This window comes from Zosterops lateralis (genome assembly GCF_965231275.1).
Source record: "Zosterops lateralis genome assembly, chromosome: W".
In the NCBI taxonomy this organism is placed as follows: Eukaryota; Metazoa; Chordata; class Aves; order Passeriformes; family Zosteropidae; genus Zosterops; species Zosterops lateralis.
In genome coordinates, this window is record NC_139801.1 from 9111969 (window position 1) to 9184057 (window position 72089).

Consider the following 72089-nt stretch of genomic DNA (forward strand, 5'->3'; position numbering starts at 1 on the left):
GGGCTGAACTTTTCACCTTTTCTACTTGTGCATGCTCCCTGGTCCCTTGGTCACAGTCCAAACCACTGGTCTGACTTCAGCCAGGTTAGGGTCCGAGGAGCCTGCCTTATCATAGGAGTCCTTGCATTCTTTCATCCTGTTTTGGCAAGCAGTTCTTCCCTAATCATACAGCTTTGCATTCCTCAGCCTGGTTTTGTGAGCACAGCGGCCCGTTTTTACGAGCACATTTAATGTCCATTTCAGCTACCTTTAATCAATCCTTAATTAATTCTTAAATCTTTAATTCATCCTTAAATCCTTAATTAATCCTTAAATTCCCTTATATTAGTACAGAAACCCAACAAGCCTTAGAATAGATGTCCACAGAAACATGTACAAATTTAAGGCGACCAAACTCTGAAACATGAGTAACATCAGACTGCCATAGCTGAAGAGCTTGTAGCCCTCTAGGGTTCGTTCCATCCTGAGTCATAGTGACATGGTGCTGACAATCAGAGCATGAGGCAACAGTATCACATGCTGCTGCAGATGTAGAATGGAATTGATGTTGCACAGCACGAGCCCCTTGATGGAAAAATTGATGTGACTGGATTGCCTGTTGTAAGGTGTCCGGTACCGGGGCAGCCTACAGAGGGCTGTTGGCTTATCCACACGGGCATTTCCTTCCACAATGAACCCAGGCTAGTTAGTATGACTACAAACATGCAGAATAGAAAATGGTACAGTTCATCAGCATAAAGTATACCATAATGTTTTTAACAAATGAAACAATTCCTTGTTATTCACCTCTTTCAGAACAGCACTATCTAATCAACAAACTATATTGCATACATATTGAGAATACAATACAACATTTAAATTCTCAGAAAGCCAAGCTTCGAAAGCCATTATGACTGCCCGTAATTCTGCTAACCGAGGGGATCTTTCTTGGTGGCCTATAAAGTCATGCCACTGATCCCCCTCCATCCAGGTGACAACTGCCTTCCCTGTCTGCGCTGATCAATTGGTAAAAATCATGCGCCCTTGTAAGGGAGTCAATGAATACAGTGACAATTCCACAAGTTGCATTTCTAGATGCAACTGCAAACATTTATGTGCAGGGTGATGGAATAATATCTTTCCTGGGAACTCTACCATGGCCATTTGTAAAAGAGAACTATTGGCCCTACACCAGTGTCCTGGGTTCTAGTGTAGGATGTACACAAAGTATTTATTCTATCACCATCTTCATGAACTGTTAAACCAAGTGAGGCAGTGTTCTTCCCAGGCCCCCTTCCTTTGGACTGACTTCTGCTAATGGCCCATCAATGCCTTGCCCATGACTCACAGGTAACTCCCTCCAGGAGTTATCTCTGTTTAATGGGCCATCAAAGACCCACTTCACGGCTCATCATCCCATTGTGAGATGCTCCGCCCAGGGGGAGGAGCCAAGCATTCTCACTTGGATATAATCTGGGATCTGGGACAGTACAAGCAGCCCTTACCTACTGGCTTCCCAAAGGACCAGAGCTACCAGACCTTTCTACAGGATCATTGCTTCAGGAAGACAACCTTATCTGGACTGCTTCCACCATCCTGCTCAGGTTGTATTCTGACTCTGTCAGTGGTCCTTTGTGTTATTGCATTTATTTTATTTTATTTTATTTTATTTGACCTTTTGACCTTTTGACCTTTCTTCTTATTAAATTGTATTTCTGACTTGGAGCCTCTCACTCGTTTTGCTTTCAAACCACGACAACCAGTCCGAATGTTTAGAGGAGAAGGGCACAGTCATAATGGCTGGGTCTCGCCCTGATAGCTGGACACACTGTGGTCTGGCTTTACAAATTACATGAGTGACCAGTTCTAATTGCATGGTAACTGTCTTTTTGGGCTGATATGATAGAAATACCCACTCTAAGAAATGCAAAAAATCTTTCCAACTGTCATGCCATTGGGCTATGAGGCCCACAGGATAGTCCTGAGATAGTAAAATATATACATTGAGAGTTATGGTGATAATCACTCTCCAAGCTTTTCTCCCTTGTATTGCTAATTCTACTTGCTTCAATGCAGCAAGTGCTTCTGGTGACAAGATCCTGGAAGATAACAAGGAGAGATCACCTTTTAATAAATCAAGAAGTGATGGCAACAGCACATTCAATAATCCAAACAATGCCTGATACAATTAATTGTGCCTAGCAATTTTTGCAAGTCATTCAATGTTTGTACAGAATGCTGAATGGCCACCGTTTGGGGTTCAACAGTTTGGTCCAAGATTCATTCCCAAATACTGCTAGGGAGTTTGTTGCTGTATTTTCTCAGGAGCAACACATAAACCATAACTTGTTAAAGCCTCTTGCATGATAGGCATTACCACATCAAGTTGTTCTACAGTTGGCATAGCGACTAAGATATCATCCATATACTGATAACAATAAACCTGTGGAAATTGTTCCCTGACCTGTGACAATGCTTGTGCCACATACCACTGACAAATGGTAGGACTCTTTTCCATCCCTTTGAGGTAATACAGCCCAATGTGGAAAGGGCTAACAGCAGGTCTGTTAGCTAAATGAGCGAGAAGCTGAGAAGCAAGAAAAAGCTGATAAGGAGCTTTCTTCAAGGCTGTTACCAAGGACACCGAGAGAAGAAAAGAACAGAAGAAAGATAAGGAGAGAAGTTTGCAGCTGGATGAAGTATTTTTAGAAATCACTGTTACTTTTCACCTATGGTGTTGTTGATTTATTGTAACCAATAGCTGGGGTAGAAGAAGCATAAACAATTAGAAAGTGTATAAAAGGTCAGCCATTTTCGATAATAAACAGTTGCCATTTGAGACTGCTTCTGCTCTCTGCTTTATGTTGTGACTGCCTTGACAGCAACAATCCAATGGTATGTTTTTCCAGGCTCACTATTATTTACAGAGGGGACAGTAAAAGGAAACTTGGGAGCATCGTCTGGGTGCAAGAGTATAGTAAAAAAACTGTCCTTCAGATCAACAATACAAACATCACAAGTAGCTGGAATCATGGTGGGAGAAGGCATACCTTGCTGCAATGCCCTCATTGGTTCCATCACCTCATTAACCTGGCGGAGATCATGTAAGACTCTCCACTTACCAGGCTTCTTTTTGATCACAAATACTAGAGTGTTCCAAGAACTCTGTGATGGTTTAATATGATTTTGTGCCAGCTGCTCTTTAACTAAATCTTTGAGAGCGGTCAATTTTTCATAAGTCAAAGGCCACTGGTTGATCCATACAGGCTGTTTGGTCAGCCACTGTAATGGGATGGTAGGTCTGTGCTGACCGTTCTCCACAGTGGCCCCTAGGAAAAATTCTGCTTTTCTGTAGTCAAGGTGACTCTCCATTGAGTCAGATAATCACATTCCCACAAATTTAAAGGTACCAAAATTGCATAAGGGCAGATAGTACCTACCTTCCCATCAGGATTAATAATGCTCACTGGCAGCCGACTTTGGTAAGTCAGTTGTTCCCCCAACTCCTGCCACTACTGTAGAAATTATTGTGGGCCAAGTAGAAGACCACTCTTTCTTTGAAATAATAGTGACATCAGCTCCAGTGTTGATCATGCCAGTAATAGCCACCTGCAGGGATGAACCTTGTACAAGTTTTAAAGAACATGTCATTAGGTCTAGAGTCAGTAATCATTTGGGTCCAAAAAACCTTGGGGGTGCCTGTGGACCCAAACCCTCCAGTCCTTCTCTCGACAGATTCTGCACTAGGTACTTGTGCCACAAAAGGTATCAATTGAGCAATGCAACTTTGCTTAGCTATGGTGACTGGGGGTGATGGTGTCCACACTATGGCACAAATCTGCCCAAGATAGTCCGCATCAATAACTCCAGGTAACACAAACAACCCTTGCAAGGTAACATGTGAACACCCCACCAGTAATGCACTCAACCCATATCCCAAAGGCATCTAATGGTATCTTACATACCTTGTTGTCACCTATGGTGACTGAGGCAGCTGTAACGACATTCACTCCTGCACTCCCTGTGGTTCTGGCACTGAGTTTGCTGCATAAGCCTGGAAGAGGTTGGCTGGATGCACTTGTGTCTGAGTGCGCGTCCTCATCACACTTTGCTTCCTGTTTCCTGGCAGCCCTCTGGGTGGCAGCACTTGTCCCTGGCTGTCCAATTTAGAATGGTACTGCTTGGTATAATGTCCCAGTCAGCTGCAGCATGCACATGGTCTGACAGGGTGCCGCCCGCCATTCCCCAGCACTGAAAAGTTGCCAGTCTGGTTAGGGCAAGTACTCTTGAAATGCCCCTTCTTGCCCACATTGATAACAGCTTCTAGAGATTTACACAGCTGCAGTGACTTGCATTGCAAGCTGCTCCATCTGATATTGTGTTGTCCGATCTTGCTGCAAGCCTCCATCATATCTACTAACGCAGGATTCTGCAGCGGCAATAAGGCAATAAGCAGAGTTTCCTGGGCTGCTATGTTATCAATTTGTTTCTCAATCACCTCCCTAACACGATCTATATATGTGATATATGGCTCACTAGGCTTCTGTTAAATCGTCTTCCATGACTGACAAGGAGCCCCTATATCTGTTACATGCTGCATCGCGAGAAATGCAATCTCTTTTCCTTGATGTAGCACTAAGGGGTGCAGTTGGGCTTGGAGCTGCAGGGTGTTAGTCGGAGGGTCCCCCATGAGCTGGGGCAGACCCACTCCAAAGCGAGGGTCATCCTGAGAGCATTCTAATTTACTTAAGGCAACCTTATTCATTGACCACCTCCACTGTCACTCAAAAATAAACATCTGAGTCAGGGAGAAGCAGATCTGTGCTATCTGCTAACAATCAAAGGGGGTTAACTCATTACTTGTGGTGGTTTGGTGGGGAAGTGATTTTTTCAGGAAGTTGTAGCGAAAGCCAATTGATGACTGGCTTTGAGGTGGACAGCTTGATTGACCAATTAGAAAGGTGATATGTCTCTGTGAACACACACAGGGTTAAATATCAGAGGATCCCAGGAAACTTCACTTTTTCCTCTCTGTCTTGGAAGAGCTAAGCTGGCCCCAGCTCCCGGCTCCTGAGGGGCCAGGCCCGGCCAGCCCCTGCCCAGGTCGTGCTTTTCCTGGGAAGCCTGCCAGGACCGGTGACTCCCAGGCAGGGGGAGGGGAGGAGAATATGCCCCTGGCCCGGCCTGGATAGGGTTACCAATGGCTGTAAAACATTCTGCCACTAAGCTGTGGGGGCTGAGGCCTCCTCTCCCTCCAGTGACTCCCAGGAAGAGGAAAAGGAGGGGGAGGAAAGCCCAGCAACTCAAGACATCATGCAGCTGAGACCAAAGGCAGCTCTGCAGCTGGGCAAGTGGCCCTGCAGCAGCCAGAACCCAAAGACTCTGGCCCAGCCCAGTGAGGCCTGATCTACCACCTTTGGTCATCGCTGGGAAGAACCATCATGCCCTCTGTAGACTTGGGAGAGATGTTAACTCTTTCCTTACAAAGATGAAATTTGCGGAGCACTGATCCTTCTCTGAGTGAGAGGAAAGGGACAGAGTGAAGCATGGAGAGACACTGCATGAGACGGAAGTCACTGAAGAGAGAGAGTTAAATCCTAAGTTGGAGAAAAGATTGAGGAGTTGCCTCATTTAGGCTGGGCTTCTCTCATGAGGCTATGGAGAATGGACTAAAATTTTCCCGTAACATATGAATGCTGTTTAGGGGGATGCAGAGTTCTAGTCATAGTTGCGGACTGATATAACTGAGATTGAATGGAGAATTTTGAACAGAGGAAAATAAAGAGAAAGTGATATTAAGCCCTTTGCTCCCAGGGAAAAAGAGACCTTTGTTCCTTGAGATGAAGATGATTTTGGAGATAGGGGAAGAGAACCTTTGTTTTATACTAGAAGAGACATCCTTAAAGTGTACCCTAAAAAAGCTGATAAGCCCATGAATGCAGCAAGGGGAAAAGCTGTTAAATGGGAGGGATTTCACAGTTTGCAGAGTTTTTTCCAGGCGGCTGCAGATTCGTGACATGGGAGCCACCAGAGAATTGTTTCTTGTGGTGATGTATCCATGGAAGTTCCAAGAGACTCCTCTCCCAGAGAACTCATGAAAGATTATTTTTAAGTGGTTAAACTGACTGAAAATCACAGGTTTTGTTCCTTTATGTTTTTAGTGGGAAAGTGAACAGTTTGTGGGGAGGGAGAGGTGTTTTTGAAAGTTTCATTTTGATTCTCATTTTCTTCTTTTAGTGTGTGTTAATAAATCTATCTTAGTAACCTTTAAGTTTGGGCCTGCTTTGCTTTTCTCCTGATCCTATCTCACAGCAGAAAAGACACTCAAACCACTGCACTAAATTTGTCAGACATGAGAACCTGAAACCATTACAAGGCCCAAAGCATTTGTCTTGACACCGAACAAAATGTTTGTCATTTTGAAATAAATCCCAATTAAACACCTGAAACTGTACTTGTATATGTTGGAAATGGATATGTTTGTATGAGAACCCTTTGTGATTCTATATTCATAGATAATACCACTGTAAATATATACAGTCACTCTGTATTTTTAACTTTACTGAAATTATGGGATATGCCTGTAACTATTCAGCTCATGTCTCATCCCACCAATTATTATGATCTAACTATACATTGTGTCAAGATCTATTACTTACCCCCCATTGGAATGAATCTCACATTGGTAAAAGTGGTGTTGCAACATGATGACCTGTGTCAATTGCTAAAATGAGTTTGAGGCAACAGATGTCCTGATTACCATCCCTCATGATGCAGAGAAGATACACCGTATCCCATAAAGAGTGAAGAAAGATAGAGACTATCACTAGTGGGAAACTCTCCTTGGATGGCCACCAACAGGAACTGGAGCTTTGAATTTGATGTTATATCCCATTGTAGCTTTTTTAGTTCTGACTTGAGTCCTGATGCACTCAACTCCTTGACCAAACTAGTGGTAGTTCAGTTCAGGCTCTAAAGGAAGTAAAGGCCTAGATTGTAACCAGGCCAAGAACTTCATTGGTTCCAATTTGTTCTCTAAAAACCCAAACAGGAAAAGGGTGACATGGTGAACATTGTTCATGGAAATATTGATCATGCGATTAGCACATGAATAGTGGATGGCTCTTCCAAGACTCATTTATCAAGGAACAAAGTTGTGGGTACAAAGAGTCTCATGTGTCGCTCTAATTAGGAACAGCAGTAGAAATGACACACAGACTCTCAGGCTTGTTAGCAAGTGAGAGCAATCTTTACTCTTCAAAATCCTCTTTTATAGACAGTTCCAAAGGAATAAAGCTTCATTGGTCAGCAAACCAACACATCACCATCACTGGACAGTTAGGAACAACACCCCTCAATCATTTCTTGCAAGTGAACAACAGGGAGACAACACCTACAAGGATTGTTTTACTTTCTCCAAGGACTGTTTGAATTCCTCCTCACAATTTCTCAGGCCACAATTTCTCAGGCCAGTGTGAGAGATTTGTGTGACTTAGTTTCACACAGACACTGTGCTGCTGCCTGATTTCTCACATTCAGCATCTACACTCATGCATACCTTTTCCATCTCATTTAATTTGACTATATGCCGACCACTTTATTCCATAAATATGACAGCCTAAGTAAGCCTTCTTTGAACTCTCCCTAGTAAGCAATTGGCTGCATGGGAATGATCTCCCCTTGAGCTGGGACACCTCTTAAGGTTGCTCCATGAGGCTGAGACACCTCTTACCAACTGCAGATCTTTGGTAAGTAATTGATATTGCACATAACATTGTATTATAGTGCATTAAGCCTTTGTATTGGTGTGTTGGTTCTGCATGGCCTGGTTTTTGGTAGCGAGGGGCCCACAGAGGTGGCTTCTGTGAGAAGCTACTAGAAGCTTCCACTATGTCTGGCAGATCCAATCCCTGATGGTTCTGAATATGTGTCACAGTACACTAGCCTGTAGCTGGACAGATAAATTTGGCCATATCAGACCCCTAAACTCAACCAACCTAGAAGTAAAACAGGTCCTCAGATGAGGCAGGGATAGGTTGGATTCAAACCCAAGCAGGGACCTCAGCCAATCATGTTCAATCCAGAAAGCAGACATATCACTGGTCAAGGAGCTGGGTGGTGTTAAAACCCAGACCAATCAGTTGTCTAGATCCAGGAGTTTTGAACTCCCTATATAAGAAGGTTTCAAACAATAAAACGTGCTGTTTGTCTTATGATCAAGAGGACTCAAGTCATGATTTCTGTCTCTGACCACATGTAATAAAGATGGATGTGCTGCTGGCCAAGTCTGGGCCAATTAGAGATGACGGTAATGCCTCTGTAATAACATATTTAAGAAGAAAATCAAAACAAAGTGGGCACAGTTTTCCTGCTCTGACTGTTAGTAATAAATTCACTTTGCACCTCTAAGCTGAGCCTGTTTTGCCCTTGGAGTGTTTCCTCCTGGTCCTTATCTCAACTCATGAAGCCTTCATTAAATTTTTCTTTCCTGTTGATGCCTTTTCCTCTGGTCCTAAAAATATGAGCCAGACACAGTTCGGGTGATAAAAAGGGATACCTTTATATAAGAATCCTCAGGTGCACAGCTTGTTAGGTGGAAAACACTGAAGATGCACCCACCGTGTGACACATGTACAATTTTTTTATAGATTCTGCAAATTAGCATATCTGACAAGAGTCCTTCAATTAGCTTACATGTCTGGTGAAGTAATCCCCCCAATTCTAGCACCTTTTAAATTCTCTCCTCCCTCAGATGAGATCCATGGCCTCTTTACAAATATATGTCTCAAAAAGCTGTTTTCAACCTTGGTTTCTAAGGAGAAGCAAGATAGTGTAGGGGTCCTGGAATTTGTTTTGTCTTCCTGCCTAGGAAAATGCTAAAGCTAAGCTACAATAAGAAGCTACAAAGCTACAAATATATGTTAAGAATACAGAGAATATATGAAAGGAAAAAGGTAAAAACCAAAACGGCATCTCTCTGCCCAGCTGTAGCAGGGGAGGGTGAGTGAGCAGCTTTTGTGGGTGCCTGGCAATTGGTCAGTGTCAAACCGTGACAATTGGTTACTTTGATTTTGCATTGGTAACTTTGAATCATAATATACTCTGCAGTAAGTATTAGAGTGAATCTTGCCATCAAAGTTTTTTAAGCCTCACTTTTACAACATCCCATTTCCACAAAACCACTTTTGCTAATGCCTTTGGCGGTGGTTCTTTAGGCGGACTAAATCGCTCTCTCATGATATATCCTCAACTTATTGAAGAGTTGCTAACTTTAAGCCATCAGGCAATAGGGCTCTAGTTCATACAGGAACACTATAGACCTGTGGGAGGGATAAAATAAACAAATTTCAGCCTCACCTTCCTATTAAGGATTTTGTGCATTTTCCCCGTCCCCTGTATACTTCATATCTATATCTCCTTCCTTTTAATTCATGGAATCATAGAATCATTGAATGGATTGGGTTGGGAAGGACCTTAAAGATCATCTAGTTCCAACCCCCATGCCATGGGCAAGGATGCCATTAACTAGATCTGATGCTATAAATAACCTAGAAATGAAACAACATACTTTCGAGATAATATTAGGAGGTAATATAAAGGCTGGTCTTTATTGGAGGCCTCCAGGGACAGATGTGGAAAATGTCCATAAAAGCCCACCCCTCCATGTGGTGAATACAGTTTTATGAGTTCAGCAAATTAGCAGAACTGATGAAAGACTGTGTTAAGATGGTGAAACTGACTGATAATCACAGGTTTTATCTCTTTATGTTGTCAGTGGGAAAGTGAACTGTTTGTGAGGAGGGAAAATTGTTTTGAAAGTTTCATTTTGATTCTCATTCTTTTCTTTTAATGTGTGTTAATAAATCTGTCTTTATACCTTTTAAGTTTGAGCCTGCTTTGCTTTTTCTCCTAATCCTATTTTACAGTAAGGAAAGAGTGGGCGATTCTGGTAGACACTTAAACCACTACAAATGGTGCATTAGCCAGGATACAAAATTGGTGAACGTGAAAGCACTACATTAGTAAAGATACCTCGCAGCATAGACTGAGCAAAATGAGAAGCAAGTCCATGCTGCACCACCGTGTTTCTCAAGTCCTTAATCACGCTCCAATGGATGGGGTCTCATTCATCTGGGCTATTGCCATTATTTCGTATCACAGGACATACTAGAATCTGATTCACCAAGTCTAACTCTCCCACCTCCCAAACTTGCTCACGCAAGTTTGAATCCTCCTTTTATATCTTTTATTGTATGTAAATCTAGCACTATAGAGATACTTGGTTTTAAAGCAAGAAAGTATAATGTTTATAGGGCTGGACTAGGGTTCAGAAATGCACATTTGAATCATAGAGTCATAGAATGCTAAGAGGCTGGAATGGATCTTAAAGATCATCTAGTCCTGCAAGGGCGGGGACACCTCCCACTAGACGAGGTTGCTCAAGATCTTATCCAGCCTGGCCTTGAACACTTCCAGGGATGGGGCAGCCACAACCTCCCTGGGTGTAGTAGTTTAGCACAAACGTGAGTTTTTGGTTTTTTTAAAAGAAGTTATAGCAAATATTGACAGTTTAGTTGACTAATTAAAGAGTTAGTTATGCTTTTGGAAAACTCTGGCTTAAAAAAAGAAGATCTCAAGTAACTATTTTTTTTTCTTTTTGGCTAGCAACAAGTAATAACTGGCTTTAGCAGCTGCTTTGAAAAGTGGCCAGGCCAGCTAAGCTCTTGTTGCTTCTCTCTTCTGGCGGGAGGGGGAGTCGGCTCAAGGCTTAGTCATGTTTTTGAGTCTAGACCAGCCAGGCCTCCTCTGCTTCCCCTGATAAGTAGGGGAGCAGCACGAGGCCTGGCTGGGCTTTATCAGTTTTTGACAAAAAAAAGGGGAGGCTGTAGCTTAACATCAGCTGATTTTAAAACTGGCCCATCTGAAAGGGAGCCACCGGCCGGGCTCCTGATAAAAGCTATAAGCCTGATTATCACTGAGGGGTAGACAGGGTTCTCTTTTTTTCTGGTGATTTCCAGGTAAAGAAGAAAGAAAAAATAAGAAAGTTAGGCTCTGAGATCTTACACCAGTGAAGCTGCTGCCTGGCAAAGATTACATGATTACTACAGGCTTAGGCAGATTTAAGTCTTTCCTGGCAAAATAAAGTTTCTAAAACTTAAGTTTTCCTTCTTCTATGGAAGACAGAGTGATTTAAAACATTAAAAAAAAAAACCAACATGAAACAAAGTTAGCAAAAAAACTAATAAAGACTATTTTAAAAAGAAATGGAGGAAGGGGACATTTTTAACTGAATTTCTCTATATGTAAACCATAAAGAAATATCTTGTAATATCATAATGCTGTTTAAAAAAATACGAGTTCTAGCCAAAAGTTGTATACTGATTTGATTAAGGTCTAATTGAGAATTTTAAAAAAAGTAAGCCCTCGGCTCCCTAAGTAAAAATAGTCTCATCTTTTGAGACAAAAATGATTCTAGAAAAAAAGTGATTTGAAACCCCGGCTTCTGAGATAAAAGACAGTCTCTATTTCCTTTGAGATAGAGACGATTTTAAAAATAAAAGAAGAAAATCCTTGTTTTATACTAGAAAAAGCATTCTTAAATGGTACCCCAAATATGCTGAAGCCCATAAGTAGCCTGGGGAAAAGCTGCTAATAAGTAAAACTGCACAATCTGCAAAAATTTTGAGCAGTTTCAGATTTGTGGCATTAAAACCCACCAAAATGTTTTTTCTTGTAGCAAATGTCTCCATAAAACTCTAAAAAAACTCCTCTCCCAAAGTAGTGCAAAATTATGTTTAAATAGTTGCAACTAACTAAAATTCATAATTTTCTCTCTGTCATATAAAAAAATAAAGTTTGTAGTAAGAAAAGGAGTTAGTTTAAAAGTTTCATTTGTTTTTTTTTTTCTTTTTCTTAGTGTGAGTTAATAAAACTGCTTACCTTAAGTTAAATCTGTTTTGCTTTTTTCTCCCAAATCCTATCTCCCAGGAAAAAAAAAGAATAAGCACTCAAAACACTAAATTAAATTTGGCAAAACAAAAATTCAGCAAATGTAAAACCACTACACTGGGCAACCTGTGCCAGTGTCTCACAACTCTCACAGGGAAGAATTTCTTCCTAATATCTAACCTAAATTTCCCTTGTGTAGTGGGTTGACCTTGAATGAGCACCAGGTGCCCACCAAGCCCCTCTATCACTCCCTTTCCCAGCAGGACAGGACAGAGAAAATAGGATGGAAAACAACTCATATGTTAAGGCAGTTTACTAAAGTAAAAAAGGAAAAGTGAAAGTTTGTGTGTGCACAAGAAAAGGGGAAAAATTAATCTCTACTTTCCATCAGCAAGTGATGTTCAGACAATTCCCAGAAAGCAGAGCTTCAGCACGCATAGTGGTTTCTCCAGAAGGCAAACACTGTAAAATAAGAAATGTCCCCATTCCTTCTCCCTCCCTGTCATGATTTGACACTGGCTCAACGCCAGGCACCCATGAGAGCCACATGCTCACCCTCCCCTGCCACATCTAGGCAGAGAAGGGAAAAGGGGAAAAAAAGTTAACAAAGGATTCCTGAGTTAGGGACTGGGAGAAAACACTTCAAGGACAAAATAGGTTTATCTTAAGGTTGCAAAGTGAAATTTATTACTAATGGAATCAGAGGAGTGTTGAGGTGTCTTTCTCTGCCTCGGCTAGCCCTGACACCTCAACAGTAAAGGGGGCACGGCTCGGTAGCAGGGTGAACCTCACCGACCCCTGTGAGTTCTTGCCTTGCTTGAAGGAGTGAAACAACGACGGCAGGAAAAAGAGGAGGCTGTTCAGCATTAACTGCTGGCTTTATTCATCAGGGTATCTGCCCCAGCAGACACTCCTCAGCAGAAGCAGCGAGGGAAAAACGAGGGAAAAAAATCTTTTTGAACCCCTGAATGCAACACCTTTTATTGGGGGGAGGAACTCAGGGATGGGTCTAACTGGGGACAAATCAAGGGCTCTCTGGATAAATGACATACATCGTAACAAATTAATAACTCAGGTGGGGAGACAGCTGAAGTCTTGTCCAATCACTTGGGTTTTTTCCTGGAACTTTCCAGACTTTTGGGAGAGACCCCAAAGTGACAGACAAGGCCCAGGGGCAGGATAACTTCTGACTGACATATAACTGGGGTTGGGATGAAACCAATGAGGGTGGAACATGGGTGCATGGGGCAAACCATTATAACTTATAAAAACGAACTTAATACAAGGAACAAATACATACATAAACTGATAAAACCAAACCCACACCACTACATCTCCCCCTTTCTTTTTATTTAAAAGGACGTGGACTGCATTCGAGAGGAGGGGTACTCCGACTCGAAGGACAGATCTTCATCCCATTGTTGGTCAGAGTGCCATTCCTCTGAAGGAATGGACCACTCTCTTAAATTGCGATCCTCCTCAGATGGAATGACTCCTTCTGAATCTGATCTATTTGCGGGAGCCGTTACTACAAAAACTTGGGGTACTTGAGAGGGTGTAGTGGTGTTGGAAACTAAACAGACAATTACACATCTAATCAAAATAAAGGTAAATAAAATACTGACAAGGACAATCCAAATTAAAAGTCCAGTTTTGATCCTTGACCCTGCCCATTTAGAAAGTCCCCAGCTCTCAAAAAGTTCATCCAGCCAGTCTTCAAGCTTTTTGTTGCCACCGCCGACCATGTTTGATGGTGCTGTGGATGCAGACGACAGGCTGACCCAGGCGTCTGTCGTTGATTGTGGGACAAACCCTCCACTGGTCGATATCTTGAGGCTGGCGAGCAGGAAGAGCTGCAGAAGGCTAACAGCCAGAGGGACCTCCATTTGGGACAGGGCAAGATCTGGCACAACTAATAGAACTTGAAACAACAACACGGTTAGAGAGCCAATTGGGAAAGGGTAAGGGGAGGGAGAACTCTTCTTGGGAGTTTGAACCCCTCTTTTTTTTCCTCCGCCAGGACGCTACTGTGACTTGTGACACTTTTTGTCCGGAGACTTTGGGAATGTAGGGCCTCACCCACTTAGAACGAATCCACTGAAGTCCGGTGGGAGTGGAGACACAGGCGTACCCGCGCCCCCACGTCACTAAACTGTGAGGACCTTCCGTTCTCAAAGTTTCTGGGTCTTTGACAAGGACCTTTGGCCTTGCCTTTAGAGCCAGTTGTTGATTTCCTGCAAAATGGCGCACGATTGGCGGGTTCAGCGCTTCAAAAGAACAATTCAAGAAATTAATGGTGAACAGGGCCTTGACTAACCAAATTGAAGGGGGTTCAACTTTCAAAACTTGTTGCTGTTGACACAGGACCCTTTTGAGATCTTTGTGGGTCCTTTCTACGATTGCTTGGCCTGTCGGGGAGTGGGGGATGCCTTTCTTATGTTCCACTCCCCATTGCTGCAGGAAGCTGCGGAACTCCTTGGATTTGTACGCAGGCCCGTTATCGGTCTTGAGAGACTTTGGGATGCCCAGGAAGGAGAAAGCCTGGATCAGGTGTCTGATTGCATCTCCAGACTCCTCTCCTGTGTGGGCAGAGGCATAGACAGCACCGGAAAAAGTGTCCACAGAGACATGCACGTACTTTTGTCTCCCGAACTGGGAGAAGTGCGTGACGTCTGTCTGCCACACCTCGCAGCTTTTTAGTCCTCAGGGGTTCACTCCCGCACTCAGAGTGGGGAGTGCATGTTGTTGACAATGGGGGCAGGTGGCCACAATCGTCTTGGCCTGGTCTCGGATAAGGTGGAAACGCCGAACCAGGCCTGGTGCATTTTGGTGAAAGAGTTGGTGGCTGATTTTGGCCTACTCAAAGATGTTTGGCAGCGGGGCCATTTCTGCAGGGGCAGCTAAGGCGTCAGCCCTTCTGTTTCCCTCAGTAATGAACCCCGGCAAATCTGTGTGCGATCTCGTGTGCATCACATAGAATGGTTGCTCTCGGTAGGAAATCAGCTTGACCAGTTTCGAGAGCAACTCAAAGAGTGCGGTGTTGAACACTTCTTGCAATACAGACTGTTCTGCTCTGGACACTACTCCTGCTACATAAGCCGAATCGGTTACCAAATTGAATGGAACAGAGAACCTCTCAAAGGCCCTGACGACAGTGGCCAACTCAGAGACTTGAGGCAATCCTTCAACCTCAGTAACATCTGATTCCCACCGCTGAGTTTGAGGGTCTTTCCAAGTCATCACTGACTTGTGGGACCTTCCGGAGGCGTCTGTAAAAACAGTCAAGGCATCTAGAGGTTTTTTGCTCTGAACACTTTTGAGAGCCAATGTAAATTGAGCATCCTGACTGAAAATTTTGTGGGCAGGCCGATGGATAGAAATTTGACCTGAGTAGCTGTCCAAGGCAAATTGCAAGGCTTCGTTTTCTTGAAGCAAGTGCTCCAACATCACCTTTGTAATTTGGCCCGAATTAAGCCTAATTGGGATGTGTATGCATTCAAAATCGCAACTGGCCAATTCCCTAAGGCGGGTCCTGGCCTTCCTGATGAGATTTGCCACGAGCTCTTGTGGCCGTGTCATCCTTTTGGACCTTTGGTGGCTAAGAAAGACCCATTCTATGATGAGAAGAGGATCTTTTTTGCCTTGGTCCTTCTTGGAGGAGGTGGTATTTCCCTTGTCCCATTGAAAAATCACCCCATGGAGGTGTGGTAATTTTCCAAGAATGATACAACAGAATGGCAAGTCAGGGTCACAATGACTTGCCTGCCTGGTGGACATTGTTGTCTGAACTCTTTCCAATGCTTTTTGCACCTCTGGGGTGAGAGACCTGAGGGCACTCAGCCCCTCTCCCCCTTTCAGTAAATTGAAAAGGGGGGCTAGGTCTTCCATGGACAGACCCAGCCTAGGCCTCACCAAATTCAACGTTCCACACAGTTGGTGGACATCCGCAAGGGTCTCAATTTTGTTTTTTATTGTCAATTGTTGCGGAACAATGGTCCGCTTACCGATTTCCAGGCCTAGGTACTTCCATGGTGGCATCCGTTGAATCTTTGACTCCTGCAGCTCAAACCCTGCAGTAACCAGTGCAGTCACTGTCAGGTCAAGCACGTGGGTCAACAGGTCATCATTTGGGGCACACACAAGGACATAATCCATGTAATGATGGATAATGGCCTTGCCCGCAGCTGCACGCACTGGAGACAACAGGGAAGAGACGTACCATTGGCAGATCACAGGGCTGTTTTTCATTCCCTGAGGTAAAACTTTCCAATGGTACCTTTTCCTTGGGGCTTCTCAGTTGATGGTCGGTACCGAGAACACAAAGCGCGGGGCGTCGTCCAGGTGTAGGGGAATATGAAAAAAACAGTCTTTAATATCAATTATAGCTAGATTCCAATTTTTTGGGAGCATGGTTAGGGACGGCATCCCTGGCTGGAAAGAGCCCATATCTTCAATGGCATTATTAATTTGGCGGAGATCGTGGAGGAGCTGCCATCGGGTTTTATCCGACTTCTGAATGACAAACACTGGGGAGTTCCACGGTGAGGTGGTCTCCTCAATGTTGCCCTTTTTGAGCTGCTCCTCAACGAGCTCATTGAGCGCCTTCAATTTTTGTTTAGAAAGCGGCCACTGTTCCACCCAAACTAGTCCATCAGTCTTCCAATTCAGCTTCTGGGTGGGGCGCTTTGCAGTGACTGTGTCCTGGTTTAGGATGAATTAGGGGAGAACCTCCAAAGGAATCCCCTAATAACAAAACCTCTACCACCCCTCCCCCAGCCCTGGGTTTGGGAAGGAATTTCTCAAACAAAGTGGAAAAAACCAGTTTATTAACAAATAAATAAACACCCCCCAACACAAGGGAAAAGAAAAAAAAGACTCAGGTTACTGAGGGGGAGGGTGCAGAGCTTCTTTCGCGGGCTCCGGAGATCCTCGAACTTCTCAGGTCAGGTCAGGTCCAGTGCCAGTCCAAAATCTTAAAGGGGGGGGGGGGGGGGGGGGGGGGAGAAAGGGAAAAGAGGGAAAGAAAAAAAAGCAAACAGAGGCGGCGGAAAGAGAAAGAAGAAAAAAAAGGCAAGAGAGCACGCAGCAAAAGCAAATAGCGGAGCCAGTCGCCTGAAAGCCAGCGAGCAGAGAGCGGAGGGGTGGGCAGAGAGTGCCCGCCCAGCCAACAGGAAAACAGGGACAGCTGTTAGACATAACTAGGTAGTCCACGATATGGGATAGGAGGCACTGTCAACCCAGGACAGACCGCCACTTGAAAATGTTGTGGGGAGTCAGGTATGCTAATGGTGACTCCCCACTGGGCCATGAGGTCTCTCCTCAGTAAGGGCTCTGGATAATCTAAAACAAAAGGACGGAGACTCGCCAATTGTCCTTTTGGCCCCTCAATTTGCACCATACTCTCTGACTGTCTCGCTAATTGAAGACCGCCTATGCCCTGGACATGTCTAGGCACACTCTGCAAAGCCCAATGTGACGGCCACATTCTTTCAGGAATGATTGTCACATCTGCTCCACTGTCTAGGAGACCTTTAATGGTTTTGGTCTCCTCACCCATTATCAGCCTACATGTCTCTTTAGGCTTGTCCTCCCCAATCGCCCTTACAGCGTTCACTTCAGGGACACCATTCTCCACAGATTTACTCGGGACTGGAATTACCTGGGCGATTATCTGTCCCTTAGGGAGGAAGACTGGTGGGTTTACACAATGCAGCCAGAGGATGAAACGCTCAGGATTCGATGTAATGAGACGCGGAGCAATTTCGACCTCATGCGGGGTGAATTTGCAGTCCCCAATGACTACAAACTTCCCTTCAATTTGGGACCAAGTACCTGGTTCTTCTGAATTGACTGAAACAAAACGCCAATCGCAGTCAGTCAGGTGCAATGACTCTGTCAGGCGAAGCCTGAAAGGCTCGTAGATAGAGGTTGTTGTCAGCAACGGTGTGGCTAGGTCCTTGTCGGAAGGTGTCACGTCTGGTGAATTTGTCACAGTCGGTGTTGGCTCCCGAATTGGAGCCGGTGTCACTTCCTGGCTAGGAAAACAAGAGAGAGTATTATTTTCCTCCCTCCATTCTCCTTTTCTCCCTCTTCCCCTTCTCCCCCCTTTGGCTTGGGCCACTCAATTTTTGTCTGCACGCTGGGTGGACCCACGCTCGCCCTTTAGTTTTTTTTATTTTTAAAGGTTTTCCCCCCACCTCCCTCATTTCCTCCCCTGTTCTTGAACTTGTCAAAGTCTTTTTTGATGGGACACTGTTGACACCAGTGTCCCATTTCCCCACACAGCGCACACGGCCTGCTTGCATTCTTCTTAAAAGATCGCTTGTTTTGGGCCGGTGCGTGTGGGGCAGATGAAGCATTTGATGAATCAGCTTCCATGGCAGCAGCAGTCTGGATGGCAGCTTTCCCTCTTGCATGACTCACTGGCTGCCCCAGCCACGGCACCTTGCGCTCACACACTCGCAGCATGTCCTGGAGCGTCGGTGGGGGCTCCTATGACAAACTCAGTATAGCTGTGCGACACTTTTCGTTTGCGTGGGAGAATGCCATCTCTTCTAATGTTTCTTCTTTTGCATGCTCCTTGCAGACCTGCAACTCAATGGCTTGTGAGAGCCTTTCAACAAATTGAGTGTAAGGTTCTGCTGGGCCTTGGAAAATTGTGGAGTATGCAGGAGGAGGATCTGGGGGCTGCATCCCTAAAAATGCCTTTTCTGCTGCGTGTTTGACCTTGTCCAGAACTGGCATGGGGATGTCTGAGGCCTGGGTTGGAGACAATGCCCATTGGCCATCACCATTCAGGTGATCGAGGGTGAGTGTGACCCCTTTCTCATCAACAGCAGTTGTGGGATCTGCTAGCAAGCTCTGGAGGGCCCTCTTCAGCAGGTCTTTTCACAATGTCTCCCAGAGTTTGTACTCTGTGGAGTTTGTGAGGCATTGGAAAAGATGCTTGAGATCAGCTGGGACTGCTGTCATCCCAGTGAGCTGGGCATTCAGCAATCCTCTGAAGTAGGGACTGTAACGTCCATACTCTTTGAGGGCTTTGCAGAGATCCTTCACTGCATGCTGAGGAATGGGTTGCCAGGATGTACTGATGACATTTCCACCCTTTGACCTGCGATAAGTGACTGGTGCAAGGGATGGAATCTGGCTTGGGCCTGAATTTCCAGGTTCCAGCTCATCTTCCTCTGAATTCCAGTCATGGGAATCAGAGGGGAGGGCATGGGAACCAGATTCTGGGCGGGGCTTCAGACCATGGGAACTGGAAACTGGGCGGGGCCTCTGGACGCCAGGGGGCGTGGTCTGGCACTCGGATGATGTCACCCGGTGGGCAGACCTCGGGGCGGAGCGAGAGGGAGGAGTTTGGGGAGAAGGCAGGAAGGAAACATTATTTGAAAAAGGCAGGAACTGGGTTTGGGAGAGGCAGGGGTCTGAGGGGTAGTACAGGGAATTGTGGGAAGAAGAAAGGGAACAAAGGGATGGCAAGCGCCTCATGCGGTCGCCGCCGCCATTGTTGGGGGAAGGGGTCGCCCGTGCCATGCAGCACGGCGGGAAGGGCACCCGTGGCCGCGGGGAGCGGTCACCACGGGGGAGGAGAGGGGCCGTGCTGTGCCAGCTCGCTGTGGGAGCGCCCAGCGCCGCAGCTGGGGCAGGGCGGGGGAGGGGAGCGCTGCGCACTGCAGTCAAAACAAGGCGCTTGCCGCTCCGCCGCGCTGGCGTTGCCAGGCAACGTGAACTGAACTCTGGGGTGACTACGGGGTAAAGGCGGGCAGGATGAATCTCTCTATGCAGCATGGCCAGAGCTGCAACAGAGTTTTCGAGCCGTTTTGTTTTGGCTCGGGCGGGATGGGGTTGGCATTTTCAAAAAGCCAGGGCAGGCGGGTTTTTTCGCCGCTTTCCGAAGAATACCGGCCCCGGGGAAACGGGGTTTGGAACAGGGGGAAGGAGGGCTCGAACACGAACAGGGGAAAACGCGGCTTTGCTCTTCTTTCAAGTCCCCGCGGCATGACAGCGCCTCGCGAATCTGCTGCGGCCAAAGCAAACACATTTTTGCTTTGTCGCCGGTGCGGACCGTCTCTGCGAACCTGGCGTGCACGGCGGTCCAAAAGCAGACACTGTGCACCAGGTCAGAAGTCGTGTCAGGGAAGTGAAGGAAGAGCAGCTTAACAAATTTTTTTACCTCGTTTTTCAGAAACTTTACGTTCCCGTCTGCTAGAACGCCTAAAAGCTTATAATAAAAACCTCTTTCGGCGGTAGAAAGCTTCGCGCCCATGTTAAATCTACTGCTTCACAGCACAGCCGAGAAACTGAAAATTCTGAACACAAAACCAAGCGCCCCAGACACACTTAAAACCGGAGTGAGTTCCCAAGAACCCCCACCCCCGGGGTGCCGCGCACAAACAAAGGGGAGTCGGACACAAAAACCAAACTGACCACTTGTCAGAAAGGGTCCCAACTCGCAAAAACTAAAAGCATAATAAAAAACGAAAGTAAATAAAAGCCGCAACCGGGAAAATTGCTGGGGGGGGAGGGGCAAAAGGCACTTCTTCCCCGGGACCGTGAGGTCTGAGACCGGCTCTAAAATGGAGCTGGCTTCTCCCCAAGTGAGACTTGAAGTCTCATGAGTGTGTCTTCCACTAGGAACCGCCCAACACTCACCAATCCGGTGCGGGGTCTAGGAAAGTCGGACTGAGCTGGAAATTCCTGCTGGAAGAGGGTTCTTCAGGGCACTTGAAGAATTGTCTTCTCCTTCCTGCTAGCAGTTCACCCTCAAGCCGAGGGCTGTGCCACTAGCAGGTGCGTGATGTGCCGAGGGTCCTCCGCAGCCACAAGTGGAACAGTTCCAAAAGGACCAGAAGTCCACGTCACGGGGTCTGGGGTTCTTCTCAGGCCAGCCGTGTCGGCCCCCAAGCTGTTGCTTAACTCTGACAGGTGTTTGACACCCTCAGCAATGGCGTGCTGGTCTTCTTCAAAGACAAGCCCCACGAATGGGCGCCAGTCTGTTGAGGTGTCTTTCTCTGCCTCGGCTAGCCCTGACACCTCAACAGTAAAGGGGGCACGGCTCGGTAGCAGGGTGAACCTCACCGACCCCTGTGAGTTCTTGCCTTGCTTGAAGGAGTGAAACAACGACGGCAGGAAAAAGAGGAGGCTGTTCAGCATTAACTGCTGGCTTTATTCATCAGGGTATCTGCCCCAGCAGACACTCCTCAGCAGAAGCAGCGAGGGAAAAACGAGGGAAAAAAATCTTTTTGAACCCCTGAATGCAACACCTTTTATTGGGGGGAGGAACTCAGGGATGGGTCTAACTGGGGACAAATCAGGGGCCAAAGGGGCATGGCTCTCTGGATAAATGACATACATCGTAACAAATTAATAACTCAGGTGGGGAGACAGCTGAAGTCTTGTCCAATCACTTGGGTTTTTTCCTGGAACTTTCCAGACTTTTGGGAGAGACCCCAAAGTGACAGACAAGGCCTAGGGGCTGGATAACTTCTGACTGACATATAACTGGGGTTGGGATGAAACCAATGAGGGTGGAACATGGGTGCATGGGGCAAACCATTATAACTTATAAAAATGAACTTAATACAAGGAACAAATACATACATAAAACTTATAAAACCAAATCCACACCACTACAGAGGAGGATAATGAGAAGTAAAATAATCCCTTAAAACATTTTCTCCCCCCCAGCCCCTCCCTGCTTCCCACCAACAGTGCAGGGAGGCTGGGCATGGGGGTTTTGGTCTGTTCATCACTGAGATTTTTCTTCTGCTGCTCTGGGAGAGGAGTCCTTCCCTTGTGAGGCTGTGGGGTCCCTCCCATAGGAGACAGTTCTCTGTGAACTCTAGTGTGGATTCACTCTCACGAGCAGCAGACATAACACATCTGCTGCAATGTGAGCCCCCCCCACTGGCAGACAGTCCTCCCAAAACTGTGGCAACATGGGTCTTTCCATGGGGTGCAGTCCTCCAAGGACAGACTGCTTCAGCCTGGAAGCAAGGGCCCCCTCTCTTCACTGGGTCTTTCACTGGACCATGGCCTCCTCCAGGAATCCACCTGCTCCAGCATGGGCACCTACCCCCACAGGCTGCAGAGGGATTTCTGCATCCCCCGTGGACCTATGGGCTGCAGGGAGACAGCCTGCTTCACCATGGTCTTCACCACGGCTTGCAGAGGAATCTTGGCTCCAGCACCTGGAGCACCTTCTCCCCCTCCTTCTCCAGTAACCTTGGTGTCACCATGTTGTTTTCTCTCATGTGTTCTCACCTCCTCCTCTTCTCTGACTAGGAGCAAAAACTTTGTGACTTTGTTTTGATTTTCTTCTTAAATATGCAATGACAGGCATTACCAACTGTTGGGAAAGATGGAACAGGAAGGACTTATGAATATGATTGTATGGTAAGAAATACTGCAGATATAAAACCTGTGAGTGAAATAGAAATGAAAGCTAGTTTTGAGATGTAGGCATGCTAGGCAGGAAAACGGTGATTAGCTGAAGGTGGGTTGAAAGACAGGAAAACAAAAGACTCAGGAATGTTGCCTTTCCACCCTGCCAAAGGCATCAGGGAGAAAACAGATAAGAAAAGTAGTTTTTAGAATTTAGAATATAAAATGACATGGTAATGTAGTAGTTCTTATAGGCTGCATGCAAAGTTTGTAGGTTTTGTAACTTGCATGGATTGGTCACTGTAAATTAGAATATTCAACACAAAAAAGAGATATAATGTATTATAACAAGGTGATCACTCTCTTCTCTTTACTCTCTTGTTCTGCCCCTCTGCCCTTTTGCCCTCTCTTGCTTCGCCCCTCTCTTCCCCTCTCTCTCTCTTACTCCTGCTTTCTCCCCACGCTTTTCCCCTGCTCTTACCCCGTTTCTACCCCTTAGCTCTCTTCTATCTCTCTCTCTCCCCATTCTCTCTTTAGGGCTTTGCTTCAGCCAAGGCTGGTGGCTGGAAGCAGGCCCTCTTTACTCATGACCCTTGTAATAAAGCCACGTGTTTCTAGAATATCTCAGGTCTGCAAAGTTCCTTGTCCCTGCCGTCCACGAAAAATACTACAACCAGCCTCTCTCATTGGCCCAGTTTTGGCCAGTAGCATGTCCATCTTCAGAGCCATCAGCCATTGGCTCTGCTGGACATGGTGAGAAGTTTCCAGCAGCTTCCCACAGGAGCCATCTTAGTGCCCCCCCCCACTACCAGAAGCCAGGCTGTGCCAAACCAATACACTCCCTTAGCTTTTATATCTGTACTGATGTCATACAGTTAAGGAATATCCCTTTCGTTAATTTGAGTCAGCTAGCCTAGCTGTGTCCCCTCCCAGGTTCTTGCCTGCTCCCAGCCCCTTGTTGGGGGGCAGAATGTTGAGAGATAGCACTGGTGCTGTGCCAGCAGTGCTCAGCAGTAGCCAAAACACTGGTGTGTTATCAGTACCTTTCTAGCTATCAATGCAAAGCACGGAACTGAGGGCTGCTATGGGTAAATGAACTCTATCTCAGACCCAATACACCCTCTTTCAATTTGTACCCATTACTCTTTTTCCTATCACTAAAGTTCCCAACGAAGAGGCACTCTCTGGTTTCCTGTAGGCCCTTCAGATACTGTAACGTTGCTCTGAGGTCTCCACACAACCATCTCTTCTCCAGACTGAACAGCCCCAACTTTCTCAGCCTGTCTTTGTAGAGGAGGTGCTTCAGTCCTCTTAATCAACTTTGTGACCTTCCCTGGACTTGCTCCAACAGTTCCATATCCTTTTACTTTGAAGTATTTGTATTTTATCCATCAAAAATACAAATAATGGCACTTCTCTGCTGTATTACTTTTTATTATTTGTGGAAGATGCATTATATTTTTCTGACAATTTCATTACTATGGTCACCATCCTAAGCATAGGAAATAAAGAAGTAGGTCAAGTAGTCTGAAGTAGAGGTGGCAAATCAGCAGTTCACAGAATGCAGAGTGCAAACAGTGCACTATATTCATTGACTTTTGTCCAGATTTTAATTTTCTCTTGCTGTATCAACTACTAGAATCCACAGGCATAAAGTGGATGATTAGAACCATAATGGAGTCAGAGAGAAGTTGCAAATTGAACTATTACTAATTGAATGAGTTCTGTGCAGTAGGAAAGTGTAGTAGGTTGGAGCTTGCTGGATGCCAGGCACCCACCAAAGCCTCTCTATCACTCCCCTCCACAGCTAGACAGAGGAGAGAAAATATAACAAAGGGTTCAGGATTTGACATTAGGACAATCACTCACCAAATACCATCATGGGTGAAACAGACTAGAATTAGAGATATTAATTGAATTTATTACTAACAAAATCAGAGCAGGATAATGAGAAGTAAAATAAACCCTTAAAAACACCTTCCCCCCACCCCTCCCTTCTTCTCAGCTCTTCCTCCTCCCCTAGTGGTGCAGGAAGACAGGTGTGATGGTTTAAGTTCACAACCGGGCAGAAACACCAATTCATGTAGTGGTTTCACGTTCGACAATTTCTGTTTCCCAAAATTAGTGTAGTGATCTGAGTGCCCATTAGAATTATTTACTCTTTTTCTGCTGTGAGTTAGGATTAGGAGAAAAACAAAGCAGGCTCAAACTTAAAATGTATAAAGATAGGTTCATCAACAAAACTATAAGAGAGAAAAAATTAATAAGAATGAGAAAAAAACCTTTAAAACACTTCCCTTTCCCCCAACAGCTTCTTTTCTTTCTCACAAACAATGTATAAAGGCAAGACTCAGAGCTCTAGGTCAGTAACACTTATAAAATAGTCTTTCATCAGTTTATTTAAAGAGAGAAGTCTCCTTTGGTCAGTTATGGTAACTTTCCACAAGAAAGAACAGTCTGCTTGTGGCTCCAATGTCATGAATCTGCAGCTGCCCAGAAAAATCTGCAGTTGTGAAAACCCTCCCATATCATGCAGCCTTCCCCGCAGCTGCATATGGGCCATGGACTCATGCATACTCATGGGGTATAATTTTAAAGATAAATTGTTCCAAAAGCAAAGGATTTTTTTTAATCTCAAGGAACAGAGATCTTTTCTCCTTCTAGGGGCAGATCCTCATCTTCATATCTCTCTCTCTCTCTGTTCAAGCTTCTCATGAGATCACAGCTACTTCAATATTAACTTAGTCCATTGTGGGAACTGACAGTGATCAGAACATATATTTTTCGAATTCAGGCAGCAGCAGCAGAGTCTATGGGAACTTAATGCTTTCTCACACTGGCCTGGGAAATCGTAAGGAGGAACCCAAAACAATCCTTATAGATATCCTCGTCCCGACACCTGGTGTTTTTCTAACTTGTTTACTTGTAAGAAGCAGTCAAGAGGTGTTGCTCTAAGTGGCCAGTCATATTTGTTGGAGTCCAGGGCATCCCTCTGGGCGCCCTGGGAAGTCACAGACCTCGGTAGAGAGGCCTGGGACCCGAAAAAGAGGGTCTAGGGTCTGTGCAGGGGGGTTTGCCTGGCACAGAGCCCAGGAAGACACAATCTTTGATTTTGGTCCATGTGAAAATCATCTAACACAGAGAAGAATTGCAAGTCACAAAGGTGTTACTGAGAGTAGTGTAGTTATCACTGTGCAGAAGATTTTGTAGTTTTGGGTTTTTAGAATGTAGATGCAAAGGGACAAGATGGTGGTTTTAGGGCGGTGCCCTGAGTTCTTCTTCTTCTCCCTTGGCATCCATCTTCTGCAGTGACGTGGGCACAAAGTAGTTTCAGTGGATTGGATCAGAGTAGACATGACCCTGTTAGTATAGGTGATAGACATTGGCATAGAATTGTAAACAATGGGTAAGAGGTAGCGACCTCCCATCACAGGAGGAGAGTTGCCTCGTGTCCAGGCTGCTGTGAACATCTTGCCTGGACACAGGGGAGTCACCTCGTGTCCAGGCTGCTGTGAACATCTTGGCCAGACACAGAGATAAGAACTAATAAACAACGCGAGAAACCAGAAAACCAAGACCTTGAGACTCCCTTCATTCTCGTGCCGAACACGGAGCACTGAGCTCAGCACAGAACACAGAGACACAGAGTCAGACAGCAGACCCTAAATCCTTCAGAGGTCAAGAGGGAAAATCACTCCCTTCGTGCCCACACAAACCACCAGCCAGCTTTGGAATCTCGGGTGAGAAACAACCGACTAAAACCCCGAGAATATTGATTGTGCCGAAACACTGTATAAGAGTCTGTCTTTCAATAAACATTTGCTATAACGCCCTACGAAGAACCAGAATTCTATGTATCATTATTTGAGCCATCCCAAATCGTAATGATACATGGTGACCATGATGTTCGTTGCAGCCAAGAGCTGAAGAACTGGAGTCTCCCTCCACCTCCCTTGAGAGGTAAGGAGTTTTCCCCCGTGCTTCCTGGAGAAGGCTGGTCTTTTTGAACATGGGGTAGAGGATCTCAGCAAAGTAGAACAGGTCTGGGATGGCAGCCCAACAAAGCTAGTGTCTGGATTCCTGTGACAGACCACTGTGTACCTGCTTAAATGCATAACGCAGACCGTTGGGACAGAGAGTCTCCCGAACAGAGGAACCGACCCTCTAGAGAGGACTGATTGTGCCTTCTATGAAGGCTTTCCTTCACTGACCGACTGGCAGCTGGAATCCTCCACTGCAGGCAGCTTGGGTTGCCTCAGCTCCACCCCTCTTCCTTTCTCCACTTTGCAAATGGCCGCGCAACGATTTCTGCTTCATCAGGCACCACGGATGGCATGTACCTTGAGCCTGCCCAGAGCCAGCCCACCTCAGATCCAGCTCTATGGTCTTATCGACTCGGGGGCTGAATTCAGTCATATCCTTCTCTGCGTGGCCCCCTGTGTGGCCTTTGGCTATGGCAGGATTGGCCATCACAGGGTCAAGAGGCAGTGAAACATTAATGTTGAATTAAGGACTTTAGTTAAACTAGATATTGCTAAGGTAAGATAGATAAGCTTCCCTTTGTTAACAGAAGCCAGATTTAAGGAACTGATAAATTGTAATTCTCTAGGGGAATGGTTTCTCCCTTCTGACCCCCTGGAGTTCCTTACCATATAGAGTGATCCTTCCTTCCTTCTCTGTCCCCATTGGCTGTGGTCCAGCTATCTTTTCCCTGAGCAGGGGGCTATATAATGCCTCGCCCTTCCTTGTTCTTTCTCTTTCCCCCCTGGAATTTCGAAGAATAAATGCCTGGGACAAAGGTCCTGGGGAAAGGGCCTCCTCTGGTATCTTTTATCTCATCCTTTGTATAATTCCCTCCAAATCCTCCTAATAACTAAGCTAGCTAAAGCCCCCAGAGGCAGGCAGAGGGCATTTATACAATAAATAATGAAGTCTGACAAACTATGTTTGTGCATTCTGACTAATCAATAGACTCCAAGAATACAATACAATCATAAATCAAACAGTCCTGGAAAACCAGGATTCAGTTGTCACGCAACACTAAAAGTTTAAAAAGTCAAAGCGAAGAAGACCCATCTTACTTCATCATTTTGAGACCTCACCCCATAAAAAAGACCACTGACCCATTTCAAAGAACAAACTACACATGCTTAATAGCTTTTTGGCTAATTACTATACGAAGCGGGCAATGGGATGTACCAGAGTTATGAATATGCATTTGTGTTTTGGGTATTCAATACTCCTGTACATAAAAAAAGACCCTGTGATCATCTGTAAATTGCGCGTGTGTATTTGGGAGCAATCCCGCACGCTGCCCAGCGTTGTAATAAACATACACTTTCTAACTTTAAACTGTTAGAGAGTCTTTGTCCGTCATAGCTGGATATCAGTATTAGATCAATATCCATATTTTTTAATAATTCATCAGAATAGAGATCTTTGTATGCCCACAGTCTGTGTTGGTCAGAAATGCAGAGGGACGGACAGCAGCGCTCCGGCCCTGGGTCGCAGCAGTTCCATTCACCCTCTGGAGGCAGGATGTCCTGACAGCCTGGGTAGGACCGGAGGTGCCGCTGGCCCAAGAGGGCTGCGGAGACCAGGGGTCCAAGTTATGAGCTCCTTATGCTTTTTAACTTTCCCTATATTTGTTTTAATGTTGGTTTCATAGGGCTCGTTTGCTGTGTTTTCTTTTGTTTTTCCCTCTGCGGGAGTTTGGAGGTGGGGAGAGACGGAAATGAAGCCCCGAGAGAGGCTGTGGCGGGGCCGAGCCAAGCAAGGGGGTTGAGAGAGGCAGCTCGGGTCCCCCGCCTCCCCCCCACGCGCCATATTCACAACCAGCGCAGCGGCGGGCAGGGCATGCAAACCCCAGGGGAGGAAGGAGATGGTGATGCCGCGGCCCCGAGGGGGCTGTGGCAGACAGAGCCGACAGAGGCTGCGCCGGGTCTGTGTGGCTTCCACTGCTGTTGCCCGATCCCGAGAGAAAACACAAACCAACAGAGTGTCAGTTTATGCGGTGCTTTATTCGAGGGCCCTGGGGACCTGAGGACTAGCATCCCAAGTCAGTGTCCCAAGTTGATTACAAAGATGCTCATCTTTTATACCTTTGTTACAAGTCTTACTTCATCAGCCTACATGCAGTTTCCTACATACTTCACTTCAAACATTCGCATTCATCTTCTAGATAACCTTTCTAACGGTTATAAATTTTGCACGCTTGCTTTAGCTAAAATTAAGGTTAATTTTCTAAGCTTAACTCCCACCATAGAAAACATTTTATTGGTAACAATGTAACCATATTTCACGAGTAATCTGTATATCTGTATGTACTACATGCTCTACTAAGTCCTTTAAAAATTGTTCCTTGCATCAGCAGATTCTCAGGCCTCATTTCTCAGGCTTGGTTCCCATGGGCCTGCACCAGGAACCAACTCCTTAGCCTAACTACTGCTAAAGGAGGCCTTATGGCAACAACTCCCTCCTTTTGAGCATTCTTCAACCAGTTGCAAGGATGCTCAATTTTCTTCTTCATGCAACAGTCTCTATATAAGATGGTGGTGGAGTAATTCTTGTCATGACTTCATTTCGGGTCATGGCCTTTATGACTCTTCTCGTATGCATTCTTTCCCTAAAGATCATTCCTAAGAAACAACGATATGCTACAAAAATAATCACAACCAAGATTATAATCATTATTACATATTGAATAACAGAGGATATCCAACCAGAAACCTGGATCCCTAAGGAGCTAAATATTGCTCCGATCCAATTGTGTTCAGCATCTTCTTTGGTTTCCTGTATTTTAGACTCTATATCTTCCAATTGACTTATGTATTTTTCTACTTCCTTTGTAACGTTTGGGATATGGATACAGCAATGATCTGTTCTATCATGTAGGTACCCGCAGACACCATGTTCCTTTAATAACAACATATCCAATGCCATTCGATTCTGTATAGCCATCCTACTAGTTGCTTGTAGCTGCAAATTCAAATCCTTAAACTCCTTTTTAGTGGCTGATGCTAATCTCTCAATTGTCTTTCCCATTGCTGATGTATATTCTGTTTCCACCATTTGACTTGGATATCTTGATAACATTTCCAATTTGAAGGTACAATTTATTCTCAAAGGAGGTCCATCCCACATATCCACCTGAGTTGAGACTGGAGTTACATTTACAGCTACAGTTTCTCCACTTATTTTCCCAGTATCCCATGGTAAAACCTTCAATTTGAAATTCCCATAATCAAAGCTTTCTCTTATCCAGACTACGCAATGATACCCGTCACTGTCAGTTATCGTGACATTGGATAGTTGCAGGGTGGTATTTCCCTTTTGCTTATCCTTATCCCAAACCATAGTTGTACCTGTATGAATTTGTTCTGCCCCCTGTCTCTTTCACCTTACATTGACTTCCTCGGATCCAGCTTTCTGGTCGTCCCTAAACAGACAGGTCATAGACACATTCATTCCTTCCATTATCACTATTTTGGGTTCGAGTTCTGTAATAACTAAAAATTCATTAGTTAAAGGTAATAAGCAGATCAGCAAGAGCTCAACTGTCAGAATCCGACCTTGGGCCAGAACACCATTCGAGTGGGGGTTAACAGTTGAACTTCCCAATGGGCCGGCCCCTTCTTGACTCAGGTGTAATGTATCCAATTGTCGATCCCCTCGACTTTTACTGCAGTGAAGGTGGTCATGATCACTTGTCGCGGGCCTTCCCATGTTTCTTTCAGGGGGTCTGTGTTCCAATTCTTCACATAGACCTGGCCTCCCGGCTGGATGTCATGGACAGGATTTTCCAGCGGCAGGGGTCTGTTCCATTGCAGGGCTCATTTTAGGGCAGTGAGTACCTTGTTCAGAGACAACACATAATTAAAGAGCACATCATTCCCTACTACATGAGGGTCTCCCTTTAATACTGTAGCATGATATGGTCTGCCATACAGTATCTCGTATGGACTTACTCCTATCCTCTCCCGGGGTTTAATTCTAATTCTTAACAAGGCTAATGGTAGGGCCTGAGGCCACTGGATTTTGGCCTCCTGACAGATTTTCTTAATCTGTCCTTTCAGGGTTTGATTCATCCTCTCTACTTGCCCGCTGGATTGAGGCCGCCATGGCGTATGCAAATTCCAGGTAACATCTAACAGTCGGGCGACTGTCTGTACCACTCCTGCCACAAAATGAGGTCCCCTGTCAAAAGAGATTCCCAATGGAACCCCAAATCTCGGAATGATTTCTCTCATTAATGTTTTCACTACTTCTTTGGCCTGATTAGTTCTGCAAGGGAATGCCTCTGGCCATCCCGAGAATGTGCAGACATACACCAGCAGATACTTGTATCCTTGTGATCGGGGCAATTCGGAAAAATCTATCTGCCAATAATCTCCTGGCTCTGCTCCTACCTGTAATTTCCCTAGTTGTATCTGCTTCCTCACTATTGGATTATTTTTAAGGCACACTGGGCACATGGCATTCACTCGTTTAGCCATTGTTAACATCTGGTTAGAGATAATTTCCCTCTTCAGAAATTTTACCAATACCTCTGCTCCCCAGTGGCATTTATTATGCTCAGTTTCTAAAATCACCTTCATCAATTTGGTAGGGACCACTACTTGGCCAGTCCCAGTCACATACCATCTCATTGCATTCTTCTGGGCTTGGACCAGCTGTGCCAATTTCTCATCCTCAGCGGAATAACTGGGGTTTTGTCCCATATAAGGTTGTACCGGTCCTACCTTCGTTGGAATCAGTGCCATTTCAGTCCAGACCTCTCTAGCAGCTTTTCGTGCAATTAAATCAGCCAGCCGATTCCCTCGAAAAATCTTTCCCTCATCTCTCTGGTGTCCTTTCACATGCATCACAGCCACTTCCACTGGCTTATACACAGCTTCCAGTAGCAGCAGGATCTCATTCCGATGTCGAATGGATGCCCCCTGTGTACTTAACAGTCCTCTTTCTTTCCATAAAGCCCCATGTACGTGCAAAACTCCAAATGCATATTTTGAATCTGTCCATATATTTACCTTTTTCCCGCTGCTCAGGACCAGGGCTCTGGTTAATGCTATAATTTCAGCCTTCTGTGCAGATGTTCCTGGAGTGAGGGCCGTAGCTTCCACCACCTGCGTGAGGGTCACCACCGCATACCCGGCATACCTGGTTCCATTCTCTACAAAGCTGGATCCATCGGTATACAGTTCCCAGTCTGACACCTCCAGGGGCACATCTCTCAGGTCCGGTCGGCTAGCGTATATCTGTTCGATGGTTTCCATACAGTCATGTGTTAATTCGCCCTCATTCTGCTCACTGCGGAGGAACTCTGCTGGATTGATGCAATTAGTCACTTTGAGCTCAACATCATCCTGTTCTCTGAGCAATGCATGGTATTGTATCAATCTGCTAGAGGACATCCAATGCTCCCTTTTTGTTCCAAAACTGCCAGTACCATATAGGGCACAAACACCTCCATCTTTCTCCCCAGAGTCAATTTTCGGGCCTCCTGGATCAGTATTACTGTGGCTGACACTGCCCGCAAGCATGCCGGCCATCCTGCGCTCACAGTGTCCAGTTGTTTAGAGAAATACCCAACAGGTCTCTTCCACGATCCGAGGGTTTGGGTTAGTACGCCCAGGGCTAGTCGCTGCCTCTCATTGACGTATAGCTGAAAGTCTTTATTTAAATCTGGTAGGCCGAGTGCAGGTGCCTCTTTCAAGGCCCGTTTCAGATCTAGGAAGGCCTTCTCCTGTGGTTTGCTCCACTGCAGTTGAGACTCCTTTAAAGCCTCATAAAGGGGTTTGGCCATTAGTCCAAAGTTTGGTATCCAGAGTCTACACCAACCCACCATTCCTAAAAAGGATCTTAATTCTTGGTCGTTTCGGGGTGTGGGTATTGCACAGATAGCTTCAACTCTATTGATTCCCAATTTCCTTACCCCCTTTGAGATTTCACAGCCTAGGTATATCACACTCTCCTGGACTAATTGGGCCTTTTCCTTCGAAACCCGATATCCTCCTTGTCCCAACATATTCAACAGTTCTATGGTTAGGGTTAAACAGACCTCCCGTTGTTTTGTAGCCAAAAAGATGTCGTCCACATACTGGAGGAGAACGTAAGAGAAGGGTGATTCTCTTACCTGAGTCGTCTTCCATTCCTCTAGCTCTTTGGCTAATTGATTTCCAAAAATTGTAGGAGAATTCTTAAATCCTTGGGGAAGCCGTGTCCAAGTGAGCTGCCTTTTTTTGTCCGGTATCCGGGTTTTCCCATTCAAAAGCAAAATATTTCCTACTTTCTAATGCCAGTGGGATGCAGAAGAAGGCGTCTTTTAAATCAATAACTGTAAACCATTGGAATTTCTCTGACACAGATGTCAACACAGTGTACGGATTGGCCACCACCGGGTGAATGTCTTTGACAATGTTATTTATTGCCCTTAAATCCTGCACTAGTCTATACTTACCATTTGGCTTCCTTACAGGAAAAATGGGGGTATTGAATTCAGATTCATATTCCTGTAGTATCCCTAGCGTAGTGAACTGAGTGTTTAAAGGGGCTACCCCTCTCCGGGCTTCCAACTTTATGGGGTACTGTTTCACCCTAACAGGTTGTGCTTCCTCCTTTAATTCAATTACCACTGGCTGGGCTGCTTTGGATTTTCCGGGGACTCCTGTTTCCCAAACCCAAGGTACTACTGCCTGTTCTATTTCCTCTGGGATGGGGGTAGGTTCAACTTCTTTAATTACAAATAATTTGGACAATTGTTCATCTGGTATTTCCAGTTTAACTCTTCCTTTTTCAAATATTATTTTTGCATTTAATTGTGACAATAGATCCCTTCCAAGAAGAGACTCTGGACAGTTAGGTAAATATAAAAACTGATGATCAAACACCTTCCCTCCAAATTTAATATCTAGGGGCTGTAGAAAAGCCCTTTCTTCAATTTTTCCCATAGCCCCCACAACTTGAATTTTAGTATCACTTAATGGTCCTAATTTTGTGTTTAATGCTGAATGTGTTGCTCCAGTGTCCACTCTTAATTCATGTTCTTGTCCCCCAATTTCTAGGGTTACCTTGAGATCCTGGTCTAGTCAGCTCTGATTCTGATAGTTTCCTAAAACAAATGCTTGAGCGACATCTGCTGTCCCTGAAGCGAAAGTTCCCATATTTCCCATAGTAGTTGCTCCCGAGTTTCCCATTCCCAATCTCACTGGACATTCGTTTTTCCAATGCCCCATCTGCTTACAAAAGGCACATTGATTAATATCCAACCTTCCCTGGACCCCAAACACATTCCCAGCTCCTCCTCTTCCCTGACTTTGTAGAATTCTCCCACGACCAATACCTCCTCTCCCTCTTCCCCGCCCTCTTCCTCTAGCTTCACCCCCCACAGCCTGCTGCAGCACTGCTAACATGCTAGCCTGATGCCTTTTTACTGTTTCCTTCTCCCTATTATTATACACTTTCCAAGCAACCTCCAACATCTTCTCTAGATTTTTTGTATCTTCTCCTTCTAATTTTTGTAACTTTTTTCTAATGTCTTCCTGCGATTGCCCCATAAAAATCAAAGCCAATTGTAATTTTCCTGATTCTCCTTCCACTTCCAAATTAGTGTATCTCCTGGCTGTCTCTTTCAGCTGTTCTAAAAATGCAGAAGGAGATTCATTTTTATCCTGCATTACAGAATATAATTTAGACCAATTTAAGGTTTTAGGTATTCCAGTCCTAACTCCTTCAATCAGCAGCTCTTGGTAGTCTTTAAGCCTTTTCCAACCCCTGTTTGCGTTCGGGTCCCACCCAGGATCCTCTCTTGGCACCAGATCATTCAAAGTTCCCTCAGCCAGCTGCAACAGCACCATTTCCCTAGCTCTCTCCGTCATGACCCGTAATACCATCTCCTTTTCAGTGGAGTCCATTAATGTATCTAGTAAAACTTGTAAATCATTCCAATCCGGGTTCTGAGTTTTTATCACCATTTTAACCACGCGAGCCACTCTTTCCAGGTCCTCCCGATATGACCCTGCTGACTGCTTCCAGATCATCAAATCGCCTGGGGAAAATGGGACTTTAATCACTACTTTCTCTCCTTGCGCCCCCATCGCTTCCCTCAATGGGGCCATCAATTGAGGCTCCTCTCGACCCTTTCTCCCTTTTCTAGTTCTTTCAGCTAAGGGAGTTCTCGGCTTCTCCTTCACCTTTCTCGCAGGTGACTCTTGAGTATCACTTTTCCCCTAGTCCCAGGAAACCACTTTCTCCTCCTCCCCACATTCTGCTCCATCCTCTTCTTCAGAGGATTCTAAGGGGGGGGGCACTAGGGGATATGAGCAACGAAATGTCTTCCTCCGTACTCGCTAACTTACTTATGCACTCATCACATTTACTTCTATTTTTACATCCTAAGCAACCATCTCCATTCTCTGTCTTTTGCAAGATCATAATTCCACACTCCTTTTGCCACTCTGGTTTGTTTTTGAGAGCATAAAACAAATCAAGATAAGGTATCTCATCCCATTTCTCATTATTCTGTAAGAAGCACATCAAGGGGGTTATAACATCAGGGTTAACAGATCCATTCAAAGGCCATTCTGGGCCACCAGTTTTATATTGTGGCCACCAATGATTACAGTAATCAATCATTTTACCTTTATGTAACTCTTGGTGGAATCCTTCCCTTTTCCACCTTCCCAGTAAACATCCCAAGGGGGAATTCCCTGGGACCTTATCATTAGATTGTACCAAAGCCTTAAAGGTTTTAAACGGCATCATCTTTCACACCTTAAGTTCCTCACACACACACACTAAATATAGATAGACCCAAACACTAATACTAATATTAATACCAGTGCCAATACCAATACCAATACCAATCTTGCCACTTCTCGTCGCCGCGAGGGGCAAGTGCCGATCCTGCGAGACTTTCGCCTCGTCTGACGGTCGGCGCCTAGGCTTCCCAGACCATAGACGTCTTTTGCCCAACCTTGCGGGGATCGCCGCCCCGTCTTATTAGGCAGGCACCCAAACCTAAAGAATAAAGCACCTTTGGGCTTACCTTCCCACAGTTGTCCGTCAGGCGCAGGGTCGGGCGCGGGTCGATGACTCCCCAGAAATCACCTGGTGCCGGCGTGGAGTTAATCAGCTCGCGAACCGCCCCAGCCACCTCTGGAGTCCTGCCACAGTCGCCAGAAAACTGTTGCCCGTTCCCGAGAGAAAACACAAACCAACAGAGTGTCAGTTTATGCGGTGCTTTATTCGAGGGCCCTGGGGACCTGAGGACTAGCGTCCTAAGTCAGTGTCCCAAGTTGATTACAAAGATGCTCATCTTTTATACCTTTGTTACAAGTCTTACTTCATCAGCCTACATGCAGTTTCCTACATACTTCACTTCAAACATTCACATTCATCTTCTAGATAACCTTTCTAACGGTTATAAATTTTGCATGCTTGCTTTAGCTAAAATTAAGGTTAATTTTCTAAGCTTAACTCCCACCATAGAAAACATTTTATTGGTAACAATGTAATCATATTTCACGAGTAATCTGTATATCTGTATGTACTACATGCTCTACTAAGTCCTTTAAACATTGTTGCTTGCATCAGCAGATTCTCAGGCCTCATTTCTCAGGCTTGGTTCCCATGGGCCTGCACAGGGACCAACTCCTTAGCCTAACTACTGCTAACGGAGGCCTTATGGCAACACTGCTACTACTGGCTGTGACTGTTGTGTGACAGACTTTGTACTTTTCCCTGTGGCGGCTGCGGCGGCAGCAGCAGACGGCCTGGGTTTCTGTCTCTCTGTCTGTCTCTCTCTGTGCTTGGTTTCCCCCCCTTCCCCGCAGTGCCGCCGAGCGCTGCGGGCGGAAACGCCGCCTCTGCCATAGCAGCGAAGGGCAGGGTGGCTGATCAGAGACCAGAGTTCCGGGGACAGTCCCTGCCGCTTCTGGGCTCTGTATCGAACTGCGGATGGTGGCTGCCAGAGCCTTCTCTCCGTGCCCCCCCTGGCGCTGCAATTGCTGCGACAGCGTCTGGAACGTCTCTCCTTCCCTTTCTCCATGCTCAGCCCCCTCCATTCTCCCCCAGCGGCTGCGGGATGGCGGCGGCCAGACACATTCCTTGCTCCCCCTGCCACCTCCTCCCCTCAACTCCCCTGCACGAAGCAGTGGGAGCCGCAGGCACTGAGGGTGGAGGCCGCCCCCTTTCCGGTGTTTGGCCAAGCCGAGTAAGGAGGGCTGAGGCCAAGCCCCACCGCTCCTGGCTCTTTGTATTGACCTACCCAGGACAGGTGGGCCGAGGGCAGCTTTGGTTTGGCATGGTCCCTCCCCCACTCCTCCCCACCCGGCGCTGTGGGCACCGCCGCTGCAGTGTTAACGAACAGTGCTGCGACGGGCCGGGCATGTAGACCCTGGCACCTCCCATTGTCCCCCCGTCGCCTCATGGGAGCGGCAAAGAGTGGCCGCCAGCTCTCCGCTTGAGAAAGGTGGCGGCAGACGAGCAGCTGCAGGAGGGGCTGAGGGAATGACACCTTTGCCCCTCCCCCTACCCCCATGATGCCAACGGACAGCGGGGAGGACAGGCATGCAAGCCTAGCACGGCCCCCGCCACCCCCTCCCCTGGGAGCAACGGGGGGCAGTTGCCGGCCGGCTCCACTTCAGACACGGGCTGCGGGTGGGCAGATTCAAAGGGTCCGAGGGAACCGCTCAAGTTCCGCCTGGTTCTTCCCCTCACCCCTCCTCTCCTTTTCTTCTTAGGGCATCTCTAGGCAACAGAGTTGAAGTTTTAAATGTCTGATTGTAAATGCAAGGATGCGAAGCTTGCACCTTTCGCAGATAACAGAAGAATTAGTAATGATTCTATATTATTGTTGTTATTGGTTGTGTTTTTTCACTGCTTTCCTGAGTTTCATTTTAAGGTCATAAGCATGTCTGTCCAGACAAGTGTTATCCCAGCTTTCTAAGATACTTACTACTGATATATTGATTGCATAATGTGAATTTACTGTTATGATATTGTTGATTAGTTACTGTTTTATAGCCAGCTTCTTCTCATATACTTTGCTATCTCTTTATGTGTAATCATCTATAAGACACGTGTCACTCCAGGAATTTTTCCTTGTTTTCTAGTTGTTTATGGAAGTTTTTGCACTGGCTCGCAGGTTTGATCTAGTGTGTTGCATGATTTTTAAGTATTTTTCAGACTTCCAAGAAATGTAATCTGAAATTTGAAGATTTCCTCTGCTCTGCAGGATTGGGATGCAGTTCCAGTTCTGGTCACAGAATCATTTCAACACTTTGCTGAATCTAAAGCATCTTTATTCTGACAGAATTTCAGAGGGAACCAGTTATTAGATGGTTTAATTAAATTTACCCCAAGATTCTTAGGAACCTTTTCTTCTCATAGGTAGAGCCTCAGGCATTGGCCATGCCTTAAGCTCTTCCTGGACAGGAAAATTTGCCAACAGGCCCAGATGTTTCTGCAGCAAAATTACATACGAGTTATTTGACTTGGCAATTTGACCTATAAGTGTGGCAGCTGAATCTGGTTTTCTAGAATTGGCTTGGAGATCATTGTCCAGAGATGATTTCCCAAATTCCTCATTCATTTAAACTTATGTTGGTTTAGCGCAGATGGTTAAGAGCAATTGGGGATTTCTTTTGAACTGACAACCAAAATAGCAAATTGCATGCAAGGATACACCTCTGGGTCACACAGCCTTAAAAGCTAGAAGGAAGCCTGGGATCTCTCTCTTCTTTTCACCTTCACAGGAGGTAAGGCAGTCCTGGCCCCCTCGCTCCCAGCCACGCTGTTTGGGTGTTTTGCACTGTTGGTGCTGATTGCACAACTGGCGTATCTAATGGGATCTGTGCGGTTACTGGCTGCACCATTACTGTAACTTGCGAAGTTTGCATAAATGCTGATTCTTACGCGCACACAGGTCCGTTGAGTCCTGGACTGGTCCCCCGTGATTCAGGGGGTCTTTAGGGAGCACCTCCGTGGGGTTAGGGTGTCCTTTATTAACCCGGATTGTCCTCACCTCTGGCTATGTTGCTGTCAGCGATCTTTTAAGAGCTGCTGACTCTACCGACGCTGCCAGGACTGAAGGAGAGGGGGATACCCTTCCTTCCTCCGCTTTTTCCACTTTTGACTGCACAGACTGAATCTTGCTGGGATGGTTTTGTGCATTGCTTCTGTTGGCCATAACTTTATAAACCACCCTGCATACAGGGAGAAGTTTTGCTTTTTGAGAGTAGCTGAGTTATAGTCTTAGACTGAAAAAATCCCATAAAAAGGGGTTAAAAAGAGCCTCTACATCTGCATTCAGGAACTTCTCGTGTACTCAGCATAAGAGCTCTTTTAGTTGGTCCCTTGGGACAGTCATAGGGTGTTCTTTGACCATAGATTCTAGCAAGTCTACTGCATCCCTCTGCAATCTGGACATAACATTTCCCATTATTAGACCAGATTAGTCCTGAAGAATGCAACACATACCTGACTCCAGCTGTCAGTTTCTCTCCATCGGTCCCTTGTTGCGTGAGTGACCAGCAGCCACAACTTCTGGTTCGATCTTTCACCAGCCTCTAGGGAGATCCAAGCTCTGTTTTCTTGTTTTTTTCTTTTCCCTGGGGATTTTTTTTTGCTTCCAGCTTCCAGCTGCTTTGGTTATCTCTTTTTTTTTCTTCAGGGAGGTCCAAGCTCTAACACGTTAACAGGTGTCCTCCTCACACGGAGGTACCATTAAAATGTGAGGTTTTTATCTTCTTCTGTTAGAGCTGGGATTAAATGCTCGGGAGACGCAGTTTTTGTGTTCAGACTCAGTTGTTCATTAATTCTTATCTATAGTAAAGTCTCACAAGTTGTGAGTTCTAGCTAACAAGGTGAAAAATGGCTCCCTCTCTAACTCTTTCCAAGGTCTTTTAAGCACTAATTGTCCAATTATGAGATGACATGTATATTATTTTTACTTTTGCCCAATAACCAAACACCCTTGGTCCACAATCTGGATTTTTTTCACCCAATTACAATTCACCACCCAAACCCATGAAGAAGAAGGTGAAAGAAGAAGAATTTAGCCTACACCCTAAATCCTCCATCTTGCTTTATATAAATTACGATATACTAAAACCTTAAAATCTAAGTTTTTCCACCCTGTGATATTACACACTTCTATTCAACTACACACCCATAATCCCAGTGCTATCACTCAACTTTGGAAGCCTGTTCCATGGCCTCAGGTCAAATGTAGTGCTTTCTTGAGGGTCAGTGCTTGTTAGCACAGAAAGCCTAAAATTCTCAGCTTCCAGGGTTCCAAAACCACTACACATTTTAGAATGGGTCTTTTCCCCCCACCAACCTAAAAAGACAGCACCTACTGTTTTTGAACTAATTGCACAATTAGTTATCAAATGCTATCTAAAGTGTTTGCAGTTAAATGCTAGAGACCCCTCAAAAATTGTTATACCAGTACAACAGGAATATTTTGAATGATGCTTTCCAAATAGCACACCACTACAAAGTGCTTTGCAAAACTATACAGGGCAAATTACCTATCACTTAGCCCACTATAAATTGTTGTGATTAAGCAAGACCGCTGTGTTATCCCTGAAATCACTAAACCAGTGCACACCCCTGGAAGGTCTCACAGTTTTCACTGATGGGTCTGGAAAAACAGGAAAAGCCATCGTGACCTGGAAAGATAACGGTTGGCAGACACCAGAAGGTCACGATAGTGGATCACCTCAGCTACTTGAATTATGTGCTGTAGCCATGGCTTTTCAACATTTTCCACATGTTCCTTTAAATATTGTGACCGATTCTGCCTATGTTGTAGACATCACACAAAGATTGGAACAAGCACTGCTAAAAGAAATTGATAATGCTGCATTATTTGAATTGCTAAAAACTTTATGGCACACAATCCAAGTCAGAACATGTCCTTAATACATTTTGCATATTCAGAGTCATACAAACTTGCCAGGCTTTATTGGAGGCAGTAATGTTCAGGCTGATTAGCTAGGCAGCCCTGCCTGGACAGCGCCACACCCAGATATGCTAGCACAAGCAAGAGCATCACATGCCTTTTTCCACCAAGGTGTTTGTGCTGGTTTTGCATTTATTCATTTGGCGAGGAAAGGAAGACACCTACAGAAATGATTTTTCTAAGAAAAGCTGTGATTAAACCAATCAGTGACTAGGTTTGAATATCGACATCCGGTTAAACCAGTAGAAAGTTGACACGCCTCTAGGAATACACATGTTAAAAATAGGGAAAAATTCTGGGAAGTTCTCTTTTCTTACGGCCTGGGAAGAGGTAATTGAGTGTCGGCAGGGTTGACCCCACTCTGCCGCATGGCCCCTGGGCCCAGCGCACCCTGGCCAGGCCCTGTTGCCGTCTGGCCCTGGCAGGGCCAGGCCCAGCGACTGCTGGGCAGGGGGAGGGGAGAAGGCCTCATTCCAGCCAGATCGGGCCCAAGCAGCTGTTAACATCCTGCTGCTAAACCGAATGGCCTGCGGGGCTGGCCCGGGCCCCCAGCGGCTGCCTGGCAGAGGAAGGAGGGGAAGCCCCAGCTCTACTATAAACAGCTCCATCCACCTCCACCAAGACCCCTTGCAGACATAAGCAAAGACATTTGTGTTGAGTTGAGTAAATGTTGAAATATATGTGATCCTGTTATGAATAAAAGTGGGCGGAGAAAATATTAATCTCCATAAACGCCTTTATTGATCAGCTCTTTCAATATTTGCCCGAGGAGTTTTTGGCTGCCCGTGGTCGCCGTGGAGGAGGAGGGTCTTATCAGCTCTGCTGCAGGCAATTCAACAGAGCTGGAGGACTAACCCTCGCTGGGAGCAAACCCAGAGTCCTGACAGTTCTTTGTTTTCTCCTGTGGTCTCATCTCCGGTTTGGTCTTTTTAACTTACGGCTAGTAAGCAAAACCGGAGAAATTAGCTCTTCTGATTCCCCAGGGTCCACACGGCTGAGCATTAGTTCTTATCCGTTTTAATTTTACTTGGTTTTTATTTGATAAGGGTTTTTTTGATGTTAAATTTCATCCCGAGACCCTCTCGGAGTCCTTAATTTGCATGCGGGATCAGCCACGGCAGGCGCTTGGAGCTTTTGCGGCCGCGTGGTAGTCTTGCCGCAGCAATGGCGTTTCGGTCTCACGCTGCTTCACAGCGGCGGCAACGTTGTGGGGGTTTGGGCCGGGGCTTGTGCGGTGGGAGGTGGAACGTGGCGTGCGTGGGTTTTTTTCTCTTGAAACGGGGCAGCGGTCCGGCCGGCTCGGGGACGCGCTATCTGGCCGCGGCGGCTGACCGCATGGCGGCTGCGGGCGGGCTGCATGGCGGCTGGACGGCCGGGGCGGGCGGTTTCGCAGACTTTGGGTTTTCCCCCACCGGCTCCCGGCCGCGGACGGGGCTGGGGAGGGGCTTTTCTGCGGCGAACCGGGGGGGGGGACAGGGCGGCCGGCTCTTTCTTTTTCTCTCTGTCGGTGGCAGAGCCGGCGGCTCCGCGGCTGGAACTCTTTGTGCTGAGCCTCGTTGAGGCGGGCGGCTCCCTCGCCCCGTCTCCGACCTGGGGGGGGGGGCACGGTGCCCGGCGTCTTTGAAGGGAACGGGTTCCTTTTGTTTTTAAGGTGGTCTGGGAGGAAAGGTGCCACTGAGGTGGCTTTTTACTGTTACATTATAGGATAAACATTTTAAATTTTATTTTTATCAATTCCCTCCTCTTTTTTTTTTGATCAGGTTTTTTAACCTGCATCAACGTATTTATGGTAATACTTTTTGATTGTTTTTGGGGTTTAACTTTACTTGTTCAAGTTTGGACTTTGCTCATATCAATCATAGCTTGGTTTTGTTTTGTCATTTTTTTTTTGTTTAATTTTGGGGGCTTTCTTTGAGGTGCTTTTGGTATTAAAAGGAATCTGAATTTGGGCTATATTTTTGACTACTAGGGACTGTTTGTAGCTTATTTTTTTTTTTATCAAACTAATAACCAAATTCTTACTGAGAGGTTTGCCTAGCTAAAACCATTCTCTTATAGAGCACTCTCCAGTTAAGCTTTGCTCAAAGGTGGCAGTATTTTTATGACCAATTGTTTTTTCTCATCCTGACAGGTTGAGAGTTGCGGATCAGCAAAGCAAGTGTGGTTTGGGTTGATATAAACTCTTATTGAGGACTTTGAGTTCTTCTCATCATTGATGAGGGAATGCCTCTCTGAACCAGCTCCTCTCATGGGGCTACTCATCACCCAGACTATTATGAGTCTTTCCAAGAGTCCAGTGTGAACCTGTTTCATTTTTTCGATCTCACCTGGGCTTGCCTCTTGGTTCTAGGAGCTTTCCGGGTTCAGTTTCTAGAGTTTTTCTCTTGCACTTTCACACTTGGCTGTTACCTTTTGAATAGCCTTTTTGGGTTGTGCTCTATGAGAGATTTCTAAATTTTTGTAGTAATTTTCCCAATAATTTATACTAATTCAAAACAACAAACAATCCCACAGCTTTTGTGATTGATATGCGCTCTCAGTCACAACATTACAACAATAACAACAACGAACTTTTAACAACAATATCACAACTAATACAAACAGTAAAAAACCTTTTTGTATGCAATATGTAGTCTGGGTGTTTTTTTTTTTTTTTGAAGAGTTTGAATATGAAACAACAGTCTATGGGGGGATGATGTTTTGAAAGGTTTGTGCTGGACAGGATGTTTGGAGGTGGTGTTGCTGGTCTTTTCACTCTGGTCTTTAGCAGCACCTGGAAAGGACTTATATTTTGGGGTTAATGGAGTGATATTTGAATTAAGGGGAGGAGTTTGGGGATTTTTGGATTTTGGTTTTTTCTTTCTTGGTAACCTCCTGGGTTAGAGGGTTAACAAGAATGGGAGTCTAAACATTTCTTATGGGGAAGCTCTTATGTTAAATTGGGGCCAGGTTTTAATTTACAGAAGAGCTAGAGGCAAACAAACAGCTTAGCCAATTTAGCTGTGTTTCCTCTATTAATTTGGTTTTTATAATTTTGCAGGTCATACATTTTATGACTTTTTAAGTTTTATCATCTTTTTCATTTAATATACTTTCTAATATATCTTTTTTTCTCTTGAACTTACAAATCCTTATGTTTTCTCTATTTTTGCTTTGTTTTTCCCAACAAGCAGCATACTGCACTTGTTCTGCTTCTTTATCACCTTGGGCTCTCAGATGTTGATTTAACTGAGCACACATCCAAGGGTCTGTTGTTCCGTGCCATGGCCATTCTCCAGGTAAACCCAGAGTAGGCCATACTTCTATACAATAATGGATCATTTTGATCCTATCTAAATCTCTAGTACTTTCCTCCCTGTCCCACTGTTCTAACATCTTTCCTAGTGGGCTCTCTGGAGGGATATGTGGTATTTTTTCTTTTTGTACTTCAGCCTCTCTAGGCCCACTTATCCAAGTACTCATTTTTACTTGGTAAAATTTATTCAAAAAATTTTTAAAGCTTTTTCACTCACACTCACTCACTCACACTCACTCGTGAGCTCTGGAAGCAGTTCGTATGACCCGCCCTTAGGGCCTCGACCACTGCCACAGCCAGCCCCCGGTACCCGTCAATGGCCTCAGCACTCCTGGTGCTTTCGTCACCACCCCAGCCAGTACCCTCTTTCACTCCTGCACGTCCAGCATATCCCCGTAAGCAGCCGGTCAACCTGGGCCCAGAGTTCCAGTCACTACTTCTGCCAGGATACACACACACAGTATGCGACTCACTCACTCGCCCTATCGTTAAGTTCCTCGCACGTTGGAACTCCCCTAACTTTCACTCACTGCACCCGGTAGCACCGGCCTTAGATACCCCCGACCAGCTTTACCACTCCGTGTCCGGTAGCATGGCGCTCCTGGCCACCCCCGCCCAACACGACACACTCAAGCCCGGTAGCGTATCTAATCCGACCCCTGCCCAATGCACTCTTCACACCCGGTAGCGTGCTCCCTTTTAGCACCCCCGCCCAGTGTGACCGTCCTGTACCCCGTCAGTTACCTCAGCCTGGCCACCCCTCCCTTGGGAGCAGCCCCTGGTAACCTCGGCCAGTACCTCTTGCTCTCCCCACACCCCTGCAGGTCCCTGGGAGCAGCCCCTAGCCACCCTTTCTCCTGCGTCGGTGTGGTGCGTGCCTCACACACTTGTCCCTGGCCTCCCCGCACACTTGAGGTGACCTGGGTGGTTTGCCCCTACAGGTTTAGGGGAAACCCACAGTACTACTCACTCTATGACGTGCCACTCACACTCTATCTAGCCTCCGCACGTCCGGAGGGGGGTCCCCTACACCCCTGGAGACGCCTCGCTCACTCTGTTTCCTCTCGCTTCCTCCTTGTCCTGACCACTCCTCTCGCGAAGAGGTGGAAATGCAGTACTGAGGAGTCCTCAACCGCTTCGGGGGTCCGTGCTAACGGCCCCCGTCTCACACACACGCACACTCATCCGCCTCCTGCTCCCGCCACCGAGTTTTATACTTACCCGCTGCTCCTCAACGGCGCCCCCTTGTGGCTGCTGTGTGTCCCTCGAGGCTGGCGTGCATTGTCCTCTTTGGTCCAGGAGGCCAGCTGTCCAGGAGGTCCAAGGTGGGCGGCGCCTTCCTGTCTCGGTCTTCTTCTGGGCGTGGCCACTCCCGGACGAGTCCCCAGTTGTTATGAATAAAAGTGGGCGGAGAAAATATTAATCTCCATAAACGCCTTTATTGATCAGCTCTTTCAATATTTGCCCGAGGGGTTTTTGGCTGCCCGTGGTCGCCGTGGAGGAGGAGGGTCTTATCAGCTCTGCTGCAGGCAATTCAACAGAGCTGGAGGACTAACCCTCGCTGAGAGCAAACCCAGAGTCCTGACAGTTCTTTGTTTTCTCCTGTGGTCTCATCTCCGGTTTGGTCTTTTTAACTTACGGCTAGTAAGCAAAACCGGAGAAATTAGCTCTTCTGATTCCCCAGGGTCCACACGGCTGAGCATTAGTTCTTATCCGTTTTAATTTTACTTGGTTTTTATTTGATAAGGGTTTTTTTGATGTTAAATTTCATCCCGAGACCCTCTCGGAGTCCTTAATTTGCATGCGGGATCAGCCGGGGCGGGCGCTTGGAGCTTTTGCGGCCGCGTGGTAGTCTTGCCGCAGCAATGGCGTTTCGGTCTCACGCTGCTTCACAGCGGCGGCAACGTTGTGGGGGTTTGGGCCGGGGCTTGTGCGGTGGGAGGTGGAACGTGGCGTGCGTGGGTTTTTTTCTCTTGAAACGGGGCAGCGGTCCGGCCGGCTCGGGGATGCGCTATCTGGCCGCGGCGGCTGACCGCATGGCGGCTGCGGGCGGGCTGCATGGCGGCTGGACGGCCGGGGCGGGCGGTTTCGCAGACTTTGGGTTTTCCCCCGCCGGCTCCCGGCCGCGGACGGGGCTGGGGAGGGGCTTTTCTGCGGCGAACCGGGGGGGCGGACGGGGCGGCTGGCTCTTTCTTTTTCTCTCTGTCGGTGGCAGAGCCGGCGGCTCCGCGGCTGGAACTCTTTGTGCTGAGCCTCGTTGAGGCAGGCGGCTCCCTCGCCCCGTCTCCGACCTGGGGGGGGGGGCGCGGTGCCCGGCGTCTTTGAAGGGAACGGGTTCCTTTTGTTTTTAAGGTGGTCTGGGAGGAAAGGTGCCACTGAGGTGGCTTTTTACTGTTACATTATAGGATAAACATTTTAAATTTTATTTTTATCAATTCCATGGAAAGCTTGAACAGAGAGGGAGAGATGAGATGAAGACCTGCCCCAGGGAAAGAAGATCTCTGTTCTTAGAGATGAAGATGATCTAAAAAAAATTATAAGAACCTTTGCTTTTGAATAGCTCATCCTTAAAATAGTACCCCATCAGTTTATATAGCCCTTAATGCAGCTGTGGGAAGGCTGCATGATATGGGAGGGACTTCACAAATGGAGATTCCTGGGCAGCTGCCATTTGTGAGAATCGAAGCCATAAGAGAACTAGCTTCTTGTGAAGAAGCTTCCATGGCATGGAAAAAGAGACTTATTTCTTTAAACGAACTGATGAAAGACTATTTTAGAGGTGATAAACTGACCTAAGTTCTAAGTTTTGTCTCTACACATCGTCAGGGAGAAAAAAGAAGCTTGTGGAGGAGAAGTGTTTTGAAGGTTTTATTCTGATTTTTATTATTTTTCTTTCTCTTTTGTAGGTTTATTAATAAAGCTTTCTTTATACCCTTTAACTTTTGAGCCTGCTTTGCTTTTTCTCCTAATCCTATCTCACAACAGAAAAAGAGTAAATAATTCTAGTGGGCACTCAAACCATCACAGAAATTGGTGCATTTGCTGGGAAATCGAAAATAGGCAAACTAAAACCACTACAGTGTTCAAACTCTACAATGACAATTCTTGTTGACAAATACAGACACACACAATATTGTTAACATTTGTGCTGATTGTCAAAGCCACACTGCACCACTGCAGATGGGAGTTAACCCCCGTGGTCTGCAAGACATACAAGTTTGGCAAACAGATGTCACACACATTTCAGAATTCGGTCGCTTAAAATATGTTCACATTTCAATACAAACTTTTTAACCTTCAATATGGGCCTCAGTTCACACTGGGGAAAGAAGTCGTGATGCCATCACACATTGGTGACTAGCTTTTGCTGCCTTAGGCATCCCTCACTATAAAAACTGATAATGGTCCTGCATACATATTGCAGAACACTCAACTGTTTTTACAGCTCTGGTGTGTATCACACCATACAGGTATTCCTCAATCTTCTACAGGACAAGCAATTGTTGAACATGCACATGGCACTTTAAAGTGTGTCCTTGAAAAACGGGAAAAGGGGATGTGTGGTGAGACCCTGCAGAGTAGGGTGGCCAAAGCCCTGTACACATTAAACAATCTAACAATACTGCAAAACTCTCAAAACCCTGTCATCTTAAACCATTTCTTGTCATTACGGTCCTCTAGTGACATCCAGTTACCTAAACCGAAGGTATTGGTATGGGACCTCATTACTAGCAAATGGGAAGGCCCTTGGGACCCAGTCACATGAGGGCGCAGGTATGCATGCATTTCCACAGATGCCGGTATTTGATGGGTACCTGCTCAGTGTGTGACCTTGTCTTGGTTTGGAAAGACAGGTGTCTCCTAAGGAAGGCAGGAGCCTCTCCTGAAGATGCAAACCCCCTCCTTCTGAATTATTATAATTTTGAAATTAAGGGGCTCTCAGGCAAAGATATGGAAATAGGAATAACAGTTCTTTAACAGGAAAATTAAAATAAAAATGTAGTAGTACAAAAAACCTCAAACAAAGAAAACAGTCAGAGTCAGAATACAACTTGACATTCTGTTGGTCAGGGTGTTGGTAGCAGTCTAATCAAATCATGACTGCACTTTCCCTGGAGTGACAGATGTGGTTCTGTTGAAGCAATGATCTTGTAGAAGGGTGTAGTTTTCCTCTGAAGGTCTAGTGGTGGTGAGATGGGTCTGGTCTTCTGGGAATGCAAAGGAAACAGGCTGCCCTGGTGTTCTGACTCTCAGATTTTTATCCAGGTAGGAATGCTGTGCTCCTCCCCTTGGGTGGAGCATCTCACAATGGGATAATGTAATTTAATCAGTCATGCAGTGAGACTCAATGGCCCATTAATAGAATATATGCCCCTAGAGGGGGGATGGATCATGGAAGAGATAAAAACACTGCCCTACTTGGTTTTAACAGTTGGCCTATTAACAGAAGATTCCCTCCCCTGGAGTTATGAGAGATAGGTCATGGAAGAGATAAAGAAACACTGCCCCACCTGGTTTTAACAGATGGTAATAGAATACATACTTTTGGTTACATCTTGCATTGCAACCTAAGACAGACCTACTCTAGGCTCATCTTGTCTCTGGACCGCAACCAACAATGCTTCCCTGACAGCCCTTTTTCGTGAGGTCATTGGTCGGAGACAGAGGCTACACGAACACACCAAGCATCCTTAGCAAACAGCCCTGAGTTTATTATGGTTGCCCTTTTTAAGGGGGTTAGAATTTCCCTGGTCTAGACAGCTGATTGGTTCAGCTCTCTCTTCGCCCAGATCTCTGGCCAGTGGTGTTTATGCATCTAGGGTTGAACAGGGTTGGCTGAGGGTCCCTGTTTGAGTTCAAATCTGACCTATCATTGTTCACCCAGGTACTAGTTTTACCTCTTTTCTAGAATGAGCCAGGTCAGCCAAATTGGATTTGTTATGGCCAGATTTATCTTGTTCAGCTACAGACTACCTGTACTGTGACATGGCCCCACAGCAGACACCATAGGACAGTGACCAGAACAACCCTCTGCACCAGCCAGATGGAAATCTGAGACCTTTGGAATGACAACTCACCTGTGACTTCACCTGGACCTCAAGAGTTGGACACTTTAACGACATTAACTAGCAAAACGAAATGCTACCTCTGATAGTTTTAAGTGTTACTTCTGATAGTTTTTAAGTTGGTTTGTTTGTAATGTTGAAGTTGTAAGTTGTAACTTGTAAGTAATTAGCCTGTGGCTAATTAGGTTTGTCGAGTTTAGTGAAGAATTTCATTCTCCTTGTGACGTGTTTGTTGTCCTTTCTGCAACGGGCCCCACAGAGAAATGATAAACACGGGTTTTATATTTTGAAAACAGAAAAGGGGAATGTTGGAGTCCAGGGCATCCCTCTGGGCGCCCTGGAAAGTCACAGACCTCGGTAGAGAGGCCTGGGACCCGATAAAGAGGGTCTGGGATCTGTGCAGGGGGGTTTGCCTGGCACAGAGCCCAGAAAGACACAGTCTTTGATTTTGGTCCATGTGAAAAACATCCAACAGAGAGAAGAATTGCAAGTCACAAATGTGTGACAGAGAGTAGTGTAGTTATCACCATGCAGAAGATTTTGTAGTTTGGGTTTTTAGAATGTAGGTGCAAGGGAACAAGATGGTGGAATTAGGGTGGAACCCTGAGTTCTTCTTCTCCTCCCTTGGCATCCATATTCTGCAGTGACATGGGCACAAAGTAGTTTCAGTGGATTGGATCAAAGTAGAAATGACCCTGTTAGTATAGGTGATAGACATTGGCATCGAATTATAAACAATGGGTACGTAGTTATCTGTATAAGAGGTAGCGACCTCCCATCATGGCGGGGAGTCACCTCATGTCCAGGCTGCTGTGAACATCTTGCCCAGACACAGGGGAATCACATTGTGTCAAGGCTGCTGTGAACACCTTGGCCGGACACAGAGAATTGTAAGATAAGAACTAATAAACAACGCGGGAAACCAAGAAAACCAAGACCTTGAGACTCCTCATCCTTCTCACGCCACACCGAGTACCGAGCTCAGCACAGAACACAGAGACTCAGATTTAAACCCTTCAGAGGTCAAGAGGGAAAATCACTCCCTCAAGCCCACACGAACCAACAGCCTTGGAATCTCGGGTGAGAAAGAACCAGATTAAACCCAAGAGGGAACTATGAGAGGAAGGATTTGGCTGCAGAGAGCAGATGCCAGCCTATCCCTGATGAAAATGTAAGCAGGAAGCTATTGGCCAGTGACCTGGGTAGTAACCAAATCATAGCAAATCAAGCTTGAACACGGAGTCTTTTGAATAACCTATATAAGAGCAGTGCATGTAATTAAAAGCTCTCTCTGCCACATCGATTTCGATGTTGTGTTGTCTCTCTGTCTCCCCCGCCTGTGGCACTACTACAATGTGGGCTCCTCTCTCCACAGGTCTGCAGGTTCCTGCCAGGACCCTGCTCCAGCACAGGCATCCCACGGATTCACAACCTCCTCTCAGACATTCATCTGCTACAGCGTGGGTATCCTCAAAAGGCTGCTGGTGGATCTCTGCTCCTCTGTGCCCTCCATGGGCTGCAGAGGCACAGCTGTTTCACCATGGTCTTCACCATGGGCTGCAAAGGAATCTCAGCTTCAGGGCCTGGAGCACCTTCTACCCCTTCTTCTCCAGTGACCTGGTTGTCTGCATAGTTGTTCCTCTCACATGTTCTCATCTCACTCTTCTCTGGCGGCAATTACAACTGTGCAATAACCTTATTTTTCTTCTTAAATATGTAATCACAGAGGTGATACCACCATTTCTAATTAGCCCAGAGTTTTTCTTGGGACTGTTTAAACCTGATCTGGACTGAAAAACCCAGAGGAGCACTGGGAGCACACACCTGCAGCCCACCGGGGCCCAGGATTATCGCCACCCGCCTCTGTCTCTGACTAGCTCTTCTGAGGGCAGTGACCTTCCCTAGCGAGTTGCCTTGAGTAAGGCAGCCTCAGCCCAGGTGGTGCAGGGCACCTCGGCAGATTTCAGCTCTTTTGTGAAGTCCAAGACTATCAGCCCGGACAAGGCTCTAGCTGTTGGAGGCTGCTCTTCCCAAAGGGGTGATCCCAAGCGGTGCAGAAGGAAACACAGGAGCCAGGGATGGTCTTCGGGAGGCTTCTTTACTTCATCTCCGCCGACGAACCAAAGACCCTGAAGGGCTCGGCTGTCAGGGTTTTATGCACCTACCAAAGGGGGTGGGGTTTTACCAACAGCCAATGGGGTTAGAAACTGAGGAAATGGACCAATCAGGGAGAACATTAATAAACAAATTAGGGGATCGAAACTTGGACCAATCAGGGGAAGGATACAGAACTGACCAACCAGGGAACAGAACTGGGGTAGCCAATCCATAGCTGGGGGGTGCTCATGCACTGTCTGCTCTCCAAGGGAGTGCAGGGTGCATGACCCTTTCAATGTCCTCTTCAGAGGCAGGGGCCTCCACACAGGACGTCATTTTCCAGCACCAGAGGGACTGGTAAGAGACTGGGCAAGCTGAGCTACACCCGAAAGAACTTTCTGAGTTTGCCATCTCACCTCAGAACTACGAGAGGTTTTATTGTTTCATATTATTCATTGTGCTTGTGGGCACTTTCTTTGTTAAATAAATATGTTTTTCCACTTTTCTCTAAGGAGATTTTTTTTCCGGGCTCACTGGGGGAGGGGCTGTTTGGGTTTGCTTCCCAGAGGGACTCCCATTCGGAGGTTTCCTCCCAAATTTTTCCTAAACCAGGACAAATATTCTTCATATATATTTGTAGTTATACAGACTATTATTGTATAGTTATATGTTGACACTCTAGAGGCTGAAAATTTCAGGCTTTCTGGGCTGAGGGGTGTTGACCCTTGGGCAGGCACCGCATTTGATTTGAGGCCTTGGAACAGGCTTCTGAGATTGTGTGATAGCACAGGAGTTGTGAGTGTGTAGAGTGGTGTTGTGTGATCTCACAGAGTAGAAACTTAGGTTTGGGGTTTTGGTATATAGCAATACATGTAGGCCAAGACAGAGAATTCAGCGTTGTCTGAGTTCTTCTTCTCCACCTTCTTCTTCCGTCTTCTCCATGAATCTGGGTGGCTTTCTCTAATTGGGTGAAAGATGTCTGCATTGCGAACCTCGAATGGTCATTATTAAGTCAAAAACATAATATAGGTGTCACTTTAGCATTGGGTAATTATCTCTTAAATAGCCTTAGTAAAAGTTAGAAGGTCTCCATTTTGCTTCATTTCTTTAACTAGCAAATTAGAGCTCACGCTGTAAATACTGTAAATAAATAAGATATAATAAACAATCAAAACCAAACTCAATTCTACGTTTCCCATATCTTTCATCCTAATCTCAGCCAAGATAAAGCAAGCAGAACTGTAACAGTTATATAGTTTCTAGCTAACTCCAGTATTTTTCCTATTAGACAAAGGAATTCCTGAAGGCCTGATTTAATACATCTTCTGGGAACCAAGGACAAGCTACCTTCCCAAGACACTTTCCCACATATTAGACATAAACAAGGTAGAGCTAGTAGCAAGGAGGGGAGGCTTCAGAAGGGGTTGAACCAAGAGGGGGAATTACTTCATTAACTATACTTCTAATTGGGAATTCTTGTAAATTATGGTAATTTGCTAAACTTATAAAACTGTACTTGCCCTGTATCAGGTGTACATTTTGCCATTTTGCAGCTGGACACCTCCAATTAAAGACCTGCTTTTATATTACTTTCTATAATAATATTGTCTCAAAAGTGTGTTGTTTTGTTTCTAGATTTTGAAGGCATCACCTGCAACTGGCTCTTCCCATCTCTGAGACAACAGAAAACCACAATGGACAAACCCCCAAAAGCCAGATCATCCACACCGTGCCACCACTTCAGACTGTTTTGCTGGTCTCAGTTCCATGCGGCCGTCGCCGCTTTTCAGACCCACATTCCAGAGACATGTCTCAAAGGAATGGGAAGGGAATGGGCAGCAGTGGCAGAGGATGGGGTTCACAGGGTTGATCCCAGTAATCCCCTCCCCATCACCCCCCGATGAAGAGACTGAGACAAAATGGTGCCACTTCTGAGGATGCACTCTTTTTCTTCCCCCCAAAGTCACACCTCCCAGCAACAATGTGAGTAGTATAGAATAGTAACATAGCCACACACCTACAGTTCTAAATTCCATACCCTCTCTGCAACAAGGACAATATCCATTCTGTATTCTATACCATCTATGTCATGCTCAGTTCTTATACCTATATACATATATATAATTATACACAAGAACAGGTAACATTTCAGTTGTCAGAGGCCATCCCCCCAAGATATCTGTTGAGTTCATTTAGTCCATGACTGTGGGTTCTGTCCTAGATGTCTTCCAGGGCAGGAGGGCTGGTGTGCTGTTGGCTGGTTGCTGCATCAGGAGCTCCCAACTGGGGTATCTGGAGCAGTCCATCCTCATTGTCCATGGTAGTTATGGCCCACAGTGGCAGTGTCATTCAGCAACCAATATCATACAATTCAATATTACAGACTGTTCTCCCCAAAAATCAAATTCCCTTGAGGGGCACATCATGTTTCCCTGTCTCTCTGCATTACTCACAAAGTGCACCCCACTCCTTGAGCAAAAACAATCCCATGGATGGGTTTGCCTTTGCTTGAGGCAACACTAATCCAAACTGCCTTCCCTAACACATTCCTCATATGCACCATAGGGACTTTATCCCCTTCTATGGTATATGGAGGTTTTGATTGGGTAGGGGCAGCTTGATTGGTAGACCCTCTGGTGTTAACTAACCATGTGGCCTTACCTAACTGTAGATCCTCATGTTTGAAGGTAGCACCACCGATTGCTTTCAGTGTGTTTTTTAACAGTCCATTGTACCATTTAATTTTCCCAGAGGCTGGTGCATGACACGGAATATGATACACCCAACCGAATCCTGTGTTCTTTAGCCCAGGTATGAGGGTATTTTTGAAATGAGTCCCAGTGTCCAATTCTATTCTTTCAGGGGTGCCATGTCACCATAAGAGTTGCTTTTCAAGGCCCAAGTTGGTGTGCCGTGCAGCAGTGAGGCACAGGGTGTCTCCAGCCATCCAGTGGTTGTTTCCACCATTGTAAGCACACAGCACTTGCCTTGGTGGGTTTGTGGGAGTGTAATGCAATTGATCTGACATGCTTCCCCTAATTTATATTTTGACCATCATCCGCAAAATCACAGCTGCTTTACCCACTTGGCCTGCCTGATTGCAGCACGTTTCACAGTTATGAATAAACTGGAATATAGTGTCCATGGTTAAATCCACCCCTTGATCACAAGCCCATCTGTATGTTGCATGTCTTCCCTGATGACCTGAGGCATCATGGGCCCAATGAGCCAGAAATAATTCACCCTTATGTTGCCAGTCCAAATCCACCTAAAACACTTTAATCTTAGCAACCCAATCCACCAATCTGTTGTCGTAATGCTCTTCAGTAGCCTGACTCTTAGGTATGTGTGCATCTATATGGTGGACTTTTACAGCCAACTCCTCTACCCAGGCAGCCATGTCTTGCCACAATTCAGCAGCCCAAGTGGGTTTCCCTCTTCACTGCCAATTCGCCTTTTTCCATTTTTCCAGACATCCTCACAGAACATTTGCTACCCTCCACAAGTCAATATAGAGGTAGAGTGTTGGCCATTTCTCATGTTCAATGATGACAAAAGCCAGCTGGACAGCTTTCAGCTCTGCAACCTGACTTGATCCTCTTTGTCCCTCAATAGTTCTGCAACTTGTCATATAGAAATCTGTCTTGGTTTATAAGACAGGTGTCTCCTAAGGAAGGCGGGAATCTTCCTCAAATGGAAAATATTATATATTATTATTAAATATTATATAAATTATTATAACTTTGAAATTATGGAGCTTTCAGGTAAATATATGGGAAAAGGAGTAACAGTTCTTTACTAGAATGTATATGTACATATACATATATATCATGATGGGCAAACAATAACAATAACAGCAACTGGAAAGAAAACAGAAAAAACAATTAACAGTCTCTTCCCGCCCCTTAAGCAATTTCCCCTTTGGTGCAGTTACAACCACAACCAGCAGTGGCACTGATGGGCTTCCGGTGGGCAGGGCAGTTGTGATGGTTTTCCCGTGGCTGCAGGGGGTGCTCTGGCATGAGCTCAGAAACCTCCCTGTGTGGTTAATGGTGGCTTGGCCTAGACGGGATATCACGGGCGGTGGCTGGTTGCAATTGCTGGGCTACCATGCAGAGAGGTGGCCTGTACAGGGACATCCCACATGTTGGTTCTGGATCCCCCAAATGGCCAGGAAACAAAAAAAATTAAGCAGAGTTGCAGTGCAGGAAACCACAGCAGACCAGGATCTCAGAATCCAACACACAGGAGTATCCACGACAACACACCACAGGCAGAAGGTCCACTGGGAGCCGGTCCTGATGTTTTGGCACCACACACGCTGGTTCTGAGCTCTGAGCAGAAACAGACAAACAGGTCCTTTGTCCTCATACCTGGAAACAGGACAAAGCAAGCCCCAGCCAAGCCTCGAGTTGCCCCCTCCCATTTTTTGTCGTGGTATCACCCTGTCATGGTTTGATGCTGGCACCTACAAAAGCCACTCACTCACCCTCCCCTGCCACAGCTGGACAGAGGAGAGGAAAAAAAATTAACAAAGGGTTCATGAGTTAAGATAAGAACCAGGAGAAACCCTCCAAGGGCAAAACAGGCTCAGCTTAGAAGTACAAAGTGAATTTATTACTAATAGAATCAGAGGAGGATAATGAGAAGTAAAATGAGCTCTTAAGAATACCTTTTTTCCGCCAGCCCCTCCCTCCTTCCCACTGACAGCACAAAGACACAGGGCATGGGGGGTTTTGTCAGTTCATCACCTGAGATTTTCTTCCACTGCTCCAGGAGAGGAGTCCTTCCCTTGCTAAACCATGGGGCCCCTCCCACAGGAGATAGTTCTCCATGAACATCTCTGGCATGGGTCCACTCTCATGAACAGCAGTCCTGTCAAAACTGATGCAAGGTGAGTCCCTCCCATGGGCACACAGTCCTCCCAAAACTGATGCAGTATGGGTCACTCTTCCACGGGATGCAGTCCTCCAAGGACAGGCTGCTCCAGCCTGGAAGCAAGTGTCCTCTCTCTCCACTGGGCTTTCCACTTGAAAGGAATGAGGGATTTGTCTACAAACAAATTGTGGGTCTGGTGATAAATAAAGTCAGATACTGAGAGATGAAAGAAACAAAGGGAACCATAAATTCCATAGGAATTCCACTGATTGACACAAGGAAAAGCCAAAAGGTGGGGTTTATACATTAGAAGGGAGTCTCAGGTATTAGCCGCTTCAGAAAGTCTGTACCTCTCAAGTAACTCAGCCAATGGGGAAAGAGAGAGGGACATGCAGCCTGGAAATTAGGATAAAACAGAGGCTACATCCTCTAAAAATTTGAGAGACCCAATGGGGAATGCCCCATGGCCTCTCCCTTTATTCAAATAAAGTAACAGGACTCCTCTGTCTCCTTTTTGGACATAAATCTCTAGTGTTTGTGGATTAATTTTCCTGACAGTTTGGGGCCTCTTGTCTGGGATATTTCCACCATCCAGGGGCAGCAGGCAGCAAGTGGAGCTGAAGGCGGGCCTCACCCAGTTTTGGTGATCAGCTCCCCTTGGTGGCGGCCGGCACCAGGCGATTGATTGAGTTCCTGAGATTGTCCAGGGGACAGATGAGTGGTGGACCGAGGGGCTCTGTGAAGAGTCCACAGGGAAGGACCACTGAAAATCTCTTCGGTGAGTAAAATGGGATCTTCAGGGAGTAAACCTGGGAGGGCACCCATGGAGGGTAGCACAGGTAAAACAGGGCACCCATGGAGGGTTGCAAAGGTAAAGCTGGGAAGGGGCCTTGGCAAAAGGGATGATGATCCCATAATAACACTGGAGAGTCCCTTAGGGAGAATGCTGAGGTCTTAGGACATATTATGCATTCCCCTAAAGGTAACTATGGAAAGAATGGTAGAATAGTTACTTTGTGTGCCCAAAGTATGATTTGCCAAAGGGGCTTAAATGGCCACCCTATGGAACAGAAAGAATTTGGTTGTATCAAATTATGTGGTGGCATTTAGAGAATTGGAAAGGATTGATTGAAAGGGAATGCCGATCAATATGGTTGAGACAAGCAACAGGAGAGGTCTATGTGTTAAGACAGAAGGAAAAAGAGGAAAATGGGAGGAAGAGAAAAATGATGAGGACTGGGATGTTCTTCAGCACCTTCCCACATTTTGTCCTCCAATTTTATCAGCTGACCTAGGACCAGCTGCAGGCCCCCTGTATCCTCAACTTCCAGAGCAAAGGGATCAGGGAAATGCTGTTCCTATAGCCCCAGCTGATAATGACAGTGAAAGGGGAGGAGGGCAGCATGTCATATGCCCTCCTATAACTAGAAAGGGAACTCAGTATAGGACATCAGAAGCCCCCTGGACCCAAGATACAGGGGTACACCAGATGCCACTGACCCAGGTCCCCTTGGGAGTCAAGGTAGAGAGTCTGGGTTTTTAATTGTACCACTTACTACCCAGGATATCAGAGGGTTGAAAAAGGAATTACCCCATATTTGGATGATCCCATAGGGGTGCAGGAAAAGATAGAGGAATATTTGGGAATGCAGATTATACATGGAAGGACTGTGATTTTCTTTTGGGGATTTAGTTTGGGTCATCAGAGAAAAGAATGATTTGACAGAAAGCTCAGAAGCTGTAGGAAGATGAGCATCCACAAGCAGCAGGGGGGCTGAACCCAATGCACCTACGGTGGATGATGCCATCCCCCAGGTGGACTCCCAGTGGGACCCAAATAATCAGGCCAGTCTGGTTCACCTTCATGATAACCATGCTTATTTGATTAGGGCAATCAAATCAGCAGCTCCCAGAACTAACAACACAGCTAATGCTATGTCTTTGGAACAGGAAAAGCATGAAAGCCTCTCTCATTGGTTGGAGAGGATTAAGGATGCCTTGCAGAAGCATGGGGGGATGGATCCTGAGGGGCCAGCCTTTGACACATTGCTGAAGGTACAATTTGTTACTAAATCCTGGCCTAATATAAGGAAAAGAGTACAGAAAGATGAAGAGTGGCAGAATAAGCCTGTGGATAAATTGGTTAGGAAAACCCAGCAGATATATGTAAGAAGGGATGAGGAAAAGGCAAAGATGATGGCAGAGTTTTTACAGCCTCGGAGGAATAAACTGCAGGGCCCAAGGGGTCCCACGGGACAGAGGGGACTGGGTCGGCCACAAGGATGTGGCAGAGGCATTCCCTCCACAGCAGGGGAGAGCCAACCCAAACAACAGTTGAGAAGGAATCAGTGTGCTATATGCAAGGTAGAGGGACACTGGAAGCAGGACTGTCTGCAAAAATAGCTGGATCCTCTAGTGTCGCCCTAATTTTTCAGCCTTCTGATTGTTTTTTATTTTTACTGGAGTTTTCTCACGCTTGTAACAAAAACAAAGACTGATATTTTGTAAATACATTCCTTCCAGGAGGAAAGACAAATTGATGGGCTGCTGGTTTGACCAGTGGGGTCTGAGGAGTGTCAACTTCGTCCCCCCAATCGTTGGACAAAGTCCAAACTATTTAAACCCTGAATCCAAAAATAAACTTCTTTCTTTTTCTCACTCTCAACTTGACAGGTGAGTGTAGTTCTTTTCATGTCCTCTTGCGACACTCTAGAGGAGGAAGTCCAGAGGATAATGAAGATGGATTGCTAGGGGTGTCAGGGGCTCCCATTATACCAGGGACTCACCACACTGTAGCCCTTGTTAACTTTTAAGGTGGGTCCAGATCAAGAGGAGGTGTGTTTCCTGGTAGATACAGGAGCCTCTTGATCAACCTTGAATTTTATCCCTAAGGGAGAAAAATTGTCCAAAAGATCTTTGATTATTCAAGGGGTGAGTGGGAAGGATGAGTGAGTGCTTTTTATGAAACCGCTGTAAATAGATGTGGGGGATAGGTTTGAAATGCATGAGTTCCTGTGTGTTCCTAGTTGTGATTGTAATTTACTGGGAAGGGATTTGATGGCTAAACTGGGAATGCAACTTAGTATTAAGAAAAATGATACAGAGCCTAACAATGTGGTAACTTTGTGTAAACTGTCTAAAAAGGCTTATGATGAAAAAAATCCAGAAGTCTGGGTAGCCCCAGGGAAATACGGAAAACTAAACAGAATGTCTCCAAATTACTTTGAAGCAACCAGGACAAGTGGAGTCTAAAAAGCAATACTCTGTTTTATGGGAAGGAAAGAAGGCATTACAGCCTGTCATTGACTCCCTGCTAAAGGCACGGCTTTTGAAGCCATGTATGTCTCCCTATAAACACTCCTATCCTGCCAGTTAAGAAACCAGATGGAACCTACAGAATGGTGCAGGACTTAAGAATAATAAATGAAATTGTCAAGCCAAGTCATCCCACAGTTCCAGATCCATATACCATCCTGAATCAAATCCCTTCTTCCCATCACTATTATTCAGTATTGGATTTGAAGGATGCTTTCTGGAGGTGGCCGATTACAGAGGACAGTAAACAGTATTTTGCCTTTGTGTAAGAACAGGAGGAAGGAGGGAAAAGGGGCAGAGGAAAAGACAAAGGGAGTGGTATACATTAGAAGGGGGTCTTAGGTATTAGGCATTTCAGAAAGTCTGTATCTGTCAAATAACTCAGCTGATGGGGAAAGAGAGAGGGACATGCGGCCAGGAAATTAGGATAAAACAGAGGCTACATCCTCCAAAAATGTGAGACACCCCAGGGGAATGGCCCATGACCTCTCCCTTTATTCAAATAAAGTAACAGGACTTCTCTGTCTGCTTTTTGGACATAAAGCTCTGGTGTTTGTGGATTAATTTTCCTGACACACTGGACCACAGCCTACTCCAGGCATCCACCTGTTCCAGTATGAGCACCTCCCCCACAGGCTGTGGGTAGATCTCTGCATCCCCTGTGGATCCCCATCGGCTGCAGGGGGACAGCCTGTGTAGTGATGCACCCCACACCCCCAGCAGGTGCTTCCAAATAGGGAAAGAGTCTCAATTTACCTTTGGACATGTTAGGAAGTTTAGCTGGAAGATTCTGTGAGTTTCTCATTGTAATTGGCTCGGAGTCAGCCCAGAAGTGTGGATTGGACTGCGAGAATGTAATTTAAGGACTGTTGTTACCTTCATTGGGCCAAGAGTCAAAAAGTCCACCTAGGCTATTAAGTACTAAAGAGAGAGAACAAAGAAACTCCAGGCTTTTTGAGGTGTTGTAGCAAGGTGCAAGAGGTTTTCTCAGGCACCTGTGCACAGTTTATAATTTGTTTTCTGTAACGTTTGTTATTTTGATATTTTTTCTTTATTAAACCTTTTGATTTACAAAACACCTTCAAGGAGCAGTCTCGCTCAAATTAATTATAGCCACTTTTCTGCCAAGCTGGCCCTCAGAAGTATGGGTCAAACCCATAAGCCTGCTTCACCATGGTTATCACCTCAGTGAAAGGAATGAGGGACCTGTCTTTATGAACTGTGATTCTAATGGTAAATAAAGCTAGATACGGAGACATTTAAAAAAAAGTGGGAAGGATTCCAATGATTGATAAATGGAATGAGAGGTTTGTCTTTACAAACAAACTGTAGGTCTGCTGAAAAATAAAGTTGGATACTGAGAGATGAAAGAAACAATGAGAAGAACCATAAATTCTCAAAGGACTTTCTCCTGGTTTAGGGCAAATTTGGGAGAAAACCTCTGAATGGGGTCCCTCTGGGAAGCAAACCCAAATGGCCCCTTCTCCCACCTGGTCCAGGTAAAAAATTCCTTGGAGAAAAGTAGAAAAAACTATGTAAGAAACAAAGTGCCCACAAGCATAAAGAAATTCAGAAAGTCCTTGCCATGGGTAGCTCAGCTTGCTCAGTCTCTTATCAGTCGCTTCGGAGGTCCAGGCCCCAGTGGGCCGCAGGTGCAAGCTCCCAATGCTCCTCTGGGTTTTTCAGTCCGGAGTAGGTTTAAACAGTCCCAAGAAAAAAGGGAAAAAAAAACAGTCCAGGGAACTTTTCTACCCTAGCTAGCTAAAACTAACTAAAAGCAAAGAGATCTCTGTCCCGCAGTCTGTCCGAGCCTCACTCAAACACAGTCCCGGAGAAGGAATGCATAGGAGCCAGGCAGTTTTCTGCAAAAGAAACTGCGAGCTTCTCCCCCTCCTTCGCTCTCAGAACCAGTCCTAAAGGTACAGGACACAATATCCAACACAGACAGAACAGATGATTTGGGATACAAGCATCATAAAGTCACCCTAGGAAAGAATTCCACTGATTGACACAAGGAAAAGCCAAAAAGGGGGGTTTATAAATTAGAAGGGGGTTTTAGGTATTAGCTGTTTCAGAAAGTCTCTACCTCTCAAGTAACTCAGCCAATGGGGAAAGAGAGAGGGACATGCAGCCTGGAAATTAGGATAAAAAGGAGGATGTATTTTCCAAAAATTTGAGAACCCATGGGAATGGCCCATGGTCTCTCCCTTTATTCAAATAAAGTAACAGGACTCCTCTGTCTCCTTTTTGGACATAAATCTCTAGTGTTTGTGGATTAATTTTCCTGACAGTTTGGGGCCTCTTGTCTGGGATATTTCCACCATCCAGGGGCAGCAGGCAGCAAGTGGAGCTGAAGACATGCCTCACACAGTTTTGGTGATCAGCTGCCCTTGCTGGTGGCCAATACCAGGTGATATATGGAGTTCCCGAGACTGTCCAGGAGACAGATGAGTGGCGGACCAGGGGGGTCCGTAAATAGTCCACAGGGAAGGACCACTGAAAATCTCATTAGTGAGTAAAATGGGATCTTCGGGGAATAAACATGGGAGGGCACCCGTGGAGGGTAGCACAGGTAAAACAGGGCACCCATGGAGGGTTGCAAAGGTAAAGCCAGGAAGGGACCCTGGGAAATGTGATGACGATCCAAAAATATCTCTGAAGAATCCCTTGGAAGAATGTGGAGTTGGTTTGCGCATTCTCCCAGAGGTAATTAAGGACATAGATGCCCAATAGGGGCAATAAGGGAAAGTCGAGAAGGGGTCTTGACAATCCGTGCCTGGGGGGGAAATAAAGGAGAGCCAAGAAGGGGTCTTGACAACAGGGGATGGATGGATAGTGTTGGTGCGTTGGAACAGAATTGGTTGAAGGGGAGTGTGGAGAGATATGGGTGAGGCGAGGAGTGGCAGGACTGGGCGCAGAGGTGTGGGACTGAGAGCATGGGCTAGGGGCCTGTGGGGGCTGTGGGGCAGCCAGGGCTCAACGCCGGGAGGTGCCTGACCCCACCACCCTCAGGCGGGGGTGGGGGGGGGGAAGTGGCCACCAGCCCCCATGAGGCTGTGAGATGCCCTGACTGCCTGTTGTTATAGGTGGGTGATGTGATGATTGTTGTTATAGGTGGGTGATGTGATGATTGGCTCTCGTAATAAAGGGATGAATATTATGTGCATGTTAAGAGATGTTTTATTGATGTATAGTTATGTTATTGTAGTTTATTTAGATGTCCTGTGTTCTCCCCATGCTCACCTTCCCCCCCCCGTATTGTTGCTACCGGACTACTTTGGTTTGTAGAAACCCTTGAATCACTCAGGGAAACCTCCAGGGCTTTGCCCTGGAAGAATCTACCATAGAGTTTTCCCACCTAGGCTGAAAGAAAAGCTTTTCCCCCATGGTGCCCTGCAAAACTGTTACCAATCTACATCAGATTGCTTCCCCCACTGGCAAATTGACCCAGCCCACCCCAATTGTTCATCCCTCATCCCCTCTATAGATTACTGCCCTTTGCCCTGCCCTTTGTACCACCTCTGTGCCCTCAGGTCATTGGCCGCTGGCCCCTTACTTAACCACTGAGCACCACATGGTCTTTGTCTTTTGTCCCTGATCCCTTTGGCGTGGTGGATGTAATAAACTTTTGCTGGAAATTATCATACAGAAGGCCCTTCTTGTCTTTCCTCCACTGAGCTATCTGTGGCATGTGTGTGCGCATGGACTTGAAATGATTGTTCCCGTGGCCTACTCTGAGTGGCTTCTAAAGGAGACACTTCGAGGAAGGTAGTGGCATTTCACCATCCTGCCATGCTGCTACATTGGTTGTCGGAGACATGGAGGGAGGGTACATGTGCCCCTTACATGGGGCAGTTAGGAATAGGGAAGACTTGTGTGGGAACTGACAGTGGTCAGAACATGGATTCTTAGGCTCCAGGCAGAAGCTTGAAGCCTGTGGGAAAGCCAAGTACAGAACTCTCCCAGTCTGGCCTGGGAAATCATAAGAGGGAACCCAAAACAATCTTGTAGATACCGTCCTCCTGACACCTGGTGTTTTTCCAACTTGTTTACTGGTACAGATGTTTACAAAAAGGTGGTGCCTTAAAGGACCAATCCTATTCATTGTACCAAAACACTGTATAAAAAGAATCTGTCTTTCAATAAACTTTGCTATAAACCCTCTGAAGAAATCGGAGTTCTACGTGTCGTTACATGAGCCGTCATGAATCGTAATGATAGGCTTGTTGCTATGGAGGCGTGGCATGACAACACCTCACCTCCAATCAAATTGCAAGAAAGTAGTGTCCACCAATGGACAGGGAAGAAGAGTTGACTGACAGACTTTGGGAAGGGCCAGGGTTGCCTGATACAACACCAGGGGTATAAAAGGCAGAGCAGTCATTTTGTGAGCGAGCATGTAGCAATTGGTCATACATTCCCAGCATGCTGCCCTTTTTCCTTATTCAGTCCTTTGTTGTATTTGTTAAGGTTTAACAACCTTCTAAAATTTTTTAAAGTGAAGGGTCATTTCTCACACTGTGGTGCTGCCGGCCATGCCCACCAGGAGCACTGGGGGGGGAGGAGACATTTGGACACTGAAGCAGGACAGGGACCAGCTCTGGTATACGGTGTGTGATAAAGAGAGCGAGAACAAGGAGAAAGGAATATCCGGGAAATGCAGATTGCACGTGCAAAGATTAGGATTTTCTTGTAAGGATTTTGTTTGGTTCACTGGAGAAACAAATGATTTTGAGCAGTGGGAGAATGAATACCCATAGGCAGTAGCGGGGGGGACTGGAGGAAGGACAGAATAAGCCCCTGGATGAACTGGTTAGGAAGCATATGTAGGAAGGGATGGGGAAAAGGCAAAAGCAAAGGCAAAGGTGATGGCAGAGATTTTACAACCCCTAACAGGAAAAAGTGCAGGGAGCCCCAGGACCAAAGGGAAGGGAGTGGCCACCAGGTCAGCGACTGGGAAGGAATTAAACATTAGAAATGGGTTGTTCAGGGTGTCAGGATCTGCTATTGCACCAGGGGCTCAACCGAGAAGTGTGTTTCCTAGTAGACATAGGAACTTCTCTATCTATGCCAAAGGGGGAACAATTGTTCAAATGTTCTTTTCATAAGTGGGAAAGATGTGTGTGTTAATTTCAGTTTTACTGGCAAATAAAAGTAACACCGGGACAGCCATAAAAGTTTGCTGAATGTGTGATGTTATAAATAACTATGTAGTTGTTGGCTTTCGCTATTATGTATTGGCTTTTGCAAATTATTATTATTCACAACAATTTCAATATAGTGCAATTTGTAATCACTTTTAACTGCTTTTGATACAGTATAATTTGTCAGCTTTTTGTGGCCAATGCCCTGGCCCCTGTGTAGCTCGTATCCTCAGAACATCATTTATGGATGATATTTTAGTTTGTGGACAGTGTGATAAACACATTATAGTTTTGGCTTTTGCAAATATTAAAGTGGACGCTATGTGTTGTGCACTATAATGTTAACTTTTGCAGAAGTAGCTGTAGTTGTGAAATAATAACTAATGCTTTTATTTTTGTAACTGACAATGAAAATAACTCAGATATCTTTGTGAAACAGCTGATGTTGATTTAAAGTACTTGTGGTTAACTTACAATAACAGAAATAGCTAAAACTGTCTGCATGGTCAGATAACATTTAAGGAATGGATGTGATGAGGACCCCTGCTACTGACCCTTTGACTATCAATAACTGTCGCCTGTTGAAACCACAGAACAGGGGATCGTTGTGAGGAAGTGACACATGACCCTCAAAACAACAGTCCACGATTCCTGCAGGTATTCTAAAAAGGTGGGTCAGGGGCTGAACCATGTGTGTTGGTTTAGCATAGATGGTGAGGAGCAATTGGTGATTTCTTTTGAACTGACAACCAAAAAAGCCAATTGCATGCAAGGATACACCTCTGGGTTACACAGCCTTAAAAGCTAGAAGGAAGCCTGGGATCTCTCTCTTCTTTCTGCTTTCACAGGAGGTAAGGCAGTCCCAGCTCTCTCTTTTAGAGGGTGCTGGGACAGCCCGGCCTGCCCAGGCCCGGGCTTCTACGGAGTGCCCGCCTGGCCTGGTGACTCCTAAGCCAAGAGAGGGGATGAGCATATGCTCTTGTCTCGGCCGGGATTGGTTTTTTAGCAGCTGTAAAACATCCCGCCACTCCCCTTATGGGAGGGAGCTGCCCAAGGCATGGCCGTGGGCCTGGGCCTTCTCTCCCAGCAGGGGGAGGGGAGCCTGCAACCTTCAGCCGCTCCAAGCTAGGCCCACCCTGAATGAGACTGAGAGGTGGGGGCAAGGAGCCTTTCATCAACCGGGCTGCTTTGGGATCTGCTTGCCTGAGGTTTTTTTTCTATTCCCGCGGCTTTTGAAAATCTTGGCTGCCGCCCCGGCAGGCCCGACAGACATTACATGACCACTGCAGGCTTGGGCAAGCTTTAACTCTTTCCTGCCAGCAGATGGAACTTCTAAAGCACTAGCTCTTCCCAGAGAGAGAACAAAGTGATTGAGCATAGAGAAGACTTAGCATAACAGTCAGATGGAGAGAGTGAGAAAGGGATTAATTAGAGGAAGGATGAAAGAGTTGCCTGCTGGCTGGACTTTCTTGTTTGAGCTATGGAAATGAACTCTATAGGTAGATTGTCCTTTAAATCATGAAAAAAATATGCATTTGGGGAGATGATTTGTGGATTTTTGAGCAAAGGTGTTTGCGATGGACTGTATTGCATTAGAATTTGTGATTCCTGTGGTCCCATGAAATGCCTGAACAGAGAGAGAAAGAGAGATGGGAAGCTCCTACACCAGTGAAAGAAGTGAGAAGACATCTCTGGTCCTTGAGATGAAAAATCCTTTGCCTTGAAGTTGCTTATCTTTAAAAAGTGACACCCTAGATGCCTGAGTTCCACAACCCATAAGCAGCTTGGGAAACTGCTAATGGGAGGAGACCACATGAAAACAGGTTTCCCTGGGTGGCTGTTTCTGTGAAAGTTCTGACCCAAAAGAAAACTTTTTGTCAGTAAAAAAAATTCCATAGTAAACAAGAGATTCCTCTCCTAAAAAATTGAAGAAAGACTATATTTAAATGGTGAAACTGACTGAATGTCACAGGTTTTGTCTCTATGTTGTTTGTAGAAAAGTGAACACTTGTGGGGGGAAGAAAAGAGTTTCAAAAATTTCATTTTCTTTTTCCTTTTCTTTTTTTTCCTTACTGCGTGTTAATAAACTATCTGTTTACTTTTAAGTTGAGCCTGTTTTGCCTTTTTCTCCCAAAATCCTATCTCCCAGTTGGCAAACAAAATTCAGCAAATGTGAAACCACCACCTAAATGGTGGGTTGGCCGAGAAACCCAAGATTCGAACCAAAACCACTGCACCATGCTAAAGAATTCCCAGAACATGTAAACGAGTTCAAATAAATGTTTGAATATGTATAATCTTTATGAGTATGTATTTGGCCAATGCAAAGGAAAAAGTATATAAGAAGAGTTGCCAGTGTGCCTCTGGCCATCGCCAAGCACCCAGCGCTATTATTGATTTGTCCCTTATTATACATTTAAAAATTTTGAAGAGTGATGTTCTTTTCTCACATGTGAGATGGGTTTGAAAAGCATGAGTTTCTGATTATTCCTAGTTGTGGTTGTGGTTGTGGTTTACTAGAAGGGGATTTGATGGCTGGAGTTGGGAATGCAAGTTGGTGTTGTGGGTGGTAATGGGGAGGCTAACATTATTGTGAATGCTGGAGTGAATCCAGAGGCATGAGCCTTCCCAGGGGAACATGGAAAACTGCATATGGAGCCTCTCCACATCACTCTGAGGCAACCTGGACAACTAGTGTCTAAAAAGCAATACCCTTTTTCAAGGGAAGGAAAGAAGGGGTTGCAGCCTGTTACTAAACTAAGGGCAGGTATTTTGGAACTGTGTGTGTCCCCCTATAACACTCCTATCCTGCCAAGTTATAGTGCGGGACCTGATGTAGTGGTTTTGGTTTGAACTTCCCGGCCAATGCACCATTTATGTGGTAGTTTTATGTTTGCCAAATTTTGTTTGCCAACAGGGAGATAGGATTTTGGGAGAAAAAGGCAAAACAGGCTCAACTTAAAAGTAAAACAGATAGATTTTATTAACATACACTAAGGAAAAGAAAGAAAGAAAGGAAAATGAAACTTTCAAACACCTTCCCCCCTACCACAAACTCTTCACTTTCCCACTCGACATAGAGAGAAAACTATGATTTTCAGTCAGTTGCAACCATTTAAACAAAATCCTGCATCACTTTGGGAGAGAAGTCTCTCTAGAGCTTATGGAGATCCATGCCACAAGAAAAGGTCTAGTGGCTCTCAATGTCACAAATCTGCAACCACCCAGAAATTTTGCAGATTCTGAGCAGTCTCACCCATATAACACTTTCCCAAGCTGCTTATGGGCCTCTGCATGTTTGGGGTACCATTTTAAAAATGCTTTTCTAGTATAAAGCAAGGATTCTCTTCTTTTATCTCTAAAATCGTCTCTATCTCAAAAGAAATAGAGACCTCCTTTTATGCCCAGGAGCTGGGGCCTCAAAATCACTTCCTCTCTAGAATCATCTTCGGCTCAAAGGCTGAGACCTCCTGATTTTTTTTCCAGGAGACGGAGACATACTCTATTCAAAATTCTCAATTAAATCTCATTTATATCAGTACACACAACCCTTTGGCTAGAACTTGCATTCCCCCAAACAGCATTATGATATTACAAGAAATAGTCCATTTCTCCATAATTCACATCCAGAGAAGTCCAGTCAGAAATGTCCACTTCCTCTATCCCTTCTTCCAATAGTCTTCAGCAGTTCTTTTACTGACTTCATTTCATGCTGTCTCTCTACATTTTAAATCACTCTGTCTTCCATGGAGGAGAGAAAGGGTTAATGTCTTTGCCCAGAGTCTTTTTTTTCTCCTCTCCAGCTGACTCCTGGAACTTCAAGGCTGCAGGTGATGGTGGGGGGTGGGGGGAAAGGGGAGCATGCTCAGGAACGCTGATGGATGACCCTCCCCCACCCCTGGTCAGATCCAAAGCAACTCAAACTTGGATCAGCTCCCTGGAGCTCTGGAGAAAGATTCTCAAGATTCTCTCCTCCCTCGGAACAGAGGGTCCAGCAGCCAAGTCAAGAGCACGGCCACCTGTGGCCCCTGGCACAAGGCCAGCACTGCTGATCTGCAATCTTTTTCCTCTCTCCATCAGCAGGAGCCAGGGGAGAGAGGGGACACTGCTGGCCTGGGCAGCTCTCCCACTGGCAGCAGTCCCTCCGGAGGCCTGGCTGGGCCTGGCCCCAGGGGGCCCAGACGAAAACTTCTGACTTAAGAAGTGATGTTAACTCCTTCCCAGCCGGAAGAGGAAAAGGGCCAAGTCACCTGGGACCTTTGATTTAAGACGGAGTCTCCAGAGGCATGTACAACACTGCTATTTGTCAGCCAAGCTGTCAATCCATGCTATAACTTCCTTAGGAAAAAAAACCCCTTCACATTCATGCTAAACCACCACACCTGAGAATAATAAGTGAAACTATTAAACCCAAGCACTCCAGGATCCTAGATCCTTGTACCATCTTGAGGCAGGTTCCCTCCTCACACTGGTGCTGTTCAGTACTTGATTTAAGGGATGCTTTCTGGGGATGCCCTCTTACAGAGCATAGTAAACAATATTTTGCCTTTGGGTGGGAACAAAAGGAAGAAGAGGTTAAGTTACTCCATCCCTGGGAATGAGGTTATTGCAATATGTGCAAGGCTTGCTCCTATTGAGAGAATGGGAGGAGGTGGTAAGGGAAGCCACTGTGAAATTGTTCAGTTTTCTGGCTGGAGGGGAGGCTTGGAGTGTCTGAAAGGAAAGCACAGGTGATAGAGAGAAAGGTTGAATCTTTGGAACACATTTTAACTTAAAGCTTGGGGTGTGTTGGCCCAGAGGGAGTCCAGGGAATTTTGGAGGTGCTGTTTCCCAGGACTGAAGGGGAGCTGTAACAATTTTTAGGATTAATAGGATATTACAAGACCTGATTAAAGACTTTTTATTCTGTGACTTTTTAACCCAGCATAGTCCCAATGTTGTTGTCTAGACACCAGTAGGAAAGCAGAACTTAAGAATATTGGGGGAAAGGTTGATTAATGCCCCAGCTTTAGCTCTCCCAGGCCTGGAAAAGGAATTGGAATTGTATGTGGACTGATTGCCAAGACTGATTTTTTCCTGTGTGAATCATTCATGAATGTGGAAATACTCTTTGGGGGATCCCGTGCCCAAATTTAGGAATGGTGAAAGAATTTGCTGAGCAGAAAAAAAATGCATAGGCTATTTCTACTCACTTTAGGTTATACTGAAGGTACTCAGATGTGGGAGTACGACTCCTCCCTGGGCCAAATCCATACAGGCCCAGGAATACCCAGAGGTGCGAGAATTGAATTAGACCCTTCAGAAAATCTAAAACACATAAATCCACACAGACATAAAGTAGAAATGCAAGTTTAGTTTTAAATAAATAGAGGATATTAAGTGACTGTATCAGCTAGTAAGAGAAGCCCTAAGATTTAGTTTAGTTTAGTGGCATTGCCTTTTGCAAAGACAGATAAACTCTAGAGATAATGAAAATAATGTAACCTTGCTATGCATTCTTAGAACAGATAGAGCTACATGCATAGAATTTGTGCAAGAATTTACGTTTGTCTTCGCACATCAATCTTAACTTAGGATTGGTCCAGCAAGGATGTAGAAAATTCGTGTGAATACCGAATTGGCCAAAAATAGAATTAAAATGTACTACTCTGAGAACACACACACAGAGGACTCGCAAAAACACCGATGCCACTGTTGTTGTTACTGCTTTGACTGCTATTGATAAGACGCTCACGGGACACAGACTACTGAGGCCTCTGCTGCTCCTATGGCTGCTGCTTCTGCTTGGGACTTTAAGACTTTATGTTAGAAGGCTTCTGCATACTGCTACAGACTCTAATAACTTTGCCTTCATGGGACTGATATAACAATGCAATAAAGGACTTGCTTTTATAACTACCCAGCTTCCAGTCTTCAATGAAGATGTGCCGAAATCTTGACTACAAATAGTGCCCCTCATTCTAATGGGGAAAGAAGCCAGTCGAGAATCTCCAGACAACTGGAAGAATACAGAATCCTGGTGTTAAAAATGGGCGGAGATAATATTTATCTCCTTAAAATGCCTTTATTAATTAGCTCTTACAAGGGTGGTTCGAGGGACCGGCAGCCGGGTTCACCCTTGAGGAGGAGGGTCTTGGTCAGCTTTGCAGCCGGAAGTTCCTGCAAAGCTGGAGAACTCTTTCCTCGCCAGGGGTCTCCAAGGAGTTCTAATTTTCGTTGGGTTGGCTTGGGGTCTTGCCTTTTTTTGGGTATTTTTAGGTTACAGCAAGTTACAAAAATTGTCTATTAATACTTTAGGGTATACACGGTTTAGTACTGTCTTTTGTGGGTCTAAATCTTACATTGATTTGTTTTTATAGGGGTTTTTTGGTGTTAAAAAGAGTCCCAGAGTGCACTAGGGTTCTTAATTTACATGTACTACGGGGTTGCCCCGGGGGATGTGGGGGGGGTGGTGTTATTTCACAATCAGCGCTGCAGCTCATGGCGGGAGCAGGCCGGGATCTCAGGGAAGGGAGTGGCAGCACTGGAGCTACGCGGATTCTCTGCGTGGGAGAGTGGGCACGGCACGTCTCGGCCATGCCGCACGGGGAGCGGGCGCCTCGGGGGTCTCGCGGTTTCGATGGGGGTGTGTGTGTATGTGTGTGTATGAGCGGTGTGGGAGAGGGGCCGGGGTCGGGCAGCCCAGGGCAGATTCATGCTGGCTCTGGTGGGGGAGGGCGCGCCGGCGGCGGCACCTCGGCGGCAATTTGCTGCGGCTCTGGGAGCGGGTTTTTGGAGTGGGCCAGGCCGGGAGTCGGGGGTGGTAGGAGCGTGGGTTTGGCGGCGACCACGGGAGCACACGGCATGGCTCTGGTGGCGGCGGCAGCAGCAGGGGTTTGGGAGCGGTGTGGGAGCGAGGCCGGGCCGGGAGTCGGGGCAGCCCCGTGTGCGGCGGGGGCAAGGAGAGCTGCGCGGGCTCCGGGAGCAGCAGCGGGTCGCCCCCATCGGCTGTGCCACGCTTGGAGCGGTGGCGGCGAGCGGGGGTCGGGGCCGGGGCAGCCCGTTCCGGTGTCTGTGGAGGGTGCAGGCTCCCCTGACGGCGGGCAAACCTGCTCCGGTGTCTGTGGGGGGGGCAGGCTCCCCTGACGGCGGACGAGCCCGCTCCGGCGTCGGAGGGGGGGCTGTGGGCGGCTTCCAGCGACCAAGCAGCCTCCCCACACTGCCCCCCCAGGGGGACCACGGAGGTGGCTCTTCACTGTTACATTACAATTCAAAATTATTAACATTTAAAATATTAATACACTTATTACATAACAATCAAGGGTTTCAACTTTTCAAATCTCTAACATATATTTAGAAGCTTTCCAATTTTCATTTTCTTCGCCGGGAAAAAAGAAAGTTATCCTGAAAGTAAGGATGAATCGAGACCCAAGGTACTGCTGAAAGTAAGCAGAAACCAGCATGCACAACGGCTGGAACAGTCCTGTGACGGAAAAAACACCTATGGTTTTACATAGGTGAGGTCTGGGGAAAATTGTAATTATGGGTAACAATATCTCTAAAGAGCAAAAACAGATATATGAGCATTTAAGAGCTTTGATAATTAGTAATGGTTATGAATCCCAAATAATGATTTAAAACAGCTCTTAAAATATGCTCAAAAGCATTTTCCAGATGTAGAACCATCATCTTATTTTACAAAGTCATTCTGGGACTCTGTTAATTTAAAATTATTTTATGAACTTATACTTAGAGACAGGGGTCCTCCCACGGGAACGCAGTCAGTGGGGCTTCCTGTGGCCAACCCGCCGCTGCAGCTGCCCCTTGCCGGGGAGCGCGGCTCAGGGATCCGGCTGGAGGGACCTTCGGAGACCACCTCCATTGACCCAAGAGGCACCGGATTTTCCCTTGTCCCCGCAGCGGTGTCCAGGCTGCCGGTGACGCAGCTTTCAAATGTTCCGCCGCAGTCCCACCGAGGTGGAGGGCTTGGCTCAGAGTTGGGATCCCCGCGGCCGGTGGCCGCGGAGCCGCCG